This window comes from Pyrus communis, chromosome 1, assembly GCF_963583255.1.
Source record: "Pyrus communis chromosome 1, drPyrComm1.1, whole genome shotgun sequence".
NCBI lineage: Eukaryota > Viridiplantae > Streptophyta > Magnoliopsida > Rosales > Rosaceae > Pyrus > Pyrus communis.
In genome coordinates, this window is record NC_084803.1 from 13,301,481 (window position 1) to 13,372,485 (window position 71,005).

A 71,005-nucleotide genomic window follows, 5' to 3' on the forward strand; every position below is an offset into this window, starting at 1 on the left:
CAATCTCCTTTCTCCCATTTTTTTTAGATCTTAATACTTTTTCTCTTGATAGTTTACTCAACCACTCGTACTTATATCATACTTGTAGGTAAACAAACTCTCCTAATCAAATCTACTTTAGATTTTAAATGATGGGGAAGATCAAAAGAAAATAAAATAATCCAACGAGTTTTCTCGCCCAAGAAATTTCTTCTAAAAAAATGGTCTTTAAAGTTTTTGGGTGACGACCTTCAAACGCTTTTGCGTCGTCACTAAAGAGATTGTTCATATCATTAGCGACTGTTTCTGGATAATTATTTCGTCACTAAAAGTTTATTTTATTTGGATGAAAAACTTGGAAGAGAAAATGAGGGCAACTGATAGGGTTACCTAGCTGTGAGGTTTTAAAAAATAAAGTTATTTTATGTTTATTTTACTATATTGTCCATAATTTCTGTTTGGTTATTTTTCTTTTGTTTTGTTGACAAGGTTAATTTGGTCTTTTCACTTTCTTTTGGTTGACAAAGAGGATTTTGTTAATAGTTAATTCAGATATTGGTTCATCCAAAATGAATGGAACAAGGCTCCCTCTTCGATTATATTGGTCGTGTCTTCCATTGGAATTTTTTTGTAAAAAATTGAAAATAAATTTGTGTTCAATGTTTATACTTTATAGTTAGGTCAACTGGTTAAAGTATTGTGTCTGCTCTTTGCACCTAAAGTCAAATTCACTTCTTAAAAAAAAAAAAAATAAAGTAGTTTATAATATCGTCTTCTCAGGCAAATATGTTTGTGTTCCGATCGAATGGACTAAGCCTTATATTTCCAAGGCTACGTGCAGCTGAGGCCCAACGAATGGGTTTTGAGGCCCAAATTAAACTTCATCCGCATTAAGATCATAGTGGGCCAAATTATATCTAATGGATTTAGAGGGACATTGTAGCCAACCCATTTGAGCAAAACTTTGAGATTTGCTATTACCAAATTGTGAATTGCGAACCAATTTTGTTGCAGGATATGCTTACAAGTAATACCCTAAGCCCTAACCCGTAAACTTTCGTGCACATATTTTAAAATTTCGGTGCACCTCACAGAATGTTACTAATTCTCGTATAATGTCATTAATAACATACCATCCGTCAAGACACCCAAATAATTTTCATAATTAGTTTATTCGTTCACACATATTATAACACGTAACGATAAAATAAAAAAATTCTTAATCCCTAATATCACAGAATTTAGTTTTATTGTTGCTCCAAGATTTATTTGTCACATGTTTGGCAGATTGCACGATATACACAAGGACCGAATCAACAAATTGAAAATTTGATCGAACAAATTAATATATATCCAAATCCATTTTTTGAGTGGGACCCACCGTACCGAGAGTGTTCCAGGTGGATGCTGACTCACTGCATTTGGGAAATTTCAAAATTTGTGATTCTTTCTCATCCTTTTTCTGGTCAATCAATGCAGTCAACGCAGTGCTGAATCGCAGATAATTCTCCAAATATAAATATAAATAAATTGGTTGATTAGTAAAACAAAACCAATTTCGAAGAAATTAACAAAAGGCAGGTATTTCTGATTAAATTCTGTAATTTTCGTTTTTGCCAGTTAGCCCCTCTCTAACCGCATGCACACGCAGTACCCAAAACGAACAACCTTCACCATTTTCTCTGTGTTCCTAAATTTTGCTAATTAGTCCCTATGCTATTCACATTTTTCATCTCCTACACCTTACTCTGCAAAATCCCACCGAACCACCTGGCATGGCCGCCATTACCATAAAACTCCATTTCTTCCTATACCCACTAAATTACTCAACGCACCCCTCAGATTCAGAGTTCAAAATTCAAAGTAGGTCTCCGTCTTCCCCGATAAACCTCGCCAGCGCAGCATCGTCCCAATCCATCTCCACCCCCACCTCAGCCCAACCACTACGCGCCAACTCTTTTGTTTCACTACACGCGCCGCCGAACCCACTCGCCTCTTCCTCCTCCGCCATTACCAACTTCAAAGATTCCAAGCCGATAACCTCCTTTGCAAGCCCGTACAAACCGCTGACCTCCTCCACCTCCTCCATCAACCACTTCTCCGACTCCAACCCCAGGACCTCCTTCGCAATGCCGTACAGCCCGCCGCACAGGTCGACGCTCGCCATGACAGTCGACACCGAGTCCGAGAACGCCGGTCCACAGCTCTCCTCGTTGAGGTTGATGGTGACGTACGACGAGGGCAGCGCTTGGAACACCCACGACGAGGAGTACGGGTTCTCGACGAAAGTCACCGCCGCGGCACCTGCAGTGGGGACGATCGGCCAGTCTTTGTTCACGAGCTTCACGAGCTCCTCAAGCGCCCCGCCGTTTGCCTTGGATATCATAGTCTTAACGTCGTCGTTTTCCACTTTCTCAACGGCCAGATCTCGATGCTTCTTCGCGGCGCTCCCCTCGTCTTCCGCCGCTTCGCTTCCGGGTCTCTTGCGCGCGTCCTCCATGAGAGAGAGAGAGAGAGAGAGAGAGAGAGAGAGAGAAGAGAGAGAGCAGTGAGGACTGTGGAGTGTGTGGGCGCGCTCGGTGTGGTGTGTACTTCGTATATATCAGGTGGCCCACACCTCAAGCGGAGGAATAAGGATTTATGGTCTCATATTTGTGGGTCCCCATCTTGGGATGATCTTAGCCGTTGATTCTCACTCGCATGGAGGATCCAACGGCTGGGGTTATGTTCAAGATTTTGTGCTACGTTTGGAAGGCGCGCTGACGTGGCGTAGTGGGAGGAAGGAAAAGGCGCGATTTTTATTGTGTATTAATTAGCGGCAGAGTGGGAGGAAGGAGGCTTGGAGAGAAAGAAAGACGACTTTTAGCACCTTCGTTTTAATGAGGAAATTACTGTTTTGGACATGGAATTTATTTGCTATTTATCCAACAAATTTTTTTATTTCTAGATACTCTTCTCATCCCAAAGCTGCTTTATTTAGCTTATTGGTTAAGCAAAAGCACTGAGTAAGAAAGTGTACGGAAATATCTACAAGTTGTACATAAAGTGTGAAAAAAATTAAAATTACTTTGACATTCTCGATATTTTCGTGAGTTTGTTAATGTGCTTCTCTTCATAGCACTTGAGTCTATTGGATCCCCTCTCAACTCGTTGGTGTTGATCCCTCAGTGCCCTCATGTTATCAAAGAAGTTGAGAAATGACTCGTACTGGACCTTCGACAATTGCTGAGCCTGATACAACTTGGTCAAGGCCTTCTCAGCATCTTGGAGTCCTTTGAGATTGAAGAAGGGATTGAAAAATATCTTGCATCCATTCTTTGAAGATCCAGCGTTGATCTTGAAGATGTTGAGGCTTGAAGAGGTGCCTTGGAGACCTCAGCTTAGTCTGGATTTGCCCGAACTCTCTAACAAGTTCGAGCAAGGAGGCCGTGGCTGGAATGGATGCAAGGGGTAGAGGCATCACTCCAGCACCCCCAGAGGTAGCAGCGGTGGAGGTAGCTTTAGAAGAGATAGAAGGAAGAGGCCCAAAAGTCAAGGAAGTAGCTGCAACGGTATTCTTTGACCGAGGAATGGGAATCATTATGACCCCAGAAGCTTTGGGAGGCTCGAGGAGAACTGCTTTGCAAGCTGTGAACCAAGGAAACTTGCCCGAACCTTCATTAGAAGCCTGTTTTAAAACCAAGAAAAAGTGAGTTAAGAGGATGATCTGCAATTGGAATTAAAGAAAAACCAAAAAAGAAAAGTTGGTATACTTGAGTCGAGCTTGGAGCTTTAGAAAGAGGTGAAGGTGGTGTTGTTGCCCTTGATGGTTGAGGAGGGTCAACCTTGCTTGTTGAAGGGGGATGAGAGTCACCCAAGCCTTCACCAGAGACCTATTACACCAAAAGAAAAGGCAAGTGTTAGCAAGTCAATTTGTATAAGGGAACGACAAGGGTAAAAACATTTATATACCTGTGAGGACCCTGGGACTTTGGAGGGAGACTCTGTCACTGCAACTACCCTGGAAGGAGCAGGTGGGCTAGCCCAAGAAGAAGTTTGGGAAGCCCTCGGGCCAGTTGCCTCTGAAACCGGGGATCTCAGGGACTATGAACTCCCCAAAGGTAGTTGATGGCTGGTAAGTGGCTTCATGCGCTGAGGAAGACTAGCACAAGCAATACATATGTTATGTGTTAGTGAGGAAACTTGAAAAAAGGATAAAAGGAAGAGATTGAGAAGAAGAGTATTACTGGAGCACTGTCATCTTCTACATAGTAAAACATCTCCCCAATCTTTGGATTAAATTGGGAGGTGAGAGTCGCCACCATTGCTGGAGAAGGAGTTGAAGGAGTAGGAGTTGAGCTCTGCCCAACTTAAGAAGCTAGTGCCTCAACCTTTGCCTAGGAAAAGAATAAAAGAGCCTGTTACCATTTGGAAGATCACAAACTTAACCAGAAGTGAAATTAAGTATACCTTTAAAGGCTTGGCCCGAGAGGAGAAAGTCGTGCTGCTTGGGCTAAAGGAGAAAAAGGCTCGGGCTGGGTGCTCTCTTCACCTCTAGTGTCCTATTTTTCAAGAATGACTAAGGGCTTAGAGAATGGGAATTATACCTTCAACTCATCGAGAATGATATCAAGGACTGTCTTATCCTCTAGTTGGACTTCGGCTCTCGACCGCACCTTTTTGGGAGTGAGGGTAGGTCTCTTGGTTACTGGAAGCCCTAGTTACAAGAAAGAAGGAGGCGTTAGTTCTTCTTGCCTGTTTCAACTAGAGGGGCATGAGAGGATTTGGAAGCCTTAGAGGTTTGAGCCCTACTCCTCTTTCTGGTTAGGGTTACCCGCGGACCAGGAAAAGCAAGATGAGTCTGAGGCCGCTCATCGAGCTCGAATTTAGAGGATTTTACCACTGTTGCGCTTGTCCGCCGAGGTGCCCGAGTCTCCACTTCAGGCTCAGCCTCAGCCTTTGAGTCACCAAAAAGCTCAAAGATGTCCCAAGTGTCTCCGACAGCGTGGCTGGACCCAACCTTCTGTCTTGCAACCTTAGCCACAACCTTTTAGAGGATGATTGTATCTGCAGCTTCTTCATCTAGCCAGACATCCACTTCCTCAGTATTGCCTTGGGCTGCAAAGACCAAAATGAAAGATGATTAGTTATTGACTACAAAAAGCATCATCACAGAGAAGTAAGAAAAAAGAAGAGGGCAATGAGATATACCTATTAGAAGAAACTGGTTATTCTAGTGGATCACCTCATTCTAGTTTTCAAGTTCAATGTCTTTTGAGTAGAATTTGAAGAAGAGTTGCCCGAAGAGGCAATCATGGGCCTTCCTAATGTCTACTTCATACTTCTTCGACCACTTGCTCATCACTTCAAGACTGCGTTAAGCCGCCAGAAAAGTCACATCGGTAGGAAAACAAGGGCGATAAAAGGTTCCACAATGCATCGAGTCAAAAAATGGCACTGGGATAGCTTGCCTAAAACCTAGCTACCTACCATAGAAGTTTGGGTGGTAAATCTCTAGCCCGTGTTCGTAGCTCGTTCACTCACTCTGCACTCCCCTGCTAAGTCTCGTTGCTGGATACAGATCATGAACTTCTCCTTGCAGATTTGGCTAGCATTCTCCTCAAATGCATTTGCAAGATCTGGTCCAAGAACTCGATATATCTTCTCAGCACGGAGGTGCCCCACTCCAAGTTTGGCCGAGTCTGGCAAACTCTGAAGAAATACAAGCAGGCGAGAGTGAAGTGGTTGGTAGGAGATGCATAGGCCAAAATGCAAGCAGGAGCCACTCATTCTGGGAACTCCAGGTTGGGTGCCCGAAATTCGGGGAAGTATCACTGGAGCCACAATTGGTTGGGTGCCCGAAATTCGGGGAAGTATCACTGGAGCCACAATTGAACCATCGAGGTTGGCTTATTGAGATTGGTTTCGAAGGGTTCGTCTCGGGTCATCTCGTACAGCAGGTGGTAGAGGTAGGCGAGGAAGAAAGGCCCCGTGGCTATGTTATCAAATGAATGCAGCGCCTCCACCAAGGGAATCCTCGCCAATTTCACTCCCTTGGATTTGTTTGGGAATACATGCTTGTTGAGCTAATACATAAGGAAGTACATATGCTTCTGATCCTCATTTGCAGTGGCGGAAGACGAGCTGAAGGTACTTTTGGCAAAAGGGATAAGAGCAAGCCTAGCGTTGGCTGGTGCTCGGGGGACAGTGGAGAAAACAAGGGCCCGAGGGCCGGTGGGAGGGCTCCAGCGTGGGCTAGCCCAACCGAAGGTGGAGGCCCGAGCTCCGGGCCCGTGGCGAATTGCCAGCCCGAGAGCCTGAGGGCTATGTGACGTCAGCCTGGCGTCAGGGAATATTAAATTTTTTTTGTGTCAGGCGCGTGCACCCCACTCGCGCGTGGGGGCGCGTCGTCGACACAAAAATCAGAAAAAAAAAAAAAAAAGTTTGTTAGTTACCGTTGGGAAGCCACGTGGCTTCCCATGGTCCGTTAGATCTCAACGGTTACTTAATTTGGACTGTTCGATCTCAACGGTCAAAAAAAAAAGTCAGATTTAATATCCACCGTTCAATCTGAGATCAACGGTGGATATTAATATTCTTTATAAATAAAAAAATAAAAGAAAAAATAGTTTTAAAATTAAGAAAAGTTACCGTTGTGACACGTGGCACAATCTGGAGTGTTGGAATTCAAATTTTTTTATATCCAACGGCAGAGATTAATTAATTGAATAAAAATTAAAAAAAAATTGTAAAAAATTCAAAAAAATTCAAAAAAAAATCTGAAAAATCTGAAAAAAATTGTAAAAAAAATTGTTTCTACTTTTCTATAAATACCTTCTCATTATCATCTACCTTACACAACAATTTCATATTTTCTCAACTACTTTCAATCACATTCCTTTCTTTGTCTCAAAGTTTGAATCCATTTTTTTTCAACAAAATGACCACTGGTGCAGGTACGAATTGGTCGCTTATTGAAGATGTTGCGTTGTGTACTAGTTGGGTTGAAGTTACTCATAGTTCGCTTACGGGTAATGAGATGCAGTTGCGAGAGATGTGGAGTCTTATTCATACCAATTTTCTTGAGAAAATTGGTGGGAAAAGAACCAAAGAATCGATGTCCAGTCGTTGGAAATTACTTAGCCAATCGTTTAGTACGTGGAGAGACGCCTTGGCACAAGCTAGTAGTAATATTCGAAGTGGGGAAAATTACTCGGATCAGGTAACAATATATTATTTATTTGATACCCAAATTTACATTATAATTATTTGTTTGTATTATTTATTTGTTACCTACATAATTTATTATTTATTGTTTGTATTATTTATTTGTTACGTACAAAATTTATTATTTTTTGTATTATTTATTTGTTACCATCATAATTTATTATTTATTGTTTGTATTATTTATTTGTTATTTATTATTTATTATTTGTATTATTTATTTGTTACCTACATAATTTATTATTTATTGTTTGTATTATTTATTTGTTACCTACATAATTTATTATTTATTATTTGTATTATTTATTTGTTACCTACATAATTTATTATTTATTGTTTGTATTATTTATTTGTTACCGACTTACATTATAATTATGTTGTTTGTATTATCAGAAATCCATCACCAATAATTGTATTTTCAGATAATGACACGTGGCATAACGAGTACGATTAAAAAATTTATCGGAAATCCATCCCCAATAATTGTCTTTTCGGATTTTATGACAAGTGGCGTAACGACAAAGATTAAAAATCTTATCCGAAATTACAAATAAAATTAGTTTGTATTATTTAATAATACTTCGGATAATGACACGTGGCGCAACGAGAACGATTAAAAATCTTATCCGATATTACAATTAAAATTATTTTGTATTATTTTATAAATAAAAAAAATACTAATATTTTATTACCTATTGCCAGGGCTATTGAAGTGTAACGGTGGAGATGCAAATTCTATTGCCAGGGCTATTTACTGTTCATTAAGGGCAGTTACTGTTCATTAGGTGGATTGAATAGTGCATTGCCTAGGGGGAGGGCTCAAACGCTGAAGTTGCTCTAAAGCCTGTGAATGATGTCTCATAGCTTTTAAAGGTCGAGGGAGTGTACTCCAGCCGAATGAGGGAATCAGAAGCACCCAAGCCTTTAGCAGTCGGGTAAGAAAGAGATGACCAATCGTGGGTCACGTCCAACGCATCTGCCCGAAAACTTAGGCCATGTCGAGGATTGTTGGAGACATGAGACCCATTCGAAAGTCGAATGTGTTGGTCCCAGTGTTTCAGAAAAGAAGAGCTGTGGTCAGGAGCTCGGCCTTGGCAATCACCATGACCTTGGAGAGCATAATGAACTCGTAGATGCCATTGCTCATCCACTTCTTCTTCCAAATGGGCTCAAGTTCGTCTACCCACTGCAACCAGGCCTCATCCTTTATTAATGTAAACCTCTTCGATGAGTAAACCACTTAGAGGTCGAGATGCTAGCCTCAACGAGATATGGGTTAGAGGTGAACCAATTGGTTGTGGGCATGTTGTTCTCCACAGCAATTGAGACCTTGGAAGTCCAAGCAGGCCCCAGGGAATGTACTCCTCCTTCTTCGAAGAAAATTGAGGTGTTTAGGCCAGCCCAAGGGCGATGAAGGCCGTTGATTCGACGGCGCATGTTGACGATCCCCTTGCCAAAATCGCATGTAGGACAACAGTATTGGGTGCCATTGAATGATTTTTTGGAAAAAAAGTGGAAGAAAGTTGAAGGCAGAAAGCAAGAAAGAACTATGAAAGCAAGAAAGTTTTGGAAAATTTGGGAATTCTAGAAACTCGGAGAATAAGAATTGCTAAGGTATTTGGCCAAAAGGTTTAAGTGGAGGTTATATATAGGCAGTTAGTTAACGTTGGAAATCATGGGTTAGTGCAAAGGTTTATTCGAAAACAGTTGTTTAAATGGTGCAAGTTTCGAGTAAAAGCATGCGATTGATGTTTAATCATTATTAATGTCTTGGTTTGAAGACTTAACAATGATTAAAAGGGGCACTGTTTAGGTTGATATTTAAATACTGGGCTTTGCATAAGGGAAAGCCCAAAGGCGCCAAAACAAGTTAAACTTGCCTGAGGCCCAGCGATGAAGCCTGAAACAAATTGAAGCCTTATCAGCTAAGGCATAGGCCAAGTGCCTATGATTGAAGTTATAAGTGACAGAGGCTAGTTCACTGCCAACCAAAAAGCAGTTTTTAATGGCACAAAGGTGTAAATACAAGATGACTCATTGCCCCTGAAAGCCCTCGACCAAAAACAAAGCCCAAACAATTGGGTCAAATTGCCTATAAAAGCCAAGAGAAGCACAAAAGACAATGACACTCAAATAATCAAACAAACTACATACAAACTCTACTCTCAAGCCAAATTTGCACCTGGAAACTTGAAACTCACCCAGATTCAATCCTTTTAGCAATAGTTCCCTTAGAAAAGCTATCTTTTGTCTAGTTTAAAAGCTTTACTACCTTCCATAATGTTGTAGTATCGATTCCCTCATGTAAAACCTGTTTACCATACATCCCTTTTAGCTTACAACTTCTGTAAACTCAAAGAGAAGTGGCTGCAAGAAGTTCAACCTTACCCAACAAGGTGAAATCTTACTAGAGTCTTTTTGTTCGTCCTTTAAATTAGAAGATCTATCGCTTAAATGTACTTGTCAGCATATATTCAAGTTATTTCCAATTGTTTTCTACCTAAGAGTCCCATTTGCATTCGAATTTGGGTAACTTAATAAATCAGTTGTCATTAAGAACAAACTGAGATTAAGGAAATGGTTTAAAGGGCTCTGGACTCCCTCCTTTTTGGACATACAAGATTATGAACTAAAAGTTATTGTTTAGAAGACAAGAAAAAGAAATTAATACATACTTAACTCATCTGTAACAATCTTTTGATAACAAGAAGTTTAAGTAACTTGGGGCCCAAGTAATTGACTTAAAACACATTTGTTCTATATCTGTTATACCGAGATAGCAGTGGCACGCCAAGGTCCCTATTGGTTTTGATTGTGAGCCTCAATGCCTACATCTAAGGCCCCATAAAGGTATTTTTCAAAATTAACTTCAAACTCTTCTTGCAATTCACCAGGCAGCGAGAACTTAACCAACAAATAACACCAAGTGCCATTTACAGCCAGGAAGCTGTGTGAAGGGACAATTCCATCTTTGCCTCGAACAGTTGTACCTGGATCTTGTTCATGTAGGACTTTCATAGCAATATGCGTCTGCGTTTCGTTTTTCATCTTATGTTTGGTTAGTATGTATTGATTACTTCATTCTGGTTGGTTGTATTTTGCATGATACGAAATTCAATGGATTACAGTGTGCTTCATATCGTATTGCTAGCTTTTTGGTTTCTACTCACCTGGTATTTTGCTTCTGATACTCGCTCATGTACCATCTTAGTGCATTGTGCGAACGAAAATAAGTCATTGAGTTCCTAATGACCTGGTTCTTCTCTTTCCTGCTTTTCAACTCGTTACATTTTTCGAAGGTGTTAACTTTAGAGCGATTATCATCAAATAACAATTTGATCTTAGCAATACCGCATGAAATTCATCCTGTATAATTGCGGAATAACCTCACTTGACCCTCTTTTTATGTGGCTCTGACAAATATTTTGTATTTTAATCCTGATTTAAATCAAATTTATGTTCCCCCTTTGATTTTGTTTCTCCTGTTTCCATATTAGTTACATAACTTACATGCTATAATTCTTTTTTAAATATAGTTTACTACTTTTTGTGGAGTGAATTGGAATATGGTTACTATGGTTGTGTGAATTTGCCGGTTTTAGAAGACCTTAAATTCTCTAGGAACTTTTAGCAGAGGCTTATTGCACCGTCAGTAAAAAAGAAAGTTCGCGACACTTGCCAATCATTAGCGACGGAGAGTTTGCTATATGCGGGTTTACAAAATACACACCAAAAGTGGTCAATAAAAGTCTAAAACCACCGCAAAGTTTGTCTGTCCCCAATAATTTATTCTTGCTAACCACGCCCTATAGGAATCATCGAATCAATATCAATAAGTCTTGTTTGAAGAGGCTCGTATACGGAACGTCTCAAAATAATACCAAGAGCGGGAGACTCAATTAATCGAGATTCAAAAGATGAAAAGAAATTCTATTAGATCCTATATAATACTTTGTACTACTTTTTTTTGTTTTTCTAATTGACATAGACCCAAGTCATATATTAAAATAAAATGAGGATGATGCGTCGTGAATGGTCGAGATAGCTCAGTTGGTAGAGCAGAGGATTGAAAATCCTCATCTCACTAGTTCAGATTTGATTCTTAGCACATGAGTAATTTGTATGAGTGTATATTCTAAAAATTAATTGATATGGGTTGATATACATATTCATTAATAGTATAAATCATGATACATATTTATCCATCTAAATGTCGGCGATATATCCTTTTATATATCATATGTATATAAAGTATACAAAAGAATTCCATTTTGTTTCCTCTTGTTTTTTTTATTTATCCATATTGTGTCTCCTCTTGTTCAAACAATACTATGTTATTTCCGATGCTTGTATTAGTTTTATTTACGTTGTTCGTTGGAATCGTAGGAATTCCTTTCTTCAATCATGAAGGAATAGATTTTGATATATTATCCAAATTGTTAAGTTCATCCATAAATCTTTTACATCAAAATAAAAAGAATTTGGTGGACTTGTATGAATTTATCACAAATACAATTTCTTCAGTTAGTATAGCTTCTTTCGGAATCCTCATATCGTCTTTTTTATATAAGCCTGCTTTATCTTTACAAAATTTGAATTTATTTATATATTATAGCGGAGTGTTCTCCCTATATGGAGTAACTTGAAATCTTTGCTGTCATCCACAATAAGCTTTGCACCAATACAATCTAAGAACAGAGTAGATATTCTGGAGTCAAGAAGCCACAAAAGCAATTAAATTTTGGGAAGGATTTATATATTATTTGAGCGATAGTTTGATTAATTTAATCTAAACTGTTAACACACCCCAACTCGAAATGTCCGCTAGGACTCCGAATCGAGCTGTGTTGGCTGACATTTGGGATTGTAAGATCCCACATCACCCAGAGGTGAGGATCCTGTAAGCCTTATATGTATATTCTCATCTCTACCTAGCACGAGGCCTTTTGGGAGCTCACTGGCTTCGAATTCCATCAGAACTCCGAAGTTAAGCGAGTTCGGGCGAGAGCAATCCTAAGATGGGTGACCCACTGGGAAGTGTGAGTTCCCAGAAACAAAACCGTGAGGGCGTGGTTGGGGCCCAAAGAGGACAATATCGTGCTACGGTGGAGTTGAGCCCGGGATGTGGTGAGGGCCTGGGTCGAGATGTGATAATTTGGTATCATAACCAATCCCTGATTGGAATTGTGCGGATAAGGACGTCAGACCCTTAAGGGGGGGGGTGGATTGTAAGATCCCACATTGCCCAAGGGTGAGGATCATGTAAGCCTTATATATATTCTCATCTCTACCTAGCATGAGGCTTTTTGGGAGCTCACTGGCTTTGGATTCCATCAGAACTCCGAAGTTAAGCGAGTTCGGGCGAGAGCAATCCTACCTAGCACGAGGCATTTTGGGAGCTCACTGGCTTTGGATTCCATCGTAACTCCGAAGTTAAGTGAGTTCGGGCGAGAGCAATCCTAAGATGGGTGACCCATTGGGAAGTTCTCATGTGAGTTCTTAGAAACAAAACCGTGAGACCGTGGTCGGGGCTCAAAGCGGACAATATCGTGCTACGGTAGAGTCGAGTCTTGGATGTGGTGGGGGCCCGAGCCGGGATGTGACAATTTTAATAAGCAAGAGAGACATACTTCGAACCTCTAATTAACTTGGTTATGCCTGTTTTTCATGTCGAAAATTTCCACAAGTCAACAATTTAATTAATTATTAACCTTTTGAGTCAAACTAGCCCAAGTTACTTGTATCTGCTTTGGTTCCAGTACCTTCAACCATGGGGCTTCTCCTTTGATGCATTCTTGGGAATGATTTTTGAAATATTTTTTAAAGCACAATTTATAAGATTAAATATTAAATCATTTTTAAGTCACAATTCAGAAGATATAATTAGAAACAATTCAGAAGATTAAATTTAAAGCGTCAGGCCTTCCAAGATTTAATATTAAGGAATTTTATCGAAAAGCTTCTGGTACGGTTTATTTTAACAAAAAATCATATTTTTACACTAAAAAGTCAATCTTGGTACTATTCACTTTACCCTTTATTTTGTCCTTATCGTTAAAACTCAAAGTTTTCAAGCTCTTTTCATTAGTTTTCCTTAAATATTAACTACTTTTTAGTCAAAATGGTTCCTGAGATTTGCATAACACATCACTTTGGTCCCTGAGATTGAAAATCAATAAAAATGGTCTCTTAGATTGTCCACCATCCATTATTTTGTTCATTCCGTTAAAAACTTTGTTAAGTGTCCCGAAGCTCTTGGCCGAAAGTTTGGGCAATTTTCAAAGCTTCGTAACTCAATCGTTTCTTAACCAAATTCAACCCATAATATATCAAAATGAAGATAGAAAAGTGTAGAACAAGATTATACCTATTTGGAAGTTGCCGGAGATGGTTGGAAAATAGCCTGAAAGGTGACTGGTCTGCAGGAAAACTAGAAAACTCGTCAGAAACTGAGTAAACTCTAAACGTTCATAACTTCTTCAATACTCAATAAAATCGAGTGATTCAAAAACAAAAATCATACTTCTCAACGAGACAAAGAGAATGGTACCTTTTTCAGTGGTTAGTTAGCTGTGGTTTGGCCGAAAAATGGCTTGAAAGTGGCTTTCTTGGTCACGAGTTAGCCACTTTCGAGCCTTTTTACGGCCAAACCATGGTGAATTAGCGTTGAGAAAGTTACCATTCTTTTTTTCGCGTTGAGAAGTATGATTTTCGTTTTTGAATCACTTGATTTCATTGCATGTTGAACAAGTTATGAATGTTTTAAGTTTACCCAGTTTCCGGCGAGTTTTTCAGTTTTCTCGCGGACCAGTCACGTTTCAGGCTATTTTTCGGCCATCTTTGGCAACCATTGCACTTTCAAATTGGTATAATATTGTTCTATACTTTCCTATCTTTATTTTGATATATTATGAGTCGAATTTGGTTAAAAAATGATTGAGTTACGAAGCTTTGAAATTGTTCAAACTTCCGGCTAAGAGCTCCTGGACACTTAACGGAGTTTTTAATGGAATGACGAAAATAATGGATGGTGGACAATCTCATGGACCATTTCTATTGATTTTCAATCTCAGAGACCGAAATGATGTGTTATGTAAATCTCAGAGACCATTTTGACTATAAAGCCTAAAAAAAATTTGAAAAGAAGATGAAATCTATACTTCACTCCATATGAAGCAGATTTCAAAACATCAATAAATTTCGCTTATTTTGTCTGTTGCAGAAATTTCGGGACAGGATGTGGATTGTGGTTGACTCGTTTTCTTCTTAGTTTCTTTTTTACATTTTCTTTGAATATCGTTTGCTTTCGTGGAAGAGATTTGAGTTTTCAGTCTGTTTTGTGAATTCAATTTGCTAATTTCTAGTGCAGTAGAGGTTTGGAAAGTTTGGCAGATCAACTATTTGATTGGCTTCAAGCTTTCAGCATGGTTATGTTTTCAGTCCTTCTCGGTGACGTATTTGGAGATTGGTTTGAAGTTGTAAGCACGATGTCATTCACCAAGCGCACGTAATCTGTGATTTTATAGTTGAATTATTTTTGGGTTTTCACCTGTACCATCAGAGGTTTCAACATCAAGGTCCGAATCGGACGCATTTGTCCAGTGCACTCATGCGCATAATTTGTTCGACGAAATGTCTAAATGAATTGAGATTCTGCTTTCTTCAATTTTACATTCCGTCTTATTTCAAGATTCTTTTTTTTTTTTTTTTTTATTGGTACAAATCATGTTATTGAATGTTCTCAAATGCTGAATTTTTAAACATGACGCTTGCTCTCTTGTTTTGGGTTTGTATCTCTTGATGGGGTTTTCTTTCTAAGTGAGAGCCAAGTTGGAGGAGGATGACCTGTTAAGGCTTAAAGTTACTAAAATTTTGAAATTACGTTTACTTTATTACTTGTCACAAAAAAAGTTTTCTTCTCATGTATCACATACTTATTTCTATACAGTATTTAATTATTAATTCTCGATTCATACATCTAATGTGGTTTCATATAACATTCTCTAACGTTTCATTTTAAATTTTCACGTTTTTTAGCAGATTTTCATCATTTTCGTCAAAGGCAATCAATATTGATATATCCATTGATATTTTTACATATTTGTATATTGATATTTTCATCCATACCAATATTTGTAAACACAACCCAATTTCTTACGAAACGTATGTCTTGTAATTTAAATGTTATGTCATCAAACAATCGAGTCTTTAATAAGATGTAATTTTGTTTGGATTTTTGTCTTCGACTCCAATTTGGCAACGTACGCGCCAGGTAATTGCTGCATGTCGTATTGCCAGCTCCTTCGATTTAATCCCGTGAATCGTTACTAGACGAGGAGGGAAAGACGTGAGTCAGTTGCGGGAACAACATTTGAAGTTCTTTTGGGGCGACAATGTTTGCAACAACTGTTGAGGCTATTTACACTTGTGATTAGTTGATTTCGATACATGGTGCCATTGGCTAGGGCAGCTCCAAAAACAACTCGGTTGATTGAGTTCAAATCATCGATTGAACACTACATAATTGCAAGTGAGAGATCTTAAATTCAATTCTCGTAAAAAACGAATTTAAACCACATTATTACTAGCCCATCAAAACTTGTACGCATGAGGAGTTTTGGCCCATCTTAAGCCTGCTGAATAATCAAATCATTTAAATCATTCCTTGATAAACACACAAAAACAATTAACCCAAGCTAAAAATCTCGGTTCAATTAAAAATTTCTAGTCCCAAGTGCTACTCCGACTCGCGACGCCATACGTAACAAAACCTTGGTTTAGGCATGAATGAATTTTCTCCTCGCATCCGCATAGGCCACAATATCCAATAAGCAAATATCTATAGTTTTAACAGCCGAGACCTAGATAAACATGCTACCTCTCTAACATAACAGCTTCGGTTGTTCGTTCAGTAAGTTTACTACGGAACCTTTTCTCCGGAACCTAAAAGCGTATTGACACGCAACTCCTCAAGGCTTTGAAGCACAGGAAACAACATGGGACTTGAACTTCTCAAGCTCTGCCAGAACCTCCTCTTCGGGCCTGTAGATCAGATCACTCATTCTCCATATCTGCACACAGTTATTCGATTCAGAAATCAGTTTCCGTTATCAAATCGAGGCTACCTTCTTTTACAATATAAAATGGTTTCAGAAGAACGTCAACATGTGAGATGCGGGAGGGAGGGCATAAGGGTAAAACACATCATCGGTACACCAGGGTTTCAAGCTCAACTTTTTAAAGGAAATTAGCCTCCTAAATAATTTTCTCCATCACCACAATGCGGCTTGACAGCACAATTATTCATCATGTGAAAACTCTCCACGATATTAAAATAACCACATTCTTCCCTTATCGTATGTAATGCATAATATTCATCTCTTATGGTTTCTCATTTGAAAAAATGAAACAATTTCAACGAGGAAAAAAATAATCGAAATAAAAAACAAACAAACAAACATCCCAATACCTGCAATGTGCCCCCTCCGCCAGTACTATCACAGTCATCAGACACACTGACAACAGTCCACGGATCAGATGCATTCCAATGGAAATCAACAACTTTGTCCCTGTATACAAATATAAAGTAAAGCAAACCATGGGAGAGAAAACTATAAGGAAACTAAAAGAAGAAAAGTGCTCAACAAGTGAATCAAATGATAACAGTCATGGATCATGTTTTGGAAGCAGAAACTAAGATCATTCAGGTAATTTTACCAGGTAACTTTAAACATGTTGTACATATACATTCAAAGATCAATCCGAGCCAAACAATAAAAATCTAAAAGACTCTAAAGCAATAAGGTACTTTGATAGATAAAGGCTCTAAACCACGTCCAGTGTAAAACTTCCGACAAATATCTGGTGCAAAGATCAAGCTTGAGAGTCCAGTGAACATTGGTTACATTGATTACAAAAAGCATCATGTTTTTCATCGTGTACAGTATACTGACCACATGGACATAAAGATGAAGCATATATAGTTGCATGGGCACAATTCTAGACTCTGGCATGATGCCCATATAACAGACATCAGGTAAGATAGAAAGCCAAGTGAGATGCCAAAAAATTACGAAAAACCAGAAACTTGAACATCAAGGGTGAAAAGATCCTCTACCAGACATCAAAAGTCTGAAAACGTTTCGTAAAGTATATTTTTAAATAATTTCAGCAAAAGAGATAGCCTCGGACCTGTGCCCAGCATGCTGGAAAAACAGACCAGGTGGTGAAGTTGGGCCTTTTGGAGTTCGCTCCTTCTTACTGACCTGCAGTGTATTATGTTTTCATAAGTTATCACAACTTCCATCTGATTGAAGTTATGGGAAGAGGAATAGAAAATCCGAAACTCCCAATTATTTGGAAACACTTTCTTCATTATGCCAAAAATAATTAAACAGAAAGATTCAAAATTACTAGATTAACATAAACTAAACCACAGTACATTATGAAGGTCACCATACCTTGTCATAATCCCAAATGTTTAAAAGACCATCCTCTGCAGAACTTCCAAAGACAGACGATTTGTCTGGACACCACTGAAAATATAAACATAACTTGGTAAAAACAACAAACACACATGCAGTTCTTGAAACAGATGTACTAAATTTCTAGAAATTGAAAATAGCATCACCAAAAAGGAGTATAATTATTACCTGAACACAAAGAACAGCTGCTGTATGACCCTCAAATTTATATATAGGTGCCCCAACTCCTTCAGAAGTGAGATTCCGGCGATCAAACAAGCGAACAGAATTATCTGCTGACCTGTATAGAAATCATCACCACATAGGTGTATTAACTAGTGTTGTACCTTCTCATCCGTCCAAACAATAAATCATAATTAACAAAACTAGTAGATTAGAAAAGCAGTAAAATGGAGAAAGACGTAGCATTAGCACATACCCTGTTAAAATAAGGTTATCATTAAGGGGATTCCAATCAACACAGTGAACATCAGCATCATGAGCTTTTTCAACCTGCTAATCAGAAACAAGAATATGCACACGTACTATAAGTAAAAGAAAAATTTCGGGTGAAGGGAATAGGGATCTTCCAAAATTAATGAGGGGAGAAATTCAGCTAGGTCAATGTGAATGGATCAAGAGGGACAAGTTGTACATTTTGAAATATAGAGCCACAGGTTAAGGTTAATTATAGCAAACAACATAAACATAACTCAATTTTAGGTTTAAACACCCTCAACATACTCCTATATGCATGTAGTATTGATGATCAAGCAGGACTCTTCAAACAGAAAAATGGTTATATCAAAGATAGATGCTGCATGCTGCACAACTCAGCCAAATTCTACATGCACATCAGTTTATTCACCATACTCCATTGCCAAAGCCATATAGAAAACAAAGGAAAGACAAAAGAATGGACGCATGACCTTTACAGCAGGGCTAGAGCCAACACGCGCATCCCATAATATGAGGCAGGAATCGTCGCCAACACTACAGAACTCCTGTGAACTTCAGTAGAGATGTAATATCGTAAGAAATAAAGGCCATTCCATAAGTATAGAAACTGTAACTATTATGGTGTAAGATGAATGAGGGTTCCATGTCTTTAACAGTTCAATCAAATCGATGGTAAGTATATGAAAATTTTAAAAGGCTTGGCGAATAAGAAAGCATAAGTTACCTTGAAGGGCAAAATGCTACATCTTCAACTGTGTCCTCATGCCCATAGTAGATTCCCCGAGGTGCAACAGTAGGGCCATCAGTAGCTTTATCATTACTATCCCCGGACTTTGAGTTTTTAATGATTGATCCTGGAGACTTGGTTGCAGCTGGATCAGTGGTAGAGGCTGCTATATGGTCCTGAATACTCCACAAAACCACTGTTTTGTCCTTCCCTGCAAAAATATTATTTTCAGTAAAGAAACCAAAAGGCCTTCATAACATACGAAATCCAATTTCTTCTAAGCCCACTAACAATAAGAATGGCATTAGTGCTTTGAGTGCTTGAAATCAATCACAAATTAAAAACAAAAATAGGAAGTTGCAAAGTAAAATTACTATGCCACAGTACAAATATAGGAAACTTTAAAACAAAAAGGGTAAACTATAACAAAAAAGAACCTACATGCATTAGGCAAAGTTAAATTATATAACAGCATCACTGATATTCAAAAACAACTAGAAGCAAAAAAATTCCCACCTCCAGAGAGCACGTAGGGCTCAGTTGGACACAATGCAAGAGCAAATTCAGCATTATCTTGATGTCCAGTCAAAATCTGAAAGGGGCAAAATAATCAAACAACTTCTATCTTTTAATTGAACAGAGATAGTAGTAAGCAAAGGTCAAAGACAGATGTCATTTCTGTGACTCCTTATCCCACTAAGTCTTGAAAGGGTCCAATATTGAAAATTTCTCAAGGACAACCGAGAAATTCATGAAAAGAGACGTGGAAAAAACAGTTACCAAATCTGGACGCGAGGTTGTAGCTCCAAGGACAGCATGACGGTTAGGTTGAGCTTCAACATCCCAAATTAGAACCTAAATTTAGCAAAATCTCCAAGTAACTACAACTTCAAAATTAAACAATAGACATAGAAAACAAAGGAAACATGACTATGTAGTCAAACTTGATAAAATAACAAACACTTACATCAGGACTGTCGGTATGTGTGGCCACTATCTTAGTGTTCTGTGGAAGTTCTCTGATTCTGTTTACCTGTCAAAATATATGAAAAGATTAATAAGAAGCAGCATAAATGTTAACAATATCACCAGCTTATGCAAAAAGACACAATCTAAAGAGTCTACAAGGGAAAGAATAGAAGCTTAGATGTTAACAATGTTTTTCCCTCATTTTGAATATCAAATGATGTAGTCTTTTGTTCATTATTCACACCAGTTTGAAACATTTCCCATTAAATTCAAACCCCATAAAAGTGTAGTGCATCATCTCATTTTTCATTTTGTATAAACAGACTTAACAGGTGCATCAGTCATACCTCTCCAGGATGTATGATGGTCTTGTACTTCTTCACAAATGGTGAGCGGGCTTCCTCATTGAACTGAAAGAAGAAGTATTCAATAATGAGATTAACAGAAAGAGTTAACCTTCATTCTAAAAGTCAAAATCAATCACGCATACCTGAGATATATGCTCTGCAGCGGCAACTCTCGGCTTGACAACCTCACAGTTTGCAATAACCAGAGTATTTGGAACACTGCCATCAGTCTGTCAACAAAACACAAACCAGATAATTTTTTAACAGAACATAAAACCATATTAACGTTTTAAGAAATCTCGTGTTTCAGCACAAGATATCAACTAATACCGTTTCAAGTATGATTTCTAAGTTGTACACCGAATCAAGCTCGCATTTTCTTCTTCAAATTACAAATATTTAAATGCATTTCGTGTGCTGAATTATTTCCGTGTGAGTAGTGATATTCCCAATTAACTGCAGGAAATCAAAATTGAGATGAGTAAACTTGCCTGCTCGGAAAGGTAGAGACGCTGGCGATTCTTGTAAGTAGCTTGCTCGAGCTGAGGTCCCCACCTGCCCAAAATACATGCAGATTGACAATGCTAATTAAAAACAATGCAGACTTTAAATCTCCAGTGGCCTCAGAAACCCTAAAACCAGAAAAATCAGACACAGATACACCAAAACCGTAAAAACAATGCAAAAACCAGCGAGAAATGAGGCTGGATAAAACCCCTAGAAAACCCTAAAACCCCAAAAATGGGGGTATAGTAAAAGTTAGAGAGAGAAAAGTTGAGAGAGAGGGAGAGAGTACCGGCAAGAGAGGGAGGGCCAGACGAGATTGTGGTTGGCGAGCCAGTCGTAGAGGATGGGGACGAGGGACTTCCACTGAGTGTACTTGTCGTCGACGGTGGCGTTCTGCTGCGACTTCTTCAGCTTGGCTTGCTGTTGGTGGTCGTCTTTCTTCTCTTCCTTGGGCTTGGGTTTCCGGCCCCGAGTCTCCTTCTTCTTCACCGGTCCGGCTTGCTGCTGCGACTGAGCGTCCATGGCTGCTCCGCCGAGTGTTTGGTTGCGAGACTCCGACTTCAAAACCCTTGCTTTTAATTCGTCTCCCTCTCCTCACTCGGTCGCTTTCACTTTCTCACGCTCTCTGTGCCCGCGTCTGTGACTCTGTCTGTTAATTGGGCTACACTACGCTAGTCCACTCCACTAGCGTGGACGATACACACACGCCTCCCGGGATCTTTTATTGAGGAAATTGGTTGAAGAGTTTTTAATTTTTTTTAACAGTTGAATCCAACAAATGGAATTGATTTCTAAAGTTTTATTGTCCAAATTAATAAAAACTTAATAAAAGGCATTTAATAATTATGAAATTCAGATCGTTCACCATTTCTTTTTAACAAGAGGGGACCGTTTACTTACCTTGATTGAACAAAAGGAAAACGGGTCAACAACAACATTAATTGCAATGATGATTAAACCAATAAAAAATTACTAAAAAGCATTAATAATTAATTTTGAAGCTATTGTCAGCAACTCTCTTAATGCCAATTCATATCATCAGCACATAGGATTTGACATTTCGGTTGGAGAACATTAGTGTGGTCATTTTTTACTGTTATAACGTATGTGGACATTTTGACCTCTCCTTTGGAGATGCTCTGAGTTTTCGTATGCCAAGTTAACATATGAGAAAAGGTGATGTCAAATAATTTTAAATTATTTTATTATGCGAATCTCATTAATGCACCAATTATAGATCTTAAAAATTTATTGTAATTGACTTCTTTTTAAAATGAGTCCTACAAATATCATTTATAACAAAAAAAACATATCGGTTGGAATAAAAAAAAAAAAATCTGATATTGCCACGTCAGCCATCAAATTAATATTTGATAATTATTTTTTGACATCTCCTTTGAGATACTCTTGTTAACCTTCCAAGGGGAAAGTAAAAACGAAGACATCCTAGAAAGACCTCAACTTTGGCACAGCAAGAAGAGAAATTTCTCCATGGATGACAAAACTATTACACTCTCTCATGTATAAGTCCTCAATTCTTGCTCCACAAGGCAACTCCAAGGCTTTGAGATATAATTCAGTGCCCGGATTCTGCAACAACACAAGATTTGCCAACGCAAGCTCAATAGTTGCAATGGCAAACAAGATTTCAGGGCAGCCCCTCCTCCCCGGCTCCAAACGGCAATAACTCGAAGTCGTGCCCTATGAAATCCACAGCAGAATTCACAAACCTTTCCGGCTTAAACTCCTCAGGATCGTCCCACAGCACAGGGTCCCTTCCGATTGTCTATGCTTTGATGAAGACCATGGTTCTTGCTGCAATGTCATAGTCCTTCACTTTAACATCTTCCACTGATTCGCGGGGAGCCAGTAATGGGATCGGAGGATGTAAGCGAAGCGTCTCTTTGATCACGGCTTTTAGGTAGTGCATTTTCTCCAAGTTACTTTCTGCTATGTCATGTTTGCCATTGGCAATTCCTGCAATCTCGTTTTACAATTTTTTCAGCACTCTAGGGTGCCTTAGGAGTCGGGTCATTGCCCACTCTAGAACTGTGTATGTTGTAACAGTTCCACCTGCAAACATGTCCTACAACAAACCAAGAAAGATAAGCTTTGATCAATGGTGCAGTGCAGCAGACACTCTAAAATTGTCTAATATAACAAATTATTGAAATCTTTCGTCCGTTTTTAATGCACAAATAAAACTGATTACAAACATCAATTAAAAAGTAAGTTGAGAGGAACACTAAACTGCGGTATAACGGCTTATTGTCTGTTTAGAGACTCCTACTTCTATTATTGATTAGAAGTTCATAATCGATTCATTTATGCATATTTTTCTATATTAAAATTGCAGTACCAAACTTAAGGAGAGATGCAAGGCTTGTAATAATTACATAAAAGCCATGAGTTTTCATAAATCACCAATATCATATCGCGAATCACAAAAAATTCTTAAACAATTAAGCTTTGGAGCCATCATAAATGTAGGTTAGACCAGTTGACCAGGATAATGTGTTCGGCTGAGTTCAGATACCATGCCAGTAGAGATGAAAACACTTACCAAGATGGTACCTTTGATGCTAGCTATCTCTATCAACGGAAGAACCAGCAACGTTGCTATGCTCTTGAACTTCAAGCAGGACATCCACAATGTCCCTTCTATATCTTCACCTTCAACCACACATGCTGAGCTCTTCTCTTTCGTCTTTAAAATTTCGACATGTTCTTCAACTACAACAACCAGAAATTCATCAAACTCTTCAGCAACTTTCTCCACTTTTGCATCCAATCCATTGATGTGATTAATCCAACCAAGCCATGGAATAAAATCCCCAACATTAAAAACGCCCAACAACTCAGTAAACTCCCCAAGCAACTCCTTAAACCTCCTCCCACCTTCACCTCCCGCCGCTATATTTTCTCCCGAAAGCCACCCTACAGACCACGGTCACCACATCACTCGTAAGTGAAGCGAACATCTCGCTCAAATTCACCGGCAATGACAGCAAACTAGACTGCTTTACGTGCTCAACCAGCAACTCCAGCTCTTCCTCCCTCATTCACCTCCAGTACTCGCTGTAAGGAGCTGCAGACACGTCTTTACCTTCATAAAGAAGTCTGTCTGCAAATGCTAGCCTTGGTCTGTTGGAGAAGGTCGTGTCATTTGTTTTCATGATCTCGCGAGCAGTACTGGAGGAAGAAACCACGAGCACCGGTCTCATGCCGAGGTGAAGCAGCAGGAGCTCGCCGTAGCAGTGAGCGAGTTGTTGTAGGGATCGGTGAGGGCGCGAGCCGAGTTGGTGGAGGTTGCCGATTACGGGGAACTTTGGTGGTGAATGAGGTAGGTTTTTGTGGGTTGTTTTTGTTGTGCTGTATATCCATTTGACGAGGAAGAAGATGAAGAGGAGGAATTGGAAGCAATGGATAACGAGAGGATTGTGGGGAAGTGGATTTCTGAATCCTGTGCTTTATTTTGTTTTCATGCAACTTTCAGATTGAAACGTGTATTACAAATTGGAGGGGTGTAACCGCTAGTTTGTCTATACCACATTTCCATGAGGAGTTCTATCACAAAAAGTCTCGGTATTAGTTAGAGTAAGATAATTTTATCTAAACTCTTCTTTTTTCTTCCCTCTCGCCGATGTGGAATAACCAACAAAGCGTGAGGAGTTTTATCATGCTATAAACCAGTTTAACCAAACTTGTCCCATTTAAGAACCATAAGAGTACATTTGACTAACAATGTCAACAATATCATATCCTTAATGTAAATCTCTGATTTTTGTTAACAAAATTTCATAATTTAAAACCTCAGACATAAACGCCCGATGCAAGCAGGACGTACAAGGTTCCAAAACCCTGAAAACCAAAGAGAACAGTTGGAATGTTAGAAAAAACACAACAACGAGCAATATAGTATTGTACCGGTAGATGAAGAGAGGATTCTGACTACAAACGCACCAAAAAGAACGAAGCCAATGTTCCTGTTGTAATTTCCTTAGCAAGACTCCGGTTTTTCCTAGAAATGGTCGCCGCATAGCTGCAACAAATTTATACTACTGTTATCAACTACTATATTCAGAAGACGAAAACAACAAAGGATGATAGCCAAGATGAAACATGAGGGTTCTGCTGATTCATCAAAGAATTATACGAAACGGTTTCCAAACTGCACTAAGAATTTAAAAAACCAAAGCTAAGTGTCTTGCGTGACACCTTTACGAATCCAAATAAATAAATCTTCATTCAAGTAGTTTTTTTCGACCCCAAGGATTGGAAATCCTATATTTAACATATCAATCCGATTGAGTCGTTGGGTTTCCTGACATATACCAACTCAAACATGCAAATGGTAGCTAAGCAATCTTCCAGGCTTTCGGATTCCTCTCATGCCTATGTTTAACCTGATTCTCTGATCTTTTAAGCCAATATGCTTATACGCAGATCATCGATTTGAATTCCCACTTTTTGATACTCAATTCTAGTGATCTAAAGTAGTAGTTTTTATTGATTTGGGTCTTTCAATTTTCATAACTTCTTGGTTTAGACTCCGATTCAAAGGTTAAATCGGTCAGTTATTCGTATTTGCCCGATATCCACAATCCCAGGTTCTAATTCTACATTATAAACATCAATTGTGACAAATGCATTCTCAGCATGCCCAACAAAAACACAATTTTCTGTTTGGCTGCTCGGAAAATTGCAAATAAACAAAATAGACCACACCAAGAATCTAAAATCCGCATTTCTAATTTTCTTTTCAACGATTTCCATATAATTTTGCAGGGAACCACAATTTGCAAGCCCAAATTTTCTAAATTGACAACAAGATCTAAACGGAAAATAAGAACAAATTGAGAAAAAAAGGATCTGGCAATGGTGGATCGGACTCACATGAAGAAGGAAGCGGTGAAGAGGAGGCCGAGGGAGACCATCACGACGGCGAGGGTCGGGTACCACGTGATCGGCACGGGACTGGTAATTGCCTTCGGGGCCTTGAGAAGGAAAACGGAAGAACAAAATCGAAAACGTTAGAAGCTAAAACGGAGAAGCAGATAGGCAGAGAAAAGTGCTTTTGGAGTGCTTTTGGCTTACCATCGGAGCCGGCGAATTGGAAGTTCTCGAAAGCTTCGGTCTTTGATCTGTTCAGGTCGAAGCAGAGAGTGCAGAGACTGGGGGCGAGTGAGAGAGTACGGGAATGCTCTCAGTCTAATTGACCGAGGTGGGCATCCTCTAGGTGTTCGGCAGCAATCGTTACCCATTTTGGCGGGTTTTGGCTTAATCACCACCGTTGATCTCCAAACGCAGCGTTTGGAGTTCGTATTATATTCATCAATTTTTTATTTAACCTTGTTTTTATTGGATTTATTTAACATTTTTAAATGTTTGCTTCATTTCGCTTAGCATCCTCTTCACTTAAGTAAGAATCTTTAAGTTCGATTCTTGTTAAAAGCAAATTTAAACCATATTATTATTATCTCATTATAAGACTTAGTCCATCTTCCTCTCTTAAAAATTTATTTCACGACTAATGCATCTCTTTAACTCAATTTGGACAAGATTTGCAAGTTGACCTTTGTTGGTGGAACTTGCACTTTTTCGATCTTATATGCTTTAGCATATACTTGAAAAAATGAAAAATTGGAATGATTCTAGTTTATATTCTTTGTGAGCAAACATATCATTAGTAGTTTTCTAATCAAATCCTAGGCTTCAGACACCGTCTTACCAAAAAAAAAAAAAAGGAACTTTAGCGAAAAGTTCCTAGTATTATTCATTTTAAAAAAAAATCATATTTTTACACTAAAAAGTTAATTCTGGTACTATTCACTTTACCATTTATTTTGTCCTTATAGTTACAACTCAAAGTTTTCAAACATTTTTCATTAATTTTCCTGAAGAAAAAAATGGACTAATGTATTTGAAGCACAAAAAAATAGAGTAATATGCACACACATAGCTGCTTACTATCAAAATTAGATTTAGACAGACAAACAGACAATAAGTCGGATGCACAAAGTCAGGGAAGGAGAGAAGCAAAGGGGTGAAAAATAGATCTAGACGGACAAATAAACAATAAGCCAGATTTTGTGCATCAACACCCACAGTTTAGTGCCCTCTAGTGTCACTAGTCGTGTCCCGAACATTCTGTTTCTTATTAAAAGTTTGTAACCGATTCCAATTGTACATATTGTCCAAAACTAATATGAATAACTTTGTTACTATACTATTTTTGGGGATACTTTTGATCATCTCATCAACCAATTTGACAGTAATGTGAAATTTTATTGCTCTGGAAGAGAAGGGAACAGATGGATTAATTTCATGGCACAAAATGTTCTCTACACTGTTGGTAACAAAGAGCGTCCTTTTCTCTGAATAATACACAAATATCACAGAGAATTTACAAATTAAAAAAAAATTGATTTCCAGCAGCCTTTGGTTCAAAACTTTTGATGCTTCAACTCTGACAATTCAGTAGGTTAATCACACTAAACCTACTTATATATACTTAAGCTCCAGTTACCGTTTCGACATTATTAAGGTTGATCCGAATTCGTACTTCCATCCATTCCAGTTCTACACATCTGCACAACTTTGCTCATGTCCGAGTTCCCATGCGCAGCAGACTTCTTGTCGTGATGGCGTTCTGCAAATGGGCGCTTCTTGCGTGGTGATCTGAGATTTAGGAATCAAGCAAGAAACCGAACATTGTAAACTTGTAAGTAGGCGTTCAATGGGGGGAGCCTTGAAATAATTTGAACATAAACCCATGTTCGCTCACACTGCCCCCGGATGATCTCAGTTTCTCCCAGAACTGCTTACTCCTTCCTGTTCCCAAAGGACCTGAACTGGAGTGCCTCCTAAACGATTCAGTATCTTGCCTCCCTGTGCTCATTGAGGTACTGAGCATCCTCGACAATGATGCTTCCCGCTCTGTCTCAAGGTCGGAATCATAGGTCAGCATGGAATATCGGTTTTGGAAAGTATCTGGCAACTGTCCCGAGGTAGTATTTGTGTCATCAGCCACATCAATGGACACATCGTCTTGGCTAGAACTCCTTGAACCTAATTCTTTCGCCTCATTGAACTCATTGCATACCAGTTTTAAGGCCTGGACAACCTCGCCCATAAAAGGGCGGTGTGATACCTCTGGCTGTACACACATCGAAGCAATAGCTGCCACTTTGGCAATACTTTCAAATGGGACCACGGATCCTAGATTTGGGTCTATGATTGCTTCCAACCCTTCTTTACATGTGAGAAGCGGCCGGGCCCATGCAACTAGGTTTTCTTCACCAGGTGGCTGTGACATGTCTACCGGTTTTCTTCCAGTTAAGAGTTCAAGAAGGACAACGCCATAGCTATATACATCACTCTTGACAAGAAGATGCCCAGTCATTGCATATTCTGGAGCCACATACCTGAATATTATCATTTAGGAATTTAAAGATGTCGGAGACTGTCACCAATGAGACATAATCTGGACACGAAATACAGCAAAGAGGAAATTTCATACCCGAAAGTTCCCATGACCCGCGTTGATATGTGTCTGTTTTCCTCATCCATGGCAGTTCGCGCCAAACCAAAGTCGGACACTTTTGGTGTAAAATCATCTTCCAGCAAAATATTGCTGGCTTTGAAATCCCTGTGTATTACACGGGGGCTGGAATCCTCGTGTAGATATGCCAGCCCCCTAGCAGCACCAAGTGCTATTTTCATGCGTTGTACCCAATTAAGTGGAGCATTGTCCTTGTCAATTCCTGACAGCAAGAAAAATGGACATAAGCCCTATGTCAAAAAGAATCCTTCGACATTAAAAAATTCATTAAGAACAGAACAATTATGAATTGAGCGGGGGGTACCATGCAAATGAGATTCCACACTGCCATTAGGAATGAGCTCATAAACCAAGGAGCGGCTATGCTCTTCTGTGCATATGCCAATCAACTTGACCAAGTTTCGATGATGAAGACGACTAAGCATCTCTACTTCAGCCAAAAACTCCCGACCACCCTGCTGATCATCTCTTTTTAGAACTTTGACAGCAATCTTGGTCCCGTCTTCAAGAACACCACTATAAACACGCCCAAAGCCACCTTCCCCAAGTACTCTTGAATCGTCATAATTGTTAGTGGCTCTCTCAATGTCACTCGCACTGAAAGTATTAGCAGATCCTGTATATGGTGCAATGCTGGATCCGAATGATAACGACAAGGAACTGTGCCTACTTTCCATCATCGACCCAGCAGTACCTGCAAAACATACACGTTATCTATATTAGAAATGACAGTGTAATATGAGCACTGTCCCAGAAGTAACTGACCTAATTCCATTAATTGACACAAAGACAAGGCCTAATTCAATTAACTTTTGGGGATTCATATTACCAGATGGTTTTTCAGAAGAAGGTAGCAAAGCCCGCGGAGTTGTTGCTGGTTGAGAAGCAGAGTCTCTAGGTTTGAACAGAAAAACCCAAGCAGCAGCAGAGCATAAAGCAACTGCTACAAAGGTAGACAAAGCAATAATAGCAATTACCCCACCACTAAGCCCATTTTTATTCTTCCTCTTGTCCATGTAAACCCCGAGGGGCTTCATTGTCCTTCCATTATTGTCATTAACAGGATATGGCCCCGCATTCATTGCATCAGCATCCGAAGAAGGTGGAGACGGGGGTAAACCTATACTTATGTAGTTTGTAGAGATAAGCATTATTGATACAAATACTTCAGTATGTATGTGCATATGTCTAATTACATACCTGGATACCGCACATATAGTACTTCATAGTCGCCAAAACACGATGCTTTTATAACAACTTGTTTATGCCAAAATCTCTGGGAAGTCAAAAAAGCTGTGGTGTTATCAAACTTTTCCCCAAGGGGAACCAAGTCAATGAGGGCAACTGTCTTGTCTGGTTGTTGGGTAGCTGCATTGGCTCCAATAATGCGGACCTGACTTTGTTGCATAAAAACCCCAACAGCAATTTCCTGGGCTAGCTCTGAAACCAAGGGGAAGAACGTATACAGTGCAACACTAAGTCGCAGTCCAACTTGCAGAGGCAAGACACAACCACAAGGTGACCCAGGAGGAGTATTTGTATATGGATCAGTGCAAATAGTTGATGAACAATCTGAAAACAAGAAGAACGTTTGTATTACATTTTAGTATGAAAACTGAAGAAGAATGTCGTAGGATCAATAAAGAGAGCAGGAACACCAGTTAAAGAAAATTGCTAGCTTATATACCTTGATTGGGAGGTGGCGGTGGGAATACTAGTTGCAGCGGTGGTGGTGCTTTTGGGCTCTTTGCCAAAGACCCAGATGGAGAAATCTTAGGGCGCACTTGTGATTCCAACCATGTAATTATTAGGTAACGTATTCAGTAGACAATAAGATAAATCAGTAAGTTCAGAAATAAAATCATTACAGAGAACCAGAGGCAAGATCATTTCTTACATTTGGTTTCGTGAGTAGCGCCTTCTAAAGATGGAGAAGGAACAGGCGAAACATGGCTCACCGACGGAGCTTCAGGTAAATGGGATGGAGGAACCGAAGACCCTGACATATAGAAATCGTGTTAGCATTGAAAACCAAAGTTTGGTCCATTTCTCAGGTGAGGGATGGAATAAAACACCAAAACTTTAATGCTTTGATACCTGGATTTAGGGGTGGAGGAGCATAGTGTCTTTGCCTGCCTGTTCTAAATGATACCGGTGGCATCACTGGACCTGCATTAAGTATTCAAATGATAATTTAATAATGTCAAAGAACATGATAAGCCATGGTATAATAATTTTTTTCTAGTGTGATTTAGGCTCATTTAATTCAGGTGAAACATGAAACCTTGATGTTCTGAACTGGGATGAGAAACCAGATATGATGGCCCTAGAGCCGGACTCTTTTTTTTTCAACCTAGAATGATGATACTTATAGAATGTCGAAGGGGAAGATGCAGGAGATTGTTACCCCTTATCAAAAGAAGGTTCAGGGGATGAAATAGACGGTGCAGGAGCAAGTTTATAATGTCTCACTGGTTTGTGGACAGAAGGAGCCAAAACGGAAAACAGAACCTAGACTTATACACTTGACAACACAAACTTTCAAGTAGCAAATAATATGAAGCATAGTTTTTGGTTCTTTATACCTTCAGCTGGAGTATGGACCTTGGGTAGTGACGGCCTGGGAGCTTCATATGCTGGTCCAACCGGGGGATGAGATGATACCACAGGTTCGTGGACAGATGGAGCTACAGCAGAAAACAATATGCAGAACCAAAATTTTGACAATACAAACTTTCAAGCACAGAAAAATATGAAATACACAGTTTTTCTATACCTTCAGCTGGGGTGCGGTCCACAGGTAGTGATGGCTTGGGAGCTTCATATGGCGGTGCAACAACTGGAAAACGACCCCTTTTCCCGTTGATGCTGGGTGGAGTAGATGATACAGGAGGATCTGCAAACTCATATTAGGGTCAGTCAATTATTACAATGGTTAGAACATAATTGTTATTGACTGCTTCAGCAGCGTCACAATTGAAGACCAATATAACACTGATTTTCTGTAACCTCATATTGGGGTCAGTGAATAAACAAATTTTTAGTTATTCAAAAGATAAGAATGATCAAACACGCTCAGGTGGCACGTTGTCACAAACAGTCAAAACATGAATAATGTTATTGAAATTAAGTTTGGATACAGAAGACTAAAGGTTCAACGTTAACTGCTAAAAAAATCATGATTCAATGAGGTATGGAACTGATTCAAATCGGTATCACAGTGCGAAAATTAAAACTAAAGTTGTATATCATGCTCTTTTTAAAGTAGTACCAGGAAAAGTGGATGGTGATTCTCCAGGTGTAACTGGGTGAACGGATGGTGGATTTAGTGGCAAATTGCTAGTTGGTGATGCAACTGGTGCTGCATTTTCAGAGAAGAACAAATTGGTCATTCTCACTAGTTCCTAAATTGTAAAATTTAAATGTGATTGTTTCAGGAGAAAAATGGGGGTGGGTGGAAGGTGCACCAGGTAATGTAGGTGGTGGTACATTTGGTGTGATCGGATGGACTACAGGTGGATTTGGTCCCAATGTCCTCGGCAGAGATGAAATAGGTGCTGTATTTTGAAAACATAAATAAACTAATTACTGCTTGCAACCATCATCTGAGAACTAGTAATGTCATAGCAAAATGCAACATCTACCTGGAGCAATTGGCTGTGGTATGGGAACCTTATTGTTTGGCACATGTCTTTGATGAGCAAATGGCGAAGTTTCTGGTGTACTTGCATGCATGGCCGGTGAAATTTGTGGCAAATTCCTCGAAGGTATTTCAACAGGGACTGGACAATATCATACAAAAAATATCTGGTTGGAACCAATTTAACAGAAATCCATCACATAAATAGCTCTGCTGGTTTATATACCTGGAGCAATTGGCACTGAGCTAGGACTCTTATTGATCGCTGGCTTTGTTTGAGGAACAGTCGGTGGCATAGACGGTACATGACCAACACTTGGTGGTGGTGGGGCATTAGTTGGTGGCGTAGATGGTACCTGATCTTTAAAACTTGGTGGTGGAGGAGCATTATTTGGTGGTGCAGATGGCACATGAACTTCAATACTTAATGGTGGAGGAGCATTATTTTGTGGTGTAGATGGTACATGACCTTTAACACTTGGTGGTGCAGGAGCATCATTTGGTGGTGCAGACGGCACCTGAACTTCAATGCTTAGTGGTGGAGGAGCATTATTTGGTGGCACAGGCTGTACATGACCTTCAACACTCGGTGGTGGAGGAGCATTAGTTGGTGGCATAGACGGTACATGACCTTCAACACTTGGAGGAGGAGGAGCATTATTTGGTAGCATAGGCGGTGCATGATCTTCAACACTTGGTGGTGGTGGAGAATTAGTTGGTGGCATAGATGCTGCATGACCTTCAACAGTTGGTGGTGAGGAAGCATTATTGGGTAGGGCAGAAGGTGTATGAACTTCAATACTTAGTGGTGGTGGAGCATTATTTGGTGTCATAGGTGGTACTTGACCTCCAACAGTTGGTGATGGAGGGGCATTATTTGGTAGCGCAGACGGTACATGAACTTCAATGCCTAGTGGTGGAGGAGCATCTTTTGGTGGCACAGACGGGACTTGACCTTCAACATTTGGTGGTGGAGGAGCATTATTTGGGGGCAGTGGGGTGGACATAAGAGGTGGCTTTTTGGGTGATGGGTGTAAATTTGACCCTGCGATATCAAAATTATGAGCTTAATCAGATGATCATAACTTCTAATCTATAACAGCAGAGTTATGGGACTTACCATTTGGCTGTAAACCGGGGATTGGGGCATTGCTTGTGAATGGCTTTCTGTCGGGAAGAGGAGGGGGAGCTGTTTCAACAGGAGGATTCACGGAGAGAGGTTCTGGTGATGGTGATATATTTAACCCTGAGAAGGTAAACGCTGGTGCTCGTAAGAAAACTAAAGCAAGCTATGAAAGCCTGATATCTTCACAGCCCTATTATATTATCCATTCTTATTATCGAAAAGATTATACTTTACAGGTACAGTACGATTTAGACTTAAAACAGCATTTCATCAGATGAAACGTATGGTAAGGAATTTCCCAGATCCAGACGAAACCGGAACTAGGATTTGCTAAACCACCAAACTTCTCAGGACATTGTCATTTCAAAAACAGAGCATTACAATTTCTGGCCATCAGCATGCACTAGGTGACCCACTAGCTGTGAGCTCTGTTCATAAAATTACACTCGTGCAGCATGCAGAAGACAATTCAACAAACCGAGAACATGTTCAGGTCGAAGAACATGCCGAAATTCGACTCATTGAGAACACAAATGTGAATGCAGAATTTGATCACAAACACTACAAGCACGAAACAATTCAGACACTCAGATCACTGCAATGTTACTAAATCTTCCAAATCATATCAAAATTAACAACTCAATCCAACAGTTCTAAATTACTAACATGTTTATGTGAAACATTATCACTTCAACAGAGATTTGCAAAGATTGAAGTTTACCTGCAGATCCTTGGAGAGCAAAAGCAAAGCCAATGACACAGAGATTCACCAGCTGGAGAATGGCTGGCATCATCACCAAATCTCAAAAATCTCCACACCCAAAGAACTCCTCCAGAGTAAGAAGTAATTAGAGAGCAATAAAATAATAACAATCACAACAATTAAAGGAATAAATTAATCACCGTATTAATGAGTTGTAACTTGAAGCAAAAATAAAAAGGGGGTGATTTTATTGGATTAAAAAATTCCCACAAGCAGTGAGAGCAAAGCAAGGAGAAGGCAACCCAGAAAAGGGTTTGGTGAAAACAGCTAGGAGAAGCAAAACTCTAGCTTTCTGAGAACAAAAGCTCTGGAATCTGCAGAGCTTTGAGAGGTCCATGAAAGATAGAAACTTTTCAACAGACGAGGTGCAAAACCCAACTGGGAAATTTGGAAATTAACCGGAAAGACAAATATTTTATAACTTATATACGCATACACAGAAAACTTACAGTGCCAAAGTAACGGATTTTGTGAGAGGAGAGAGAGTGAGAGAAGGAGAGGTGTATTTGGGAGGGAGAGGGAGAGGGAGAGAGAGAGAGAGAGAGAGAGAGAGAGAGAGAGATTCTTGTTGATTTCTTGAGAGAGAGATTCTTGGTTAATATTTTAGTGGGGAAGGGATTATGTTAAAAGTGCGAAACTTTTGTTTGGGGTTGAAATTCTTGTTGTTTTTAATGGGATTTTACTTGACTTTCATTTTCTTCTTTGGTTTGAAGATTTTCCTGTCGGCCATGGTAATAATAAATTTTAGAGAAAAATTTACATGTACTCGACTCTATTTTTACTCTTGTATATAACACAAGCATAATTGGACTTGTTTTTTGTGTTTATATCTAATTTCGTTTGGTAATAGTATTAAACACAAATAATCATGCACGCTCGAAATTTAATAAAGGATAACCTTTTGAGTGTGAGGTGTCAATATCAAGGGTTTGACACATCACCCTCCGTCTATGTTCTGGATGTTTTCAATTTCAAAAACCTTATTTTAATACAAGATAAAAGACTATCTATATTATTTTACCAAAAAAAAAAAAAAAGACTATCTATATTATATTCTACAAGTGTATGGTTTAGCAATCAGCATCCTCATAAGATAAAAAGTAATTTTCTTTTTGGTTGGAAAATAGAAATATATGATAAGATCATTTTCGCAAACGTAGAATATTTTGATGGATTGAAGTAGAAGCCTTTCTTCTTTATTCTTTTTCCTTGGTGGGCTACAAAGTAAAAAGAAACAAAGTCAAGTACTTTTTGTTAGTTGCATATATAATCATACACTAATAATATAGTTTCTAAGTGCGACTATCACACGGAAAATTTTTTTCCCAACGTTAGATTCATAATACAAAATTTCACCAAATGCAATTCTTGGATTAAGAAAATGAAAAAAATATATTACAATAAACGTGTTTTTTAGTTGAATTTATTTATGTATTGTGACAAGTAGTCAATATAAGATCAAATCTTCAACACCCAAACTGTCCCCAGTCAACACTTTTAAGAAGGATATAAATGTCTTCTCACAAATAGCAGTATATGTTAGGAATGTATTGACGGAGTTTAAATCTTGAGAATTTTAACGAAAAGCTTCTGATACTGTTCGCTTTAACGAAAAACCACATTTTTACACTAAAAAGTCAATCTTGGTACTATTCATTTTACCCTTTATTTTGTCCTTATCGTTAAAACTCAAAGTTTTCAAGTCATTTTCATTAGTTTTCCTTTAAATCTTCTGTAACCAAAATGGGTGTGGCCTCTCTATGACCTCAATCATTGTTCGACACCTATTAAATTTATGACAACAAACTTAAGAAAAAAAATTATAAACACGTGTGAGTTAATAATTGAGACCGCACAAAGATTACATCTATTTTAGATGTAGAAGATTTGGTCTCGGTCAATACATTCCTAACATATGCTGCAATTTATGAGAAGCCATTTAATCCTTCTAAAAAGGGTTGACCTCAATATTTTTCCATGGGTCCGTACTCATAAGTCCTTAACCCTACTTTGGAAAAACTTACTTGAAGACTTGAATGGAATATTTAAGATTATGTCTCTTCTTAAATGGCTGCCTTCCATTACTTTTGAAACAGAAGCATCTATAGATAGGTTATGCTAATCCATTCATAACTAATTTCAGGTTCTGGTAATTCATGGCTAATTATGGAGCAAATATGGTTTAAGTCAATTTGTTATGACAGCGGCAAGTGATTTGTAACTCAATTGGATAAGAGTTTTTATCTTTACACTTAAGGTCCCGTGTTCAAATCTCTCTCCTCATATTTTGATGTAAATTTCCTATCATTTGTTAAAAAAAAAAAAAAACAACAACAACAACAATTTGTTATGATAGTGTGCCTACTCCTTTGAATCTGAATTCAAATCCCAATTCATGTAAATTAAGTAGGTTCAAACGTCCCTTTATCAATAAAGGGGGCGGACCGTGGTATCATTTTTTTTCAGATAATTTTTTACACAAGTTTTTTATGAGGCGAACTTTGTAATCTGTTTTAATGAATCAAATTATTTATCTTTTGGGTCTTTCTTCAAAGATAATATTTACTAAAAATCATCCAAATCTAAAACCATATAACCGTTGGATTAAGGGTTTAGGGCTTCTTTGTAGAACCTTATTCGTCTATTTTTTTACTACAAATGAATGTCTATGGTTTTGCATTTGCCTAATTTCTTATAAGGATGGTCTACGAATGATGTTCTAAAAGATACGGTTCGGATCGTTAAAACACATTATAAAATGGGCCTCACAAAAACGTGTGTCAAAAGTTGTGTAAAAAAAATGATGTCATAGATCCATCTCATGTTCGAACCTCTCTTCCCATAGTTTAATGTATATTTCCTATGGTTTATCAAAAGAAACAAAAAATATTATGACAATGTACCTCTAATTTTGGGCATGTTATGACAATGCACCCATAGTTTAATGTATATTATGACTATGTAAAAAAAGTGGTGCCACAAAAGCGTGTGGCTGATTTTGTTTGTAGTTCCATCACAATAGGTTCAAATATCGCTTTATCAATAAAATACAACATATGAAAAGCTCATAAAATCATAAACCTATAATTTTGGGAAATTGACTAAAATGAATAATTTATAAATCAAACCCTTTAAAAAATATAAATATGTCATCAATATTTGATCCGTTGTCTGTATTTAACGTTCATCAACTCCCCCGTAATTCTCTTGTAATGGAATTACAAACAAAATCAGCCACAAAATTCAAACATTGCCAAAGTGGAGCCCTAATCTGCTGGTTTAGTTTGTCCAAACTTAGAGCTGATTTTGACCGATCATCCAACTTTGTGGACTAGTTTGTTGATGATGCAAATATTTCTACAGAATATGCTTCTACCATGCCCACACCTCTCAACCTTGGCTTCAAATGTGACAATAATTTAAGTCATTTTAATCACCTACAAACTACTTATTTATCAGACAGTTAGTAAACAACTTACGTGGAATTTATATTATTTTTTCAGTTTTAAATAGTTTAGTAAACAGTTTCAACGAGAATCATAATTCTGACTCCTTTTTTATTATATTCATCCTCATCAAACTATGAATTAATAAACGTGTCATAAAACTCTAAGACACACCTTACCCATCGAGTGGACGCACAAATTCTCTTTTCTCCCAGTTGCTGGAAATATACTTGAAGCTCAACTCGTTCACTTGTTCTAATTGACTTTGTGATAAAAAAAAATTATCATGATCAACCATGGATTTAATCGGACATTATGGTATCGTGGGATGTAGACAAACCACTGAAACTCCCACCCCACGTGCTGAGTGGACCATTCGAATCTATATCACCATCCAAACATTGTTCCAAACACATTTCTGCGTCTTCTTTTTTACTTGGGTCCCTCCTACTCCTCACTTCACGGACCAAGACTATAACGCGTCTGTTTGAGGCCACCGATAACGACTTCGATGAAATGGAAATGTCATTAGGTCGATATTTCAAATCAGTCACGTACTGTTGTAAAAGTTAAAACACGTGATAAAACGTGATTCATAATGATATTTTCGTTGCAGGAAGTTTCTCTCGAGGCCATGAGCCCAACGTAATAATAGAGAGTTTAAAAGTTGGGTTTCATTATCACAATGATTTCTCTACTCAGTAGTTAGAGCAACCTTGTGATCCAATGGTTTTCTTGTCGCTGACTCCATCTTTGTTCGAGCACTGGCCTGCAATATTTCCATCACGACCTAAAAAGCAAAGGTAACGTGACTGTTCTGCCACAAAGCTTCTTTATGACCATCTAACTAGATAGCTTGTAGGCCAAGCCTTCACTTCCGACAAAGACAATTCAATCCTGCATCACTTATTGCAACAAGAACAAAGAAGGTTGGCACTTGGGACCAGAGAGAAACCTCCCGACAGTGCGTGAATGGTTTGAGATACCGCCAACATGACATTTAACGTGGATGAGAGATTTTTCGCATCTAGTCGGAGATCAAATTACATGACACCGGTACACTACCATCATAGCGTCCCATGCCATGTAAGTCTTTCTCGTCCCGTAGGGTTCAACTTTGCACTCTTTATTTCAACATTGGTTTGTTTCTTTTTGAGGCTGCAGCTTTGCTAAAGGCTGAAAAGGCACACTAGTAGGCTCCTCACTCCTAGTAAGTCTTACCAAACTGGAGTCCCACTCAACAAGGTCTTCAGCGGCAATCAGGGATTGTAATAATTGTATGGACCCTGAGAGTGTGACCCCTTGCCCCTTCTATCATAAGCACAAGACTAATCATTGTAACAATTATTATATGCATAATTTTTGTATTCTTGATCACATTCCAACAGATGCGGGTCAGGGCCGTTTCTGCTTGCATCACTCAATCGACAAACCGAAAACACGAAAAGAAATGTCTCGCGACTGCAAAGTGGAGTGCAATGATTGAGTTTCAAATGCCACAAAACTGGAAAGTGCTAATTAAAGAATGTGTTTTCACATTGAAGCCGTCTAATGCGGTGAAGATAGCAGAGAATTACAATTCTGGATGTAGATTTATAACAGAACTCAGATTCCGAATCCAAAAATACAAAAACGGATGAACAATAATCGACACCAATCGGTACTTGGGTTAACTTACTGGACAATGTCTCATCTTTGAAGGCCACCTCTTGATCTCACTTGTTGCAGAGAGAATGAACCACTGACAAGTTGTTCGGTTTGGGAAGCACTAGAGAACATCTGTGGTTAGTTCTCATCCAAAAGTGGTAGCTAGCTATCCACCTTAAAGTGACAAAAATGACCTATACGGGGCAACCTTGGATTTGGTTCTCAAAATTGCAGGAATACAGAGGACCTCGAGCATAGACAGAGAAATGCAAAAAGTACATTTGATAAAACCATAGGTCACAAGTTTATGACTCTCGGTGGTTACTTCCCTTCGAGAGAAATTACTTATTTGGATCGAATTCTCCAAATCCACTCTTGAAATCTTCCACCATCTTGGTTTCCTCTTCTTTGCTATCTGTACAATTCTTCCAATCATCCCTGTCAGCCTTCTTCAACAGACCCGCCATAACCTGCAAAATATATCATTTGTCATTGGATTTCAACCTTCTGAATGTCAAAACACATTGGCAGATTATAAACAATCGGTTGAACCATGTCCTTACTTGACGTCCAAATTGAGGTAAGAATTTCTCATTCTCTTCAATCGAATGTGATAGGATTGTACCATCAGGGAGCTGAGCATAGAAAAAACTAAAGTTTCTGTCGAACTGTTCCCCTAACAGTGTTCTCCCATCATAATTATTACTGGCTGCAATGAAGAGAAGCATCAGTTAAAGGCACAGTAGAAGCGAAGGAATATCGGAAGTTTCTCAAAAATTGTACTTGAAAAGTTCCTTGCAGATTGAACACAATATAAATGGGTTTTTACATTTCATGGTCGTGAACTTGAAGCCCTGCCTTTCAGCTGCTAAGTTAAATATATTTTTAACGTCAGCTGCTTTGGCTGAAGGAACAGGAACAGCCTATACAAAAGAACGATGGGGTAAGTAATTCACCCAAGAAACTTCTTACATAAACATTTGCAACACAGATCCTTACCTGAAGATTAGCATGAGTGGTACGTCTTGAAGCCCATTCGAAGAAAACAACTTCCTTTCCTTGTTTGTTATAATACTTCTTCAGAGCATTCTGAAACTTATCAAGCTCAATTTCACATTCTGAGGGTAGAGAAACAGTATTCGGTGAATGGCCTATAGGGATTAGCAACACATGATCTTCAACAAGTGGGCCTTTAGCAAGGGCACAATAGTAATGCTCCCCTATGCTGATAATTAGATGTGATTCAACTTTGGGGCTTGACAAACAAAACCAACACTCTGTTGACCTGCATGTGGGATCAAACTTAAGTATTACAACCAAAAGAAATAACATCTTGAATCCGTCTGACTGGCCTGCTCAGTAAGCATAAAAGTGTAATTCAGAGACCGACCTGTTACTGTTAGCATTTCCAGATCCACGTCTCTGTTGAGAATTGCTCTCACCTTCATCCTGTAAGCTGTGCTTAAATTTGCAATCTGGACCCCTTTCACATTTTCCTTTGTTCATAAATTCGAAACAAACACCTCTCAACGACTGTTCTCTTGCATCTACATCATGCTGAAAGTTGCAACTTTCGCCTCGAGGACAAGAGCCAGACGATACAAACTTAAAACACAGCCTATTACCATCTCCATGTTTCTGCCTTTTCTGGGAGACATCATATCTCCAGTACTGTGAATCAGAAATACTGTCGCTAGACCTCTTCCCAGCTTCCATTGAATGAGCTGTTTTCTCCTCATATGTGTATGGAGATAAGGTAGTGGTCGTCGACTTTGTCCTAATCTCCACAGCAGACATTGTAGATGCTGGAGTTGGAGAAAGCGCATGAATAAATTTCTGAGGAGCAAGTACAAATACGCAATAGGTTATTAATGCCTAGAAGCTACAGAAAATGAAGATGTAATGTAACGATAAAAAACTGAAGGGTTTTATCCAAAACAAGGGACAGACGCACATCAATTCCTCCCAAGACCAAATTATAAGGAAAACAAAGATGTTAGTCTTGATGAACATACCTGTTTATCTTTGTTTCCAACTGGAGCAAGACCCAAAAAGCGGGTCACATGTACAGCCTCGACATTAGAGTATGGTTCACGTGCAAAGAACACACCTTTCGTGCCTGCAATATGATAGCTACCACAGAAGACGAACTTTGATCAGAATCATAGAGTTGTTGCTACTATCCAAAGCAAACTCTAAAATTATTCTGTTTGCTACTAGATGCAATTGAGGAGAGTACTAAAAGTGACATGTCATGCAATAATCTCCAAAAAATTCATACCGCGGTTTGATCTCAGCTACTAGCTCTGCCACAATATTGTCACTGCCAAAAGGCTCATAGGCTACAGGGGGAACATCAGATGTATTTGCTCTATTAGTGATCCCGCTGGGCCATTTATTAGTAACAATCAGTTAAAGAAATCACATAAAAGGTCTATAAACGAAAACATGCAGCCAAAAAAAAAATGCATGTAACGGATACCAATTGAGCGTCTTTTTCACTTTAAAAGATAAAAAAGAAGAAATTTATAGCAAAACAAGGATATGTTAGAAACAAGTCAATAATTCCAGGCTCCTCAGCAATTGCTCGCAACACATCAACATCGTCCTGATTATATGTCCCGAACTGTTGACTATCTGAATATTGCTGACTGGATAAATACGCCACAGATAACCCTAAACAATGGAGGACCAGAATCAGTTATAAACATAAATGATCGGATATCAACTATCAGTCAATCAGTCTATTAGTAAATACCTTAAAATAAATATAAGCAAACTATTGATGTGGACATCAACATCAAGTCTTTAGGGTTTTTGTAGAGAGATTCCAGTTACCTTTTATTATTGTTTTACTTTAAGTTTTCTGAGTTTTCGCTTCTGCTAAACTATCTACATTCCGCTGCCCAATTCTGTACTACATCACTATCGTAAGCTATCACAACCATTCACACATTCCTCAGTGCTTACCACACTCAAAAAGTTCAATCCCTAAGTTGTGCATTAATCACTCGCCTTTGAACAGAATTATGTGATTCGAATAATCTTAATCAAGCCGAGCAACTAATCCGATTTTAGGAAAAATATAGTAAAGATTAGCTAAGAACAGAAACCGCAAACTAACTTAAGCTTAATGCAATTCATTAGCAAAACAAAGTAAACTACTGAATTCTAATTAAGCACAATTCAAAACCAAAATTTTTAACCTCCAGTTCACTCCTTTTTCCCAGTAACCAAACAGAACTACAGATTTCCCTCCTTTATTTTCACAGTAACCAAACAGAAACGTAAGCGACAAAAATAAGCCGGAATTTAAAGCACATTGGACTATACCGTGGAGCGTAAATTTGCCACTGCCTTTCAACCAGTATAGATTGTCGCAAATCTTCAAGCCGTCCAATTTGAAGCCTTGATTACCAGCGTCTCTCGTCGCAGCCAGGAGGACCTTAGCGGCGCTGACGCCGTAGTCGCCGATGAAGTAGGTCGGGAGGGGAATTTGGGCCCGGCCTTCGATGTAGTCGTTGAACTCGTCGAGCTGGTCCGCCACGTAGGGGAAGAACTGGCCCACGCATAACAGCGCGTCGAATGGACCCGCCGCCGATTTGTTGACCTAGAACGAGTTAACTCAGTAAAATTAGAAATTGAAAACTAGTGGAGCTAGAAAAAGGATACAGATGTAGAGGTAGATAGAGAGATACCGAAACGACGCGTTTGAAGAGCTGCTTGAGGTTGCCGGAAACGTCGCCGGAGAGCAGAATTTTGGGGGGAGCCATGAGTGAGAGTGTTGACAGAAAGAGGCGGAGTTGGGAGGTTGACGACGGACTGGGCGCGCTTAAGCTTCTAGTATTTTGGGCTTTCCTTTTTTTGGGCTTTCAAGGTCAGTGGCAGAGTGGCTCAATTTTTCAGTTCCTCTTCGTCCAGAGAAAAAAAAAAAAAAAATTGTTCCACCTTTCTAAAGAAAAAACTTTAAAAAATCCAAACCCTCTGCGCTATACTATTGTTTTGCGTATTTCTTCTCTACAAAATTTACATGTAATTCTTTTTTTATCGAAAAAATTTGACGCGCCGTTGTTGTTGTAAACTTAAAATTTGATAAAGCTGTAATCATTAAGGGAATTTTAATGAAAAGTTTTCTGTACTGTTTTTTTTAATGAAAAATTATATTTTTACACTAAAAAGTCAATCATGGTACTATTCACCTTACCTGTTATTTTGTTCTTATCGTTAAAACTCAAAGTTTTCAAACATTTTTCATTAGTTTTCCTAATAATCAATTCATGCTTCAAGATTTTGAACTCTATGATTTTTACAAACAATTATTGTAGAATACGTAAATCATATACCTTGATAATTAACCGTTAAATGTGATTTACAATATATATATCTTCAACGATTTGTGGACGAACTGTAGGTGTAGAGGAAATTTAGGTTTCTCTTTAGCCTTACTTGCACGTTAAAACTTTATTATGTGTTTTTCATTACTGTCACATAGATAAGTATGTGCACTATTATATGCAAAAAAAAAAATGAACCATTTTCTAATAAAGTCCATAATTTATTATCACTTATCACAGTAATGAATTAGAAAATTAATTCTCATAATTTGACTAAAATGAATGCTTCCAAAACAATATTCATTAAATCGAATGTATCACACATGAACATGAACCATTTCATATAGGGCCAAACTAAAATATTAAAATATTCTTTCAGCGTGACCAGCCCTTGTCATAGGTTAGGAATAGGTGTCTAGGATATTTGCCCGTCGAAGTTGGGAGATTCATGACTATGATAAATATATAGTGATGCTATTTATATGCTTATTTTTATCTTTCATACATTTTTTTTAATTTTTTATTATTGTATCAAATGAATTGATGAAGAACAAATGACAAAAACTTATAAAAAAATGTGTAAGAGATAAAAATAAGTATGCAGATAACACCACCATAAGTATATCTCGTCAGTCCGACTGCTGCATGCATAGACATCACTCAATGCTAACTTAATAGGCTTCTAAGCGATCCCTGAGATGACAAGTCGTTCCACATCTTCGGAAAGAAGCTAGTCCGACGTCGAGACTCGATTGAACTTTCGCGGAACTTGTGTCAATTTTCACTCACGTCGTAGTGTCTCTTTTTTATTTGTTTATTGTCTTTTCAGTGTAAAAAGTTCTATTTTTAATTGAAGAATTGTAAAAAATTCCATCTATATGCATGTATCTCAAAATTAATTTTATAAGAATACATGATCAGTAACCCTAAAAAAAGGGCGGTGGTTCTATATATCTGACTTTTCATGGCTTCAATTCTAATCAATAATTTTACTAAAGAATATTATCCATTCAATATTACCATAAATTTCCAAATTTCATCATGAAGGTGGCTTTTAATTTTCTATGGGCAAATAAAATTTTATCAAACGACTTTTTTGATAGAGAAAAAAATAGGGATGACTTTTTTGATAGAAAAAAAAATAGGGCAATGTGGAAAGTTGACGTGCATTTCTGACTTCTGTAGGTTCCAATAATCAAATATTCCCTTTTCATGAACGTTTTATGCACAATATTAGTATATTACCGTGGTTTTTGAACCACTGAAACCCAACCAAAAGATTTCGGTTCGGTTCAGTTTAGTTTCTTTAATTCAGTTTAGCTTTTTTTTGTTTCGATTCCGATTTGGTGTCTGGTTCAGTTTTTTTTCGATTTTTAGTTTTCTGAATCCACCCGTATTTACTAAAATGAGATCTCTACTACTTTGTAATACATAGTAGGAAGAAACCCTTTGCGGTATACTATAGTTTTACGTATTTCTTCTCCACAAAATTATGTAAGTTCATTTTCTATATAAAAAAAAATTGATGCAGCTATTGTGAAATCCCGTCCCCCGATGTTACTATTTAGAATTACGTATTTTGTATTTCGTATTCATATTAGTAGTTTTGACGTGTTTATATTTACGGCATATAAAAATTTTATTCGATAAGTAAAAGGACGAAATTGCCCCTCTTGTGTTAAATGAGATTCTTTGTGGACATACTTGACCTTTCCATAATTTTTAAGATTTCTTTGCATATTTGGATAGTACGTATCGATACGAACGCGTGGGCCCAAACGGAACGTAATTTGGAGTTTTAACGAAGGAGTTATAAACGAACAAAGTTGAGGGCAAATTGGTCATTTGACCATAAATCTAGAAGCTCCAGATTTGTTGGAGCATCAGTCTTGTGCCACGTGTGTGGCTGTGATTGAAAGAAGGATAGAGATGGACAGTTGAGATGGAAAGATGAGAAGAAGAAAAATAATAATAAAACAAAATATAAGAAAGAAGGATAAAAAAAAAGGGAAGATCTATCGAGAAGCAAGGAAAGGGTTCTCTCAAGTCGGGGATTATGGATCAGATCCATCATTCCCTTTTCCTTGGCTGCCGTTCTGTGTCGCCAAACTATGTCGTCGCAAGGTATGGCTGCCCAAATTCCATAGAATCAGAAAGCTTACTGCTATAAGTTCCTCTTCTACCTTTGTTTATATTTTTTTCAAGGGTTAAACTCTATTTACTACCCTCATGTTTTGTGGATTTCAACATTTAGTATATGAAGCTTTTTTCGTCCTAGAGTCATACCTAAAGTGTTAATTTTGGGATAGTCTCATTCATCCGTTACTTTGGCTGTTAAGTATTCCGTTAACTGATGAAGTGGCACCCACGTGGACAATGACTAGGCGCCACGTGTCAATATGGGTACATGTGGATATTAAAAAATAAAAAAAAAACTAAAACAAAATTTTAAAATTTTAAAAACTAAAAACCGAGCCTAAACCTAAAAATATTAAAATTGCCCTCTTGGTTGTCGCCCTCTTCTTCACACAATTTCCAAACCTAGCTACCAACCCTTCGACCATATCAATCGACCCGAATGAGCTGACCGGGATCTGATTGAACGAAAATAGTCCACTGCACAATCTCTTCATCTTCGGCGACAGCGGCGCAAGCAGAAGTTCATCTTTACACTCATTCCGACTCTCGACAAATCCATTAGTGGAATCCTCAAGTTTTCTGAGAGTGCACCAATGTCCCCACCCCAAATGCGAAACCTTAAGCGCATTGATCATCCCCTGGTCCCCAGACCAAGCCTCCCCGCCGCCACCGCCCTTCTTCGGGTACGAAATCTGGTGGTCATTTCCAATCTCAATATGAATTCTCTGTCGGCCGCCACTCCCAACCGGGTTGTCATGGTGATCGTCCTGCTTGAGAAGCAGGGGCTGGGCTCTGGCAAAGTCCGAGTCAGCAACCGGGTCAGGATGGCTCTGGTGGTTGATGGGTTTCGAGTCTAGCTGTGATGGGTTGTTTCGTAAGTCATCAATTCGGATTTCTTGGATCTTTTTGGAGACGTTTGGGATGGCGGAAGAGTTGTGTGTAAAGGTCTTGGCTTTCGAGGAGTTGTTGTTGCAGCGAGAAGTGAACCAGAGCGAGATAAGGAAGAGGACGAGAACAATAACGGCTCCGACCCAAATTCCCAAAACAACCCACAAATGAAAACCGAAAATGGAGGCCTTTTTCAACGAGCGAAGCAAAGCAGTTTTCCAAATGATGATGGCTTACCCGATTTTGGTAGCTTAGGTAGCAGCTTGGGTGGTCTCAGTGGACTGGGAGGAACAAGTGGGTTGGGTTAGGCCGTGTGGCTGATGGCTTTCTGTGTTGGATGAAGAAGAAGAAACAAAGAGAGGAAGAAGGTTGGGTGCAAAGGCGGCGGCAACTTTAAATTTTTTAGGTTTAGATTTGGTTTTTTAAATTAAAAATTTTTGTTTTAGTTTTTTTTAAAAAAAAATTTTAATATCCACGTGGACCCCTTAAATGACACGTGGCGTCCAGTCATTGTCCACATAGGCGCCACATCATCAGTTAACGGTAGACTTAGACCTGGTTTGGTACTGAGGTGATTCTAAAAAAAACTGCTATAAAAAAAAGCTGGGAGCTGTTTTTGTGTTTGGTAAACACTCAGCTTCAGCTTTTTTTCACAGTTTTGGGTGAAAAAAAGCCAAAAACAAGAAGCTGCAAAACCCAGCTTTGAAAAACCGGCTTTTTTTCACATTTGTTTTACATAAAAGTTTACCAAACACTCTAATACTGCTTTTTTTTTTTCAAAAGCACTTTTACAAAAAAGTTTACCAAACACTCTGTTGCTTTATTTCACAGCTGCTTATTCTCACAGCACAGCAGAAGCAGCTTTTTTTTAAAGCACATCAATACCAAACCAGCCCTTAATAGTTTGACTAATGGATTTATGAGACTGTCCCAAAATTTACACTTTAGGTATGACTCTGGGACGAAAAAACTTGATGTACTAAATGTTGAAAACCACAAAACATGAGGGTAGTAAATAGTCTTTTGCACTTTTTTCAATTTGATAGTCGAGTGTTATGGTTGTCGTATTTATATATCAGAAAGGATTCCAAGGTTTCCTTTCATTTTTCACGGTTAGTAATAGTATATGATGATCATTACATCATACTATATGTGGCTCTTACCATTGGGTGATTGTCTCTTTGGTTTTGTTTGATGAACACCTATAACTCTGCTACTTTGGTGTGTCTTTTCTCAGTTGTTACCTAACATCCCAGGCTAATAGACAACCACGATGATGGTTGACGCTATGTATGTATAGCCTTATTTGAAAATTACCCATTTATCATGTTGCATTTGTTGCTTTAAAGTTAGTGAATGCATTAATGTAATGTTGATGATGGGGAATCGACATTTATATTGTCTCATAATGTGAAATTGTTTCTCTTTATATTTAGTACAATTTTGCTAGAGTTGTTTGTATACATTTAGTCAGACGTGGTCCAGATTTTGTCTTTGTGATGACAGTGAATAGCCATTGTTGATGAACATATTAATTCCATCTCATTGGTTTAACATTATCAGACCTTTTTGCGTATGTTTGAAGTTGAACGAATCCTTATATGTATGTATAAAATAATGAAGGGATGAAATTGTTTTCTTATTTACCGTATACATATATCTATGTATGCATATTCGAAGGAACTTACTTAATTATATCCCTGGAAATATATATGCACCAACCGCCAAGGCTTTTATATACAGGTACATCTATATTTGTAAGTAGCATCTTCACTTATTTTCTATAAGTATTTTCATTCAAATGTTACATTTATTTTGATCATGCTAATTCAAGTTAACCAAAATAGTACTTGGTCCTCATAGTGTTATTAGTAGTCCCAAGTAATCTAATTAAGACTAGAGTCAAAGGTGATGCATTTAGTAATTGCATATACTTGAGAATAGGAGTTGATCGAGGTGGTGGATGCTTGTAGTAATAATTCGAAACAATGCTTTGGAACCTAGATGGGAAATACAGAAATGGATGGTGTATGTGCTCATGTTGTAAATCATAAGTGTGGAGGTAAGAGGTAGGTTGTGTGTTGGTTTGATTGCACCATGTAGCATTGGTACATGGATGGTCCTACTTGGTATATCAACGTTGGCGGACCATACGTATTTCAGGGGTGATCATGCTTGGTATATCCGCGTTGGGTGATCACTGCAAGCATGATTAGACTATGCTTATGGTCCTACTTGGTGTATTCGCGTTGAGGGACCATATGCATTCTAGGAGTGATCATGCTTGGTATATCCACGTTGGGTGATCACTACCTAAAGATATATGATACAATCCTGCTTGGTATATCCATGTTGGGGGATTGTTAGGGGTGATCATGCTTGGTATATCAGCGTTGAGTGATAGATGCCTATGTTATTAGACTATGCATATGATTCTGCTTGGTATATCTGCGTTAGGGAACCATACGCATTCTAGGAGTGGTCATGTTTGGTATATCCGCGTTGGGTGATCACTAACTAGAGTTAGGATACAGTCATGCTTGGTATATCCGCGTTGGGGGACTGTTAGGGGTGATGATGATTAATTATACTTGGTACATATGAAATAGGGGATCATAGTTTAGTTGGATTATGTTGAGTGGTCCAGAATCCTTGTTCTTGCTCATTTCCTTAAGGTTAGTTTAGAACCCTAAATTCGTGTGAGTGGGAATTACCCATAATAGACCTTGTGAAGATAAATTATAAATACCATGTTTATTACTTATAATTCAAGTAGGGAATTATAAAGAGTTCCTTAATTAAATTCGGGAATTATATGTTTAATTTTTTTCATTGATTGATTAATGTAGTTAGACGTTAATATCGGACATCTTTGATTCATGGAATTGATTAAGGGGTGTGATATCCACACACCCCATTTTACTTCTCACACACCTTTTTAATTTTGGGGCGTTGGATCGGATGAATTGAAGAAGATCAACGCATAAAAATTATCAAAAGATGTGTGAGAAGTAAAATGGGGTGTGTGGATAGCACACTCCTTGATTAATTGACGTGATTGTGGAATGACGTTGGGTATGATTGAGATTATTATGATTAGAATAGTTGATTAATGTGACTTGAGAATAACATTGTGCTTCGTTGGGTCTTTGATATGTTACATACTATGAATTGCGGTATTATGTGAAACATAGTGATTTATATGATGGATAAATTGGAAAGCATCTGTGTGAGAATGGCTTACCTGTGTGCATGGAAAGATGATAATTGTTGTTTGGCATAAGGTTGATGTGTAGTGCTCTAAGATTTTTTGCTAGAAGTATTTTACGAAAAGATTAGAGATTGACGAATTGTGAACTATGAATGGCTTGATCCCTATTGAGGGTACGTAGGCAGTCTAACGAGGAGGTTAGATGTAGCCATAAAATATACAAAAAATGCTATGAAATTCGAATCTTGATATATGCTTTGTACATATCCCGGAGGTAGGGAATGTTAGATATACGGGTAATTGGTGATGTCACGTGTCAATTTTGGACGTAGGTCGGGATTGGGGTGTGACAATTATTACCGGTATAAACTTATAATTGGATAAAGCCAAGAGCCAAGATTTTGCACTCCATGATTTTCAAAAGCAATTATTGCCGAATACGTAAATCACTTACCTTGATAATTAACAGTTAAATGTCATCTACAATCTCAATATTGAGCGATCTGTATACGAGTTGTAGATGTAGAGGAAATTAGGTTTTTCTCTAGCCTTGCTTACACATTAAACTTGAATACATGTTTTTCATTAGGGTCACATTAGATAGCTATGTGCACTATTATATGCAAATAAATGATACGTTTTCTTATGAAACCCATAATTAATTACCACCCTTCACAGGAATAAAATAGGAATTCAATTCTCTTGACTAATATAATTGCTTCCAATACAATATTCGTTAAGCTGAATATATCACACTATAATATTGAAATATTCTTACAACCTAGCTAGCCCTTACCATAGGTTCGTCCTGCAAATATAAGAATATGTGTCGCTTGTTTACTTTTTCGTAATCAGAATGAGATGAATTGAATTGAGGAGTTGGAATGGGGTGGAATCAGAATCAGATTCCTGTTGAAACTGTTTACTAAAAATTTTCAGAAATCGGAGTTTGAATAGTTCTGAATCATAAATTGTTTAATAATTCATATGAATTGGAATAAAAATCAATTTGATTACTAAAATGCCCCTATTCTAGTAATCTATTTTATATGCTAATTCTTTTTTTGGTAAAACTTTATTTTATTTTAGTTTAACATTGTGAGAAAAAACTTTAATTCTTTTACACTTTTTTATTTTTGATTTTTTTACTCTAAGAGAATACAATTTGGTGTTGGGTTCATGTGAAGGGCAATCTTGAAATTTTGGAAATAACTGAGGATATAACGGGAAGGAAAAATGTATTACCATTCCCCAATACTGTCACATCCTGGCCCCGAGCGGATCACTTCCCAGGCCCGCTCCACCACCGCAGCACGATATTGTCCGCTTTGGGTTTACCATTCCCTCACGGTTTTGTTTTTGGGAACTCACGAGCAACTTCCCAGTGGGTCACCCGTCATGGGATTGCTCTAGCCCCTTTCTCGCTTAACTTCGGAGTTCCAATGGAACCCGAAGCCAGTGAGCTTCTAAAAGGCCTCGTGCTAGGTAGGGATGGAAATATACATTTAAGGATCACTCCCCTGAGCGATGTGGGATGTTACAATCCACCCCCCTTAGGGGCCCGACGTCCTCGTCGGCACACACGTGGGCAGGGTTAGGCTCTGATACCAAATTGTCACATTCCGACCCGGGACGGGTCACTTCCCGGGTCCGCTCCACCACCGTAGCACGATATTGTCCGCTTTGGGCTTACCATTCCCTCACGGTTTTGTTTTTGGGAACTCACGAGCAACTTCCCAGTGGGTCACCCATCATGGGATTGCTTTATCCCCTTTCTCGCTTAACTTCGGAGTTCCAATGGAACCCGAAGCCAGTGAGCTTCCAAAATGCCTCGTGCTAGGTAAGGATGGGAATATACATTTAAGGATCACTCCCATGGACGATGTGGGATGTTACAAATACTCCATAATTCAATTACTTCCAATTCCTCCAAATTTAGAGTTGGATTTCAAAATTTGCGTGAGTCACACAAAATTTCTGATTCCCCAATATTTGGTAAACACCGAAATATTCCATAATACAAATTCAATTCCGTTTTTTTATTTCAATTACCCTTATTACATAAACGTGACATAAAAGTGCCTATTGAAGTTAGGAGATTCATGACAAAGATCAATATAGCTGGTCAGTCCGACTGCTGCATGCGCGCGCGCACACACACACATATATATATACAAGCAAATAATTTGAGCATCTTCTTTCCCTCCAATCCTTCGCATCGACAAACATGAATATGCTACTTAATAGGCTTCGAAGCAATCCCTGAGACGGCGGAGCTGTTGCACGGGAAAGAAGCAAGTCTGACGTTGAAACTCTATTGAACTTTGGCAGAATTTGTGTCAATTTTCATTCACGTTTTATTGTCTCTTTTTTGTCTGTTTAATGTAAAAAGTTCTACTTTTAATTGAAGATTTGTAAAAAGTTCTATCTCAAAATTAATTTGATAAGAATATGTGATGAGTAACCCTAAAAAAAATTGAAAGAAAAAGGATGGTGGTTCTACATATCTGACTTTTCATGGCTTCAATTCTAATCGATAATTTTACTAAAGAATATTTTCCATTCAATGTTACCATAAATTTCCAAATTTCATGAAGGCGGCTTTTAATTTTCTTTGGGTAAATACAATTTTATCAAACGTGACTTTTTTGATAGAGAAAAATTAAATAAATAAGTTAAATTTCTCTATTTGGCGTAATAGGTAGCTAAAGGCGGCAACTAACCAAAGTGAGATGCGTATTTCATCCCGCAATAGGAAGAACAATTTCATGAATCCGGGAACCGGTTTGGGTCGGTCCACCATCACGAATTACAAGGTGGTCCAGCCAACGATCCAATCAGAAAACTCTCACACGTTGTTTTTGCGACTTTATACCAACTCTTTCAATTAGGGCATATGCATTGCTGATTAACATGTGTGAACGTACATAAACTTGAATATGAAACCTTCACCATAATGTTGACTAGACGCGATTTGATCACATTGACTGCTGACTCAAGTCTTGGTCTTCTTTCTTAAGTAAAACATTTTGTTCTAATCATGCTTGCGTGTGTTAAATTCTTCAAAATTTATCTACTAATCATGATTAGCAGGCCACATGCTAATTGACCAATAATATTGCTTGCTTCTCTTATGTTCTCTTTGTTACTAGGACTCTTACTTTCGTAATAATCGATACAATGGTATGATGGTTGGTCGTCCATTTTTTATTTTTTTTAAAGGATAATGTTAGGAAGATTAAATTTGAAGATAAAATTTATAAGCTAAATAATGTGTCACAAAAAAATGAGCAAGTTTATTAACGCTAAAGTAATAAACCAGTCATTAACTTCCATGGCCTTTAGTTTTTAAATTTTTGTTTACAAATTTAATCTTCCTAGCATTACACTTAAACATATGTTTAAATATTGTTTTAAAAAAAAAACATATGTTTAATTAAAAGTTTAAGTGGAACTAACAACGAAAGCCTTGGGATTATTATATGCTTAAAGCATACAAGGTGAAAGTTATCACATGGCTCTGTTGGTATGAGTTATGATTAGGGCTTAGGGTTTCAAGAGATAGATAAGAATAAGGAAACTTTAACGAAAAGTTTATGATACTGTTTATTTTAATGAAAAATCACATTTTTATACTAAAAAGTCAATCTTGATATTATTCACTTTATCTTTTATTTTATCCTTATCGTTAAAATTCAAAGTTTTCAAATATTTTTCATTAATTTTTCTTAAAACAAAAAGTACATATATAAAACAACTCTTTTACTCAAACTGTTTACAGTGAATGGAACATCACTATTGTATCGAACAAAAATAGATAAGTTGGTTGCTTCAGTGACATTCCACTCACTTAGAACAATAATAATGTTAGATTAGAGCATTTCCATATTATAAAGATTATGTTAAAAAACTTGTGTTAGATATACTCATCTAAGTTGACATATGTCGACATAAACTTTCAGCGTATGTTAACAAATATTATTCTTCAGTATCCTGCATTCATTCTCAACAAGTCTCAACAAATGTCAACATATGTCAGCATAAACTTTCAGCATATGTTGACAAAAATTGGAAGATGCCTATTGGTGCTCGTCAAAATGACCCAATAAAACTTTTTTGTTGATATTATGATCCCATTATTTGAAAATTTTGACTACACTACTATCAATTGATTTACAAAATTTAGTTTAAAAATTGGCCTCCCTGGTATTATCCTAACACATTAGCAAAAGAAATTAAGAAAAAGAAGAAAATAAATCTTAATTAACGTTTTCCAATCGATAATTTTCGTTGGATAATTTTGCCTGTGGTGCGCTGGTAAACGCTGGCCTTTTGTCACTGCTATCAGCTACCGGAGATAAATAAAGAGGTAGATTCTCTGCTCTTTCATTTTTCGTGCTTTGCTGTTTGTGTGGTTACGGTTAAGTCACGTTGATATTTTATATTATTATTATTTTTATATTATTATCTTTATAAAAAAAATAATATGAAATATTAACATGACTTAATCGTGACCACACAGAAACACACAAAAAATGAAAGGGCTGAGCATCTGCCTCCGATAAACAATTGCATGTCCACTGCTCAAGTAATAAAAGTCATTGTTTTCCAACTACTGCAAAAGTCTTCAGCGTTATAATCGATGAAATTGACCTTTTATAACAATTATAGGTCTTTTTTATTGTCTGAATTGTGGATCCTATGTTGGATTAAGCACTATGACTATTGTAGTATTTAGTAAGGTTTTTCTAATAGTTTAAAATCTTAAATTTACTTATTTTAATGGATTAAAATGAGTTGCTCGCGTAAAAATCTTTTAAGAATTCAGCATTATCAGATTTTTAATGAGTGATTGATAAAGATCCAATTAATTATCGTATTGATATGAAATACGTTATTTTTTTTATCTTTTTCGTGTCATGTTAACATGTGGTGTAAGAAATTGTCAGGTATAATTATAAGACAATGTTTTCTATTTGGAAAATACAAAGAAAACCATATTTTTATCATATATTGTAAATTACATAATGTGATAGTTGATGGTTAAGTTTCCTTTATTGAAGAATTTCAATCATAATTAACCATCACATTATATGGTGTCTAAAATATGATCTAAAAAATGATCTCCCTATTATCGTTCTATTTATTTTGGTGTAAACAAGGCCATGTCAATTTGATTCAAAGTTAGGCTTGATTGAGAGACTTTGTTGATTTATGTGTTATAGTTACAACAACAAAAATTATCAACAATTATTGTTTAAGAGATAAAAATTTTATTTCGTAACAAATTATTGATTTATCGTTGTAATCTCTTTGTTAATTACTTTAGTTCATGTGCATACATCTGATTCATAATCGGCACTACCTTGTTTCTGTTGTTAAAAAGTATGTTAGTACAAGTAAGTAACACGTGTGAAGTACCAATAATTAGAGCTAATTTAAGTTAATATCCTTGGAGGAGATGATGTTAATACTCCAAAAGGCTTGGCAATTCTTGGTGAATGAAATTGTTTAATTAAGTGAATGGCAACAAAGCTTGTACAATATCTTACATATCATATGAAAATCAATGTTTTGTGTACTCATCAACTCTTGTGTATATAATAGAGTTAAATAACATGGCCTAAAACTTTAGTCTTTCCAACATTAATTTAAGCCTTATGACATCAAGTTTCAGAATATCTAATTAAATGAAGTATTACTCATGATTTTCTATAATAAAACGAAGATTTAATACTGCAAAATTAATAACATGTAAGTGCGAGTTTCTACTTAAATTTTGTTTTTTCAATAATCAAAAATGAAGAATACTGTTACCCTCTCTCATATTGTTACCCTAAATGTTGTGATTAAATCTCTCTTTCAATATTATGTTAGATGATAGGTGGAGTTAAACTTAAGGGTAAGTAACAACAAAAAATAAAAAACATTCATTTCTACTTAATAAAGCTTAAGAATTTTTTTTATTTGTATTAAGTTATAACTTGTGCACTTATCAAATCAACTTACGTGTGAAAACAATAAAGACGCGTGCAACACGTTGATACGCCCTGTGATCACCACGCACTCCCAAACAAAAAAGACGTCACCTCTCGCCATTATATATATTAATCCGTCTGCTTTATCCTACTCGCCGAAAAGCTCCTCCGTTTTCGTCAAAAACAACCACTCTCTCTCTCTCTCTCTCTCTCTCTCTCAGCTCAAAGCAGCTGAGACGCCGCAACATAGAGGACCCGTACTCGTCTTTGGCCATGTTGACATCGATGCTCAGCTGGTTCACGCCCACCTCGCTCTTCCTCCTCCTCAACCTCATCATCGGCATCATAGTCCTCAGCTCCCGCCATGGGACCCACAAAAGGCCTCAGCATCAACAACTGCAGCAGCAAGAAGAGCAACTCGGCCTGTTCAACTCGCCCCAACTCGAACGAGCTCCCTCATTCTTGGACCGGGTCCGGTCGATAAACTTCTCCCACTACAAATTCGAGCAACCGAACCCGGAAACCCAGTACGCGGCGCCACAACATGCAAATTTAGATAATTCGACCGAGTTAAACCGGACTCCCTCACACCAACTCGAAAGAAGTCCTTCGCTGCTGGACCGGATCCGGTCTATCAACTTTTCCCACCACAAATTCGAACAATCCACCAATCCAGAACACCAGTCCGGCGAATCAGCAGAACAACAACCTGGTTCGAGTCCGATAGTCTGCGATAGTCCGGTCGGGTTAGCTAGGACACCCTCGCTTTTGGAGCGGCTCAAGTCGATGGATTTCCCATTCTACCGGTCCGAACATGCCAATCCAGAGAATAAAATTTACGAACCGGAGGAGTCCGAACGTGAGGGCCGCGACCCCTTTTCGAGACAAGAAAACTTGGTTCATCGGAGCAAGTCGAACCCGAGTAATGGGGCTCGGGTAAACCAGCATGAGAAGATAAAAAAGTCGACTAGCGAGAAATCGCGGCTCCGAGGAGGGGTTGAAGGAAACGACGACGAAAGGCCTGCGACACCTCGGATGGAGAAAACGAGGTCGTTTGGAGGCGATGAAGCGGTTGACGCGAAAGCTGACGATTTCATAAACAGGTTTAAGCAGCAGCTGAGACTGCAGAGGCTGGACTCGCTCTTACGTTACAAAGAAACGCTTAAAAGAAAATAAAAAAAAAGTTGCCAATAATAAGTAAGTTTTTTTCCCATTTTTAAATTTAATTTATCGGGTTTTTTTTTTTTTTTTTTTTTTGGTTGTTGGCTGTGGGTTTGTGAATGTAATGGTATTTATTCAGTTTTGTGGATTATTTTGGTAACAGCACTTGGTAGTAAGTTGAAGTAATTAATGAGTATTTTATGAAATATATAACTATAAACATATTTAATTCTCAATCAAAGCATTGAAAGGCTTACGTAAAAGTAGTAGGTTAAATGCGAAGAAAGTTGAGGTTCCATCATAAAATCAATTGGTAATATAGGAAGTAGTTCAACCTCTTATAAGCCTATGCAAGGTCCCTCATCTCATCAATATGAAACTCATTCTCAACACATCCCCTCACATGTGGCGAATTTTTGACCCTAACACATGGACAACACAACGGAGTGATGTAGTTGTTTGGCTTCACATGTGGGACATCTTGCTCATCTACCACGATGAATGTTTGTGATAGATTGCAATCCATCAAGGACATTGTGCCCGTTAGTAATCTGGATGTGATAAAAAGTCTCAGTTTCTACCACGGGCTATGCCCGTTATCAAATATAATGTAACCACATACGGTGCCCGTTGTAAATTGGAATTTAACACCACGGGTACTATGGTCGTTGTGGATTAATAATTTACCACGAGTAATGTCCGTTATAAAAAAATAAAAATCTAAAATAAAAAAATATATACAAAACCCACAAAATTGGAAAGTTACTATATATACAATTTTTTAAATAATCACATATTAAAAAAGAATTACAACCTTTACAAAGCTAACAACATCACCATTGATTTATATACTATGAAATATCAAACTACACAGGAAGCATTAACTAGGCCTCAAATAACACGGAAAGTTAGTTGAAAGACTTCACTTTTCCTTGAACACCTCTAAACGCCTTTAAAAGTTAATACTATGAACCTGTCGTTAACCTATGAACAATTGAAATTATAAACAACGTAAATCACAAACATTCAGTAGTATTGAAAATCAATAAGCACCAACAACGACAAACAGACTCAAAACTAACGAAAAAGCATTACTTGAATTCTCCTTTCGGTCAATATATATGCAATCATTGTACTAAATAAACAATTACTTGAAGTTGGGAATTACCATTTCAACCAAGTTTCTCGAAGTTATTTAGTGAGCCACCGAAGAGAAGGATCTTGGAGTCCTTGACCAGGAGAGGAGTACCATTCCTTCTCCAAATCTCTCTCAATCAAGTAGTTTCGATGAAGAAGTACCATACCTTCTACAAGCTCTCTCAAAATCAAAGCAAGCCTTCTTTGGCAAAGCTGTAGATTTTATTTGCTTTCTCTTTTTGTGCAGCTAGCTCACCATTTACAATTTCGTCATCTTCTTATAGCCACTAAGTATTTCAATACAAATTTCTCTTTATGAATCATTTTCATATTGTGATTTAGTTTTCTACTTACAAGAAAAATTAAAGTCCGTCTATTAGCGGCACGCCCTCAATTCCCACGATCTACACCTATCTGTTCATTTTCCAAGGTCGAACAAATAAGTTTCAAAAAGTCGTTGCAAGATTCTCACCATCTCACATGCATGAACATGTTTATTTGTTTCTTAAAAAATGGATTGTACTTTTTGGTTAATATTTATATTTTTTTTCTTGAAAAAAGGCCTTTCATGGTGCTCAAATGTCTCGTGTGAATCCTCAAATAGTATCTGTTCATCGTATATCGTGCGATCAGTTTTTATCAGGTACTATTTATATTTAATTTTAAATAAAAGTATTTAAAATAATTTTTTACCACATGATGTACGATGAACGGACACGATTTGAAGATTCCTAAGATTCTCACAAAAAGAATCCGAAGAGGATCCTGATTCCTCAAAAGTGGTACAAATTCGTCAACCAAATTAATTAATTAATTATTAAGCTCAAGAGATTAGGTAGTACGTTCCCTTATAGATGAGTTTGCAACACCCTTTTCGGTTCCTACCGGTTTTAAATTCTCTACCAAATTATATGTTTAATTAACAAAAGTAATGTTAGGTAGACTAAATTTGTGAACCATGTAATGAATTACAAATAGGAAATAAGCACGTTGATCAACATTTACGTAATAATTTAATCACCAACAATTACATTATATGGTTTACAGAATATAATTAAAATGTCGGATATCTGTGTCCAAAGCTTGTGGGCCAAGAGATACAGACCACTCAATTCCAATTAGCCTATATTACTGGCCCACTTCACAAAAACCCAAAAACTTGAACAATCTAAATCTCTTTCTCTCTCTTGAACGGTCCAGATCTCTCGGTCCTTCGATTTCAAACACAGAAATCCAAAATAAATCTCATTCCTAAATAGATAGTTTCCCTAATATTACTCTTAATTAATTACTGCGGGTCTGCTTCGTTTCTATTTAAGTTCTAGCTAGATTATTCATTTTGATAACGAAAGACCAGTAAATCAATTGTTTTGTTTTAATTAAGTACGCTCTTTCTTTGTGGATAACTTGATTACTGAAGAAAGACATTTATTGATCCATCATCTAGTGTTATTGTTTTTACCTCAAGTGAGTTATTAATTATGTCATTTCAAGGAATATGTCAATTTGCAGCACTCAAAAAACGATGCAAATGTGACAAAAAGTTTGTAGCATTTAGGTAGAATGATTTTTGGTAAAAATAATGCTAGAAGGATCAAATTTTTAAATTAAGTTTGCAAATCAAATGATTTATCATTACTATGAAATAAGTACGTTAATCAACACTTAAATAATAATTCAATCATCAACATTCATATTATTTGATCTAGAAATTTAGTATCTCTAACGTTACCTTTTTCGTAAATGTGACATCCCACATCATCCAGAGGGTGATCCTTAAATGTATATTCCCATCCCTACTTAGCATGAGGCCTTTTGGGAGCTCACTAGCTTCGGGTTCCGTAGGAACTCCGAAGTTAAGCGAGAAGGAGGCTAGAGCAATCCCATGATGGGTGACCCACTGGGAAGTTGCTCGTGAGTTCCCAAAAACAAAACCGTGAGGGAATGGTAAGCCCAAAGCGGACAATATCGTGCTACGGTGGTGGAGTCGGCCCCGAAAGTGATCCGCCTTGGGCCGGGATGTGACAATTTGGTATCAGAGTCTAACCCTGGCCGCGTGTGTGCCGACGAGGACGTCGGGCCCCTAAGGGGGGTGGATTGTGACATCCCACATCGCTCAGGGGTTGATCCTTAAATGTATATTCCCATCCCTACTTAGCATGAGGCCTTTTGGGAGCTCACTAGCTTCGGGTTCCGTAGGAACTCCGAAGTTAAGCGAGAAGGAGGCTAGAGCAATCCCATGATGGGTGACCCACTGGGAAGTTGCTCGTGAGTTCCCAAAAACAAAACCGTGAGGGAATGGTAAGCCCAAAGCGGACAATATCGTGCTACAGTGGTGGATCGGGCCCGGAAAGTGGTCCGCCCCGGGCCGGGATGTGACAAATTGGTATCAGAGCCTAACCCTGGCCGCGTGTGTGCCGACGAGGACGTCGGGCCCCTAAGGGGGGTGGATTGTGACATCCCACATCGCCCAGGGGGTGATCCTTAAATGTATATTCTCATCCCTACTTAGCATGAGGCATTTTGGGAGCTCACTAGCTTCGGGTTCCGTAGGAACTCCGAAGTTAAGCGAGAAGGAGGCTAGAGCAATCCCATGATGGGTGACCCACTGGGAAGTTGCTCGTGAGTTCCCAAAAACAAAACCATGAGGGAATGGTAAGCCCAAAGCGAACAATATCGTGCTACGGTGGTGGATCGGGCCCGGGAAGTGGTCCACCCCGGGCCGGGATGTGACAGTAAATACTGACCAATTGGTAGTGCATAGGGTCCTGACCAAATAAATTTCCAATTTAAAATTGTTAACCAAATAAATTTTCAATTAAAAAAAAAAGGAAGGAGAAGAGAAAACCGAAATTAAATATTAAAAGTTAAAAACGAAATAATTGTCCAATAATATTGAGTTTGATAATAAGAAGAGAAATTGCAATTAATTATTGAAAATTAAAAACAAAATAATTATTCAATTGTTGCAGTCATATTTAGAATAAAAATATGATTGTGTAAAATCTTAGGGAATCTGGGAAAGTATTATATATTCCTATTAGGATTAGATTACCTATTAAATGTTGTAATCCTAATGGGAAAGGTTTTACCCTTTGACTAGTATAAATAAAGGTACAATGGGCTGAATCAAACACACCTCACAATTAAATCAATCTCTCTTCTCCCTCAATCTTGCCGCACCCCTCTCTCCCTCTAAACCCTAGAGCGCTCAATCAAATAGGCCTACAACACGTTATCAGCACGCTCTTGCCAGAAGCTGATGAATTGACGCATCGTAAGAGGAGGCTATCATCCACCACATTCAAAGGCTTATTCGTTTTCTGCTAATCAGGTACGCTTAAAATAAAGAAAGATATTTAAAACGTCCACGAAGCATGAAAACATTCCCTATGATGCATGAACCCCTCTATGTTTATATTTTCTTTTCAATATATATATATATATATATATTGTATATGTTCATATATTTGTCAATATATATATTTGTTTCATGCATCGCACAATTAAATTGTTATGTGGAATTTGTAAGTCAAATTATATAAAATAAATTAGAAGCATATTCAGGGTTTCCTATACCCTAAGGGTTTTTTTTGAAAAAAAAAGGAAAATTGGACATTGGATGGCACCACCCCTGCGACACAACATCGGTAGCAGCCCTCTGGGCTTTGCTGCACCTACTTGGACCCCCAGGCCTTCGGCTTAATTGATTAGAATAGGCCTATAGCCCTAGATTTATCACTGAGGAGGCCCACAACCTTCATGGATCCAGACCAAACCCACGGCAAGCCTTGATTGTTGGGTCCTTATCCCGCACGTATCCAGCCCCGCATACCTGCTCTCTCTGGTGCCAGCCTACTCAATTGGGCCTTGTTTCCTTGCGGCTTGCAGCACAGGAAGCCAGCCTATACGACTGGGCTCCCATTCGAACCCACACGCCAGCCCATGGGGCTGGGTTTTGTTTCCCCGTGCATCACCCACAAGGTCAACACCTACTGGGCCTTGTTCTGTGCACCCCCTTTAGCCCAAACTGAAACCCAACTGCAGTTGGGGCTTCTCCCTCACCTATATGGCCTGCAGCCTACACCCGAGGTCTTTTGGGCCTCGTTTTATACTTAAGGCACCCAAACCCGTGCCACTTAACCCACGACACCAAGCCCAATATTATTTTAGGGCTATATTTTTGATCTAATAATATTATTTTGTTTCTACAATCGACCCGGTATGGCCCGATTTATTGAATTAATTAAAAGTGACTTATAGTCCATTAATCTGACAATGATATCCAAAATTATTGACTTGAATATTATTTTTGGACATTAACGATTCAATAATTTATTTTTATACTTTGAACTGTCACATACTTTCGTAGTAACAAAGCTTTCACACTTGAGTTCCCGAAGAAACTCAAATCCACTATACTTAAATCAGCATATTGCATTATGTGTTTCTTGCAGGAACCTCTCATTATGAACTAATTGTTCATAAAAACTAAATTGAACATGTAGTTTCAAATTTAGTGTCTTTGAAACCCGAAGTTTTCATTCAAAACATACCAAATGAAACCCGTAGTTTTCATGCATAAATTAAACCAATACATGTGGATCATCCGAAAGATGCAACTACATCAATAGAGATATCGGATTTTCAGGAGGTATCAGTGCCTATGGATGAATAAATTAGACATGTTTTTAGGGTGTTTTACCCCTAGTAGCTGAACCCACTAGGAGTGGTCGGCCCTACCCCCCTCTTTTGTTAGGTTTATGGTTTAATTTTGAACAACTTTTCTATGTATTTGGAATAATATGTTTGGTTTTGGTTTGTTTTGAATTATGGATTGTTATTTGAATGGATATTATTCTCTCGAATTGCTTAATTGAATGAATGGACTTATATCTATGCATGTGACCAATTCAATCAATTTATTTCTAGGTATGTTTAGTGGGGAAGTTAGTTGTCTGGCAGATAGTGCAACTATGCACACCATCTTGCGTGAACAACACTATTTTACTAACTTCATACCCAAGAAAGCTCATTTGACAACTCTCTCAGGCCCATCCAACCTGATTGAAGGATACGGAAAGGCACGTATCATGTTGTCTTATGGTACAATCTTCACCATTAAGGAGACAATCTATTCTCCACGTTTCAGTAGAACGTTACTGAGATTTAGAGATATTCGAGATAATAAATATCATCTTGAAACCACTGAAGATCATGGTTCTGAATTTCTTTGTATCACTTCATACGAATATGGCCAGAAGCATATTCACGAGAAGTTGAAACGTTTGTCGAGTGGGTTGTACATTACAACCATTCGCGGCATAAAAGCCCACAGTGTGGGCGACCTTATGCCTGAGTTCCAGGACACTTTGTTGCTTTGGTATGATCGTTTAAGACATCCTGGACGAGAAATGATGCGTCGTATCCTCAAATCTTCTTACAGGCATAAGTCCATCATGCAAAGCGTGTTCTTTAGGAAAGTTGAATATTCAACCCTCCCATATAAAGATTATTCACGACCCTTATAAATTTCTTCAGAGGATTCAATGGGACATTTGTGAACCTATCCAACCAACCTGCGGACCATTTAAATATTTTATGGTGTTAGTTGATGCATCGACAAGATGGTCACATGTTTTCTTGTTGTCCATATGCAACGCCACGTTTGCTAAACTCCTAACTCAAATCATTAAGCTAAGGGCTCACCACCCTGATTATTCGATTAAGTCGATTCGACTGGATAACGCTGAAGAGTTTACGTCACAGACTTTTGTCGATTATTGCATGTCAGTAGGGATTGATGTGGAACATCATATGCCTTATGTTCATACCTAAAACAGCCTGGCAGAAGCTTTCATAAAGCACCTTCAATTGATAGCTCGGACTTTGGTTATGAGAACAAAACTGTCAGTATCTACCTGGGGCTATGCAATATTGCATGCAGCTATGTTGGTCCACCTGAGGCCCACCACTACCCAACCATATTCACTGTTACAGTTGGTCACTGGATACGAGCCTGACGTCTTGCATTTATAGGTGTTTGGGTGCGCCATTTATGTGCCAATAGCGCCGTCACTACGTACCAAAATGGGTCCTTAAAGAAAAAATGGGAATATATGTCGATTATGATGCGTCATCAATTGTTCAATAATTAAAAACCTTGACAGTAAATCTCTTTATCGCACGTTTTGCAGATTGTCACTTTGATGAGACAGTCTTCCAGTCGTTAGAGGAAGATAAGCATGCTAACGTTCCCGTAGAACGCCGCGAATTGTCGTGGTATGCTCCCACTATGTCTCATTTAGATCTCCGCACTGCCTAGTCTGAAACTGAGGTGTGTCGAATTATAGATTTTCAGAGCATTGGTCAAAGCATGCCTGATGCTTTTAATGATCTAGCAAATGTGACAAGATCACATATACCCGCTGCAAACATATCTGCAAAGATAGATGTACCCCGCGTACCTCAACAACCTGTCTGGGAAGGATGGACCGTCCACGAAGGTGGGGAGGCCGCACCTTCCATGCGGCAAGGTACATTGGCGCCCAGCTAAACATCTGCTCTGACCCTAAAGCGTGGCAGACCCCTTGGTTTAAAGGATTCACAACTCCAGAAGAGGAAAATGGCACCAACTAGTGACCCTAGTTTGAATCTGACCATCGTTCACTCATTTGTCCCAACGCATGATGTTATTCTAGATTATGGTGATGCTTCAGACGAAACATGCCGACCTCCCGAGAATCGTGAGATTTCGGTCCACTACATAGTATTGGATGAGGTTTGGAATATGAATGAGATGATCGTCGATGATGCATTCGCATACTTAGTAGCTACTAACATCATGCTTAGGGATAACATTGAACCACGTTCCGTCGATGAATGTCGACGTAGAACCGATTGGTCAAACTGGAAACAAGCAATCCAGGTCGAACTCGATTTGCTCGCGAAATGTAAAGTGTTTAGACCTATTGTTCCTACACCACCACGTGTAAAGCTTGTTGGCTACAAGTGGGTTTTCGTGAGGAAGCGTAATGAGAAAAATGAAATAGTGTGATACAAAGCACGTCTCGTAGCACAAGGCTTCTCTCAGCGCCCTAGGATTGATTACGAGGAGACGTATTCTTCCGTAATGGACGTTATAACATTTCGCTACCTAATCAGTTTGGTAGTTTCCGAAAAACTGAATATGCAGCTTATAGACGTGGTAACCGTGTATCTTTATGGGGATCTAGATACGGAAATCTATATGAAAGTTCCAAAAGGACTTCCATTGACTGGTTCAAATAGTTCTAGACCATGGACCAATCTCTCAATTAGGTTGAGGAAGTCACTCTACGGATTGAAACAATCCGAGGGGATGTGGTATAACCGTTTGAGTGAATATTTAACAAGTCAGGGTTAAGTGAACAACGAACCATGCCCATGCGTGTTCATAAAGGAGTCATATTCCAGATTTGCAATTGTTACAGTTTATGTCGATGTCATGAACCTCATTGGGACTCCCGCAGAGCTTGAGGAAATTGCTACACACCTGAAATCGGAATTTGAGATGAAGAATCTTGGGAAGACTTGATACTGTCTCGGCCTGGAGATTGAGCATTGTTCGGATGGAATCCTAGTACATCAATCGAACTACACCCAAAAGGTGTTGCGTCGTTTTAATGAGGATAAAGCGAAGCCTTCGAGTACATCTATGGTCGTTCGGACTCTAGATGCTAAACGAGATCCTTTCCATCCAAAAGAGGATAAAGAAGAGATTTTGGAACCCGAAGTTCCTTACCTAAGTACAATTGGGGCTTTATTGTACTTGACTCAGTGCACTAGACCCGACATCTCCTTCGATGTGAATCTGTTGGCAAGATACAGCAATGCACCCACACGCAGGCACTGGAATGGTGTTAAAAACATTTTCCGCTACCTCAAAGGTACTACGGATTTAGGATTGTTCTATACCTGCGAATCTCCGAGTGTTGTCGCCCCCTATAGCTTTCAGATTGATTCTCGCCTTGTTGGTTACGCAGATGCTGGATATCTGTTTGACCTACATAGAGTACATTCCCAAACGGGCTATATCTTTACCGTTGAAGACACCACTATATCTTAGAGGTTTACCAAGCAAACGCTAGTTGCGACTTCGTCTAACCATGGTGAGATTCTCGCCCTGCATGAAGCATCGCGTGAGTGCTTTTGGCTGAGAGAAGTTATGGGACATATTCGAAGCACTAGTGGTCTTACATCAGTCGTTGACCTTCGTACGACGATCTTTGAAGACAATGTAGCATGTATCGAGCAGCTGAAGAAAAGATACATCAAGGGAGACAACACTAAGCACATAACGCCGAAGTTCTTTTACTCACACCAGCAGCAACAATATCAGAACATTGAAGTCAAGCAAATCTGTTCCCAGGAAAACCTGGCCGATCTCTTCACCAAGTCATTGCCCAAGTCTACATTTCAGAAGCTCGTCCAAGGAATCAGTATGCGTAAATTATCTGAGTTGAATCGCTTGTAGTTCTCTTATTTAGAAGTTATGTCTAACTCAGGGGGAATATCTTGAAGCATACTCACATGATCTTAATGTACTATTTTTTCCCTACAATTAGGAGCATTTCTCCCACTAGGTTTTTGCTACCTAACTAGGTTTTAATGAGGCAGCCATCCCGGGATGATCATACTCCGTTGAGTTCACTACCTTTGTCTAGTTTGACGAGCATTTTAGACATTATGCATATTTTCTTTCTTTTCTCCTTAGTCTATGGGTTTTACCATAGCAAGGTTTTTGTGAGTTTTTACAAATGCATACTTTAAAGTAAATTTGAGACTCGCGATCACCCATTGTGCCGATGACTTCATCAACTATTCTACCTTATCTGCTAAAGATCTGATGCAATGGTTTGTTGAGTATTTACACGCTCAAGGGGGAGTGTTGCAGTCATATTTAGAATAGGAATGTGATTGTGTAAATCCTAGGGATTATGGGAAAGTATTATATATTCTTATTAGGATTAGATTACCTATTAAATGTTGTAATTATAAAGGGAAAGGTTTTACGCTTTCTACCACTATAAATAAAGGCACAATGGGGTGAATCAAACACACCTCACAATTAAATCAATCTCTCTTCTCCCTCAATCTTGCCGCATCCCCCTTTCTCTCTCTTTAAACCCTAGAGCGCTCAATCAAATAGGCCTACAACATCAACGACATTGAGTTGATAGCTAGCATAAGTAATATTGAGTTTGCTAAATACAAACAAACGGGGGGACGTGCCCCCCTGAGCATTGATTGACTCCACTCTAAGTAAAACTCATTCTTGATCCAAAGGTTGTTTTCCCTTGGCCTTCAACATCGAGGCAGCTCCAGCATTGCATTTCATGGAAAGAAGATTAATTCAAAATAAATTACCAAAGGCCAAGACATTATTTACTTTTTGGTCGAGGAAGTTTATTTGATTTTTATTATGAAAATGAATAATTTTTTGCGAGAAGTGGGAGAGAGTTATATGATAGTTCAACTTAAAAAGTGAGATAATTAAAAGGAAAACTAATGAAAATGATTTGAAAACTTAGAGTTTTAATGATAAGGACAAAATAAATGGTGAAGTGAATAGTACGAAGATTGACTTTTTAGTGTAAAAATATGGTTTTTCATTAAAGTGAATAGTACCAGGAGATTTTCGTTAAAATTCTCATAATTAAAAGAAAAAAAAAATGCTAAGAAGATCATCATCTCTTTTTTAAAAGAAGAACATCTTCTTAGATCACATTTACAAACTATTTCATTTCATTTGACACAAAAAAAAATTTTATTTCATTTCATGTGGCATAATGGTATGGCATGCGAAGTCATTAAGTGCGATTAAGTGAATTTAATTTTTTGGCTTCCTAATTAAAACACAGTTAATTACCAAAAAAATCAACCACCTACAACACCACTCCACGAACCGACCCCAAGTTCCTCGTCAGCCAAAGACGCTAAGCCTCCGAAGCTCCCCCCACCCACTCTAACCTACCGGTCCTACCCGGTAATGTGCACTCATTGTACAATACTGGAGTGCGTGATCCCCGTAACTCTAAGGGGGCGTTTGTTTGCCCTCACTAAGTTGGACTGGACTGGACTGGACTAGCTATTAGTCCAATACTGTGTTTGTTCCATGCTGGGACTAACATTAATGAGACTAAAGGGGACTAGCATGGACAAAACCCTTCACTAAGAGGTCTTAGCTAGACCCCCCAATAACCATGGGACTAGCTAAGACTATCCTCTCTTTCTTATCCTCGTCATGCTCAACGACCACTCCCGACAGACTCCTCGTCATCTCCGGTCACCTAGATCAATCATTAACTTTCCGACTCCCTTTCAGATCCATTTCACAACCAACTTTCATATAAAATATACCAAATTGAAGCTGGGAGTGACAAGATTACGATTTTACCTGAATAGAGGCCAAAATGTGGTTGAATGTGGCCGGAAAATGGCCTGGAAGTATCGGCCTGTTTGGGCTTCTTCAAATCCATGACAGATTCGAGCATTCAAAGCTAAGATCTCAGTCTAGGGATGGTGATGAATTTTTTGGCGGTGCTAACTTCATCCAATTTAACGAGGGTTGGCCGGAAAACACATCGGGAAACCTGCAACTCGTCGGGAAAATTGGAGCTGTGAGGTTCCATTCGAACAACACATAGCCAGAGAGGGAGGGAGGATAGAGAAATAGACACTGGAATCAATAAGGAGTTTGACCAGGAATGAGAAAGAGACATGAATTGAGAGGTCTAAGAGGAAAAAAAGAGGGAGAGGGTGGGACGATGAGAGAAGAGGAAAAGAGTGGGACTAAAATGGTAGGAAAAGATGAAGAAAAAGATAAGATCATAATAAAATATTAATAATATATATATTAAATAATATAATATTAGAATTTGTTATTATCCAGCTTCTTAGTCCAATATTGAACCAAACGCTTCACTAAGTTAGTCCAGTTTAGTCTAGTCTAAGCCAGTCCAGCTTAGTCCTTGAAGCTAATCCAGTCCGAGATAGTCCAGCGTAACAAACGCCCAAGCCTCTTGCCAAAAATTCACTAATAATCAGACGCAAAATTGAGTCCAGCAATGGCGACAAAGTCGCAGGAGGGGTTGGGTGGCTGTTAGTAAAGAGTGGGGTTTCTAGTGTAACACAATTCCAGACTATTTTTTTGGTAATTAATTGTATTTTAATTAGGAGATTAAGAAATGGAACTGTTATTAGCATTCTAAAAATTTTATTATACACTTTTCACAAGTGTTATTTCTTACTAATTATAGAAAATTTGGAGAGCAAAATGAACCTTTTGAAATGCCAATAAAAATCTTGGACTAAAACTTATTAATGTGAATACTTTGATTAAAGGACAAAATGTTAAAGTTCAATATTAATTAAGAAATTTAATTACTAAAATCAATAAATTCTCCCTAAAATCTTACAAAGGTTATTATACAAGGGTGCATTTTTGCTCACCACCACAAACTATGATGTATGCTCACCATACATCTCATCATCTGACACGTGTTCTTTCACTTAATCATAATTTTTTTTTTTTTCAAAATTGGAAAATGAACATTTAATATGAAAGTTAACTAGAGTTAGTTGAAATGACAAGTGTTAGGTGATGAGGTGTATGGTGAGCATACACTATAGTTATGGTGGTACACAAATTCAAATATTGGCTTCAGATTTTTTTTTTCCTCTAAATAAGTGTATGGTGAGCATACACTATAATAGGGCAAGTAAATCTAGTGTATTTCGTGTAAATAAGTGTATGTTTATACTTAATATATATATATATATATATATATATATATATATATATAATTTCATTATAGATTAGAAAATAGAGTGACATAAATATTATGAAGTATTGGTACATAATGAAAACATGAGGAGCTAACATATAATGTGTGTTTATTTAAGTATTCAATAAGTCTCTTACAATTTATTGGAAACAATAAAATGTAAAAGGAAAGTTATCTATTTTCTATCTAAGTGAGTTGCAATCTACGTAGGTGTCTAGGCGGGTCTGGGAGGGCTAAGCGGGTGCCTAGGTGGTCTAGGCTGGCGCCTTAGCAGGTTTAGGTGTCATTTCTTAATTTTCAAACGCCTAGGCATTAATCGGAGTGATGGCCAATCGCCTAGCGCCTAGACGGGACTTAGGCAGCGCTAGGCAAGGATTTTTAGAACAGTGAGTTTAATAATTAAACTCTATTAATTTGAATATTGTGTTCAGATTTTTTTATTTTTACAAATTAAAATTTTTTCTTTACTTTTAAATATGGGAACGTTCTAAATTCAAAAAGGTACATTTTAAACTATGAGTACATTATAGATAATAAAAGTGAATAGATTTAACATTAAAAATGGGTATATCTTAGATAATAAAAAATTGGTATACTTTAGATAAAAAAAAATTACTTTTTTTGATTTTATGAAAATGGGGATATAAATATATGAATAGGTACAAATATAAGATTTAAAAAATTACGGGTGCAGTTAAAAAGAAAATTATTGGTATAGATTAAAAAAAGGAAACAAATTAAAAATGGTTACAAATTAAAAAATGGGTACAAATTATATATACGAAACGTAACTTTTCAGCCATAAATAAATATATTTGAAAAATGTTATATAATATTTGTAACATCTCACATCGACCAACATAGAGGGAGTGACGTGCTTTATATGTACATGTTCCCCCCTATAGCACAAGGCCTTTTGCGAGCTCATTGGCTTCGGGTTCCATCGGAACTCCGAAGTTAAGCGAGTCCGCGCGAGAGCAATCTTAGGATGGGTGACCCATTAGGAAGTTCTCGTGTAAATTCTCAGAAACAAAACTGTAAGGGCGTGGTCGGGGTCCAAAGCGGACAATATCGTGCTACGGTGGAGTCGAGCCCAGAATGTGATGGGGACCCGGGCCGGGATGTGACAATATTTAATTGTAAAATAAAAAATATAGATATGTAAATATTTTATTATTAAAATAAAGACGTGGATATAAAATAAATAAAATAAAAGAAATGAAAACTTAATTTCTCCTAAAAAAAAACGAAAACCCACTTAATTGCACTAAATGACTTGGCATTTCATATCAATATGAAGTTTATAAATGGAGATCTCTAGTAAATTCGGTCTAAAATGATTGTCTCTTTACATTTTTTTTTAAATTATTACTATTATTTTTAAGTAAAAGTGATTTGAAATCATTTGAAAATTGTAATTTTAAAAGATAAAGTTATTCGCACGCCACGTGTACATTTGTACACATCAAATTGGAAATCAAATAACGTG

The 71,005-nt window shown here is 38.0% G+C and overlaps 6 protein-coding genes and 1 pseudogene across 6 annotated transcripts; 2 read left to right on the forward strand and 5 right to left on the reverse strand.

Annotated features, from left to right (window-relative positions):
- Positions 1-15,879: 15,879 nt before the first annotated feature.
- Positions 15,880-21,303, reverse strand: LOC137732883 (WD-40 repeat-containing protein MSI4-like). The gene is made up of 15 exons (XM_068472141.1): positions 20,944-21,303; positions 20,639-20,702; positions 20,291-20,377; positions 20,148-20,210; positions 19,799-19,864; positions 19,612-19,686; positions 19,348-19,423; positions 18,829-19,042; positions 18,575-18,656; positions 18,085-18,158; positions 17,835-17,946; positions 17,643-17,717; positions 17,374-17,447; positions 16,652-16,751; positions 15,880-16,253 (listed from the first exon to the last, which is right to left on the reverse strand). The coding sequence occupies exons 1-15, from the start codon at positions 21,174-21,176 to the stop codon at positions 16,152-16,154; spliced, it is 1,497 nt and encodes a 498-aa protein (XP_068328242.1). The 5' UTR covers positions 21,177-21,303; the 3' UTR covers positions 15,880-16,151.
- Positions 21,304-22,100: 797 nt separating this feature from the next.
- On the reverse strand, positions 22,101-24,388 carry LOC137748278 (cytochrome P450 736A117-like; annotated as a pseudogene).
- Positions 24,348-25,903, reverse strand: LOC137718883 (uncharacterized). Its single transcript, XM_068458385.1, has 4 exons — positions 25,752-25,903; positions 25,551-25,651; positions 24,618-24,696; positions 24,348-24,515 (listed from the first exon to the last, which is right to left on the reverse strand). Exons 1-4 carry the CDS (start codon positions 25,752-25,754, stop codon positions 24,468-24,470), a joined length of 231 nt encoding a protein of 76 aa, XP_068314486.1. The 5' UTR covers positions 25,755-25,903; the 3' UTR covers positions 24,348-24,467.
- Positions 25,904-26,957: 1,054 nt separating this feature from the next.
- Positions 26,958-34,223, reverse strand: LOC137734209 (receptor-like serine/threonine-protein kinase ALE2). Its single transcript, XM_068473513.1, has 16 exons — positions 33,706-34,223; positions 32,979-33,104; positions 32,085-32,903; positions 31,863-32,000; positions 31,686-31,775; positions 31,490-31,579; positions 30,995-31,114; positions 30,804-30,905; positions 30,316-30,387; positions 30,116-30,217; positions 29,906-30,001; positions 29,419-29,790; positions 29,048-29,338; positions 28,523-28,912; positions 28,177-28,420; positions 26,958-28,081 (listed from the first exon to the last, which is right to left on the reverse strand). The coding sequence occupies exons 1-16, from the start codon at positions 33,776-33,778 to the stop codon at positions 27,391-27,393; spliced, it is 3,816 nt and encodes a 1,271-aa protein (XP_068329614.1). The 5' UTR covers positions 33,779-34,223; the 3' UTR covers positions 26,958-27,390.
- A 4,719-nt stretch (positions 34,224-38,942) lies between these two features.
- On the reverse strand, positions 38,943-42,711 carry LOC137734219 (zinc finger CCCH domain-containing protein 64-like). Its single transcript, XM_068473519.1, has 10 exons — positions 42,539-42,711; positions 42,174-42,450; positions 41,387-41,516; positions 41,122-41,241; positions 40,856-40,973; positions 40,231-40,676; positions 39,840-40,125; positions 39,670-39,763; positions 39,404-39,549; positions 38,943-39,310 (listed from the first exon to the last, which is right to left on the reverse strand). Exons 1-10 carry the CDS (start codon positions 42,611-42,613, stop codon positions 39,182-39,184), a joined length of 1,821 nt encoding a protein of 606 aa, XP_068329620.1. The 5' UTR covers positions 42,614-42,711; the 3' UTR covers positions 38,943-39,181.
- Positions 42,712-55,586: 12,875 nt separating this feature from the next.
- On the forward strand, positions 55,587-56,580 carry LOC137724768 (pathogen-associated molecular patterns-induced protein A70-like). Its single transcript, XM_068463486.1, has one exon. It carries the CDS (start codon positions 55,664-55,666, stop codon positions 56,564-56,566), a length of 903 nt encoding a protein of 300 aa, XP_068319587.1. The 5' UTR covers positions 55,587-55,663; the 3' UTR covers positions 56,567-56,580.
- Positions 56,581-65,384: 8,804 nt separating this feature from the next.
- On the forward strand, positions 65,385-65,795 carry LOC137748470 (secreted RxLR effector protein 161-like). Its single transcript, XM_068488655.1, has one exon. It carries the CDS (start codon positions 65,385-65,387, stop codon positions 65,793-65,795), a length of 411 nt encoding a protein of 136 aa, XP_068344756.1.
- Positions 65,796-71,005: the final 5,210 nt, after the last annotated feature.

What these genes read in the sequence shown, in the direction of transcription:
- LOC137724768 (XM_068463486.1), top strand. Translation starts at nt 55,664, where the DNA reads ATGTTGACATCGATGCTCAGCTGGTTCACGCCCACCTCGCTCTTCCTC.
- LOC137734219 (XM_068473519.1), bottom strand. Translation starts at nt 42,613, where the DNA reads ATGGCTCCCCCCAAAATTCTGCTCTCCGGCGACGTTTCCGGCAACCTC. An exon ending in ATTATTGACTTGTTTCTAAC is followed by an intron (nt 41,242 to 41,386) that starts ATATCCTTGTTT and finishes ACTGATTGTTAC; the next exon opens with TAATAAATGGCCCAGCGGGA. An exon ending in CCACTCATGCTAATCTTCAG is followed by an intron (nt 39,764 to 39,839) that starts GTAAGGATCTGT and finishes TCTTTTGTATAG; the next exon opens with GCTGTTCCTGTTCCTTCAGC.
- LOC137732883 (XM_068472141.1), bottom strand. Translation starts at nt 21,176, where the DNA reads ATGGACGCTCAGTCGCAGCAGCAAGCCGGACCGGTGAAGAAGAAGGAG. An exon ending in TGGCCCTCCCTCTCTTGCCG is followed by an intron (nt 20,703 to 20,943) that starts GTACTCTCTCCC and finishes TATTTTGGGCAG; the next exon opens with GTGGGGACCTCAGCTCGAGC. An exon ending in GTAGCATTTTGCCCTTCAAG is followed by an intron (nt 18,657 to 18,828) that starts GTAACTTATGCT and finishes TCTCTACTGAAG; the next exon opens with TTCACAGGAGTTCTGTAGTG.
- LOC137718883 (XM_068458385.1), bottom strand. An exon ending in TTCACCGCTTCCTTCTTCAT is followed by an intron (nt 24,697 to 25,550) that starts GTGAGTCCGATC and finishes AATTTGTTGCAG; the next exon opens with CTATGCGGCGACCATTTCTA. An exon ending in CATTGGCTTCGTTCTTTTTG is followed by an intron (nt 24,516 to 24,617) that starts GTGCGTTTGTAG and finishes TTTGGTTTTCAG; the next exon opens with GGTTTTGGAACCTTGTACGT.
- LOC137748470 (XM_068488655.1), top strand. Translation starts at nt 65,385, where the DNA reads ATGGTCGTTCGGACTCTAGATGCTAAACGAGATCCTTTCCATCCAAAA.
- LOC137734209 (XM_068473513.1), bottom strand. Translation starts at nt 33,778, where the DNA reads ATGATGCCAGCCATTCTCCAGCTGGTGAATCTCTGTGTCATTGGCTTT. An exon ending in ACCACAGCCAATTGCTCCAG is followed by an intron (nt 31,776 to 31,862) that starts GTAGATGTTGCA and finishes TTCAAAATACAG; the next exon opens with CACCTATTTCATCTCTGCCG. An exon ending in GGTCCATACTCCAGCTGAAG is followed by an intron (nt 30,388 to 30,803) that starts GTATAAAGAACC and finishes TACTTAATGCAG; the next exon opens with GTCCAGTGATGCCACCGGTA.